The sequence below is a fragment of the Muscardinus avellanarius genome (assembly GCF_963383645.1).
Source record: "Muscardinus avellanarius genome assembly, chromosome: 2".
Lineage (NCBI taxonomy): Eukaryota > Metazoa > Chordata > Mammalia > Rodentia > Gliridae > Muscardinus > Muscardinus avellanarius.
This window is the reverse complement of record NC_137787.1, coordinates 9,469,545-9,529,943: the sequence shown is the minus strand read 5'-3', so window position 1 is coordinate 9,529,943 and position 60,399 is coordinate 9,469,545. Positions and strand designations below refer to the sequence as shown.

The window sequence follows — 60,399 nt, the reverse complement described above, 5'->3', positions numbered from 1 at the left end:
ACATCATTAGGAAGGGGAACAATTTATCAAGGAAGAATGAAAATTGCAAACCTTTTTGAGTTTGAAAATTGCCTTTTTCAGGCACAGTCTTAATGTCTGAAATCCAGGGTTCTTAGTGTTCTCCATAGTCAACCCATGGATGGGTTGGCTACAGCATAAAACATCCCCGTTGGTTTCCACAAGCACAAGGTTTTCACATTGGAACAGAGAAAATAATGATATTCTTGTGACTATTCCTAATCAAGATCTGCTATATAGAAGAGTCTTTGAACCAGTTTGATGTAGAAGCCACCACTTCCTCCCTCCACAGTTACAGATGGGAGAGGTGTATCTCCTCTACATCTTCCTGGGATTCCCTCTGCATTGGGTTCCCTAATGGCTCATGTTCTAAAAGAAACAGGAGCAGGTGCGTGTGCGTGCATGCGTGTGTGTGTGTGTGTGTGTGTGTGTGTGTGTGTGTGTGTGTGAAGAGATTTATTGTAAGGAATCAGCTTCCACAACTATGAGGGCTGACAAGTCCAAAATCTACAGTGTGGTCCAGCAGGCCGAGACTCAGAAGCCCTCCCAGTACTGACCCAGTGCACAGGCCAACTGCTGGAGGGCTCTCTCTCACCCAGGAGGCTGGTCTTTTTGTCCTATTAAAATAAATTTATTGGGGCACTGTAGTCATACATCTTAATGGGGCACAAGATGGTGGAGGCACACATGCACACATCACCCAAATAGTCCTTACCCAGTTCCCGCCCCATCCCCTCCCTCTCCCCTCCCTCCTTCTCATGTTCAGCTTAGTGATTGACTTTTATATGTTTGTTAAAGTATATCATGTGCATTAGAGAGTTTCCCTTTTTGTTCTATTTAAGCATTTACCTGGTTGGATGTGGCCCACACCCAGCCTGGGAGGCAATCTGCCTCACTCCAAGTTCACTGATATAAATGTTAGCTTTATTAAAAACACCCTCCAATTTGACATAAAATTAACCATCACAGTATCGTATCAGCAAAGATTTATACCATTCTTAACTCACTGTTTTTCTAGGGAGTTCTGGTCAGTGCTGATTAGAGCAGGGTGAATCTCTTCAGTAAGTCCAGGTCTTTCCTGATCCATGGTTTCTTCTTTGCACCCTCAATTATTCCCTAAATTAAAAAAAATTGTATTTATTTGTGTTTTTCCCCATAAAACCTTTATATTACACATTGGGTCTTCATTGGTCATTCTTCATGTCTCAAATTATGTAGCAGCTGGGCGTGGTGGCACACGCTTTTAATCCCAGCATTCGGGAGGCTGACACAGGAGGATCGAGGTTCGTGGCCAGCCTCAGCTACTTAGTGAGGCCATTTGCAACTCATTGAGATCCTGTTTCCAAATTAAGAATAAAAAATAGGGCTGATGATGTAACTCAGAAGTAGAATGCCCCTGGGTTCTGTCCCCAGTACCACAAAAAATAAGTAAATAACATAAAATTATGTAGCCATTTCCAGGTGTGGTGGCATATACCTGTAATTCCAGTACTCTGGAGGCTAAGACAGGAGGATCACGGTCTCAGCAACTGAGATCATCAATAATTTAGTAGTACCCCATTTCAAAACACAGATTAAAACTGCTGGAGAAAATGGGCTCAATTCCCATTACCAAAAAAAATGAAAAATAAAAACTTATAAAAGAGTATGATGCAGCCATCAGGAGCCTTTTGGAAACTCAGTAACGATCTCCACGTCGCATCTTCATTTCTTAGGCTGGTCACAGAGCACTGGAGCCCGGAGGAGCGGAGATCACTTGATCTCCTTTTCAGGAACTTCAGAGAACTCGACGTGGAGATCGTGATTGCGGTAACGAGGCCCTTCGCTTTCCTTGAGATCCTCCGAGACCACGCCTTTATCTCCCAGCAAATGTTGGAAGTACAGAAACCAGCCACACCCATCATTGGGCCAGACTTCAGGATGCAACCAAGAGGCTGGTCGGCCCAGCCACCCCGTAGGTCACGAGGTGTCAGAAGTCTTTTTTCTGCAGTACCTGTTGGCAAGGGGAGGGGGCAGGGATGCGTCACAGGTGCAGAGCATCCTGGTATATTTACACAGCATACTAACACAAACTAAAATTAATTAATTAATTAATTTATTTATTTTGGTGGTTGGAATTGGGGATGGAACCCAGGGGCATTCTACCTCTGAGCTATATTCCCAGATCTATTTTATTATTTTATTTGGAAACAGGGTCTCACTAAGTTGAAGAAGGTCTCACTAAGTAGCTGAGGCTGGCCACAAATCTACGATCCTCCTGTCTCAGCCTCCTAAGAACTGCGATTAGAGGGGTGTGTCACCACGTTCAGTTTAAAATTAATGCCAATGAGAAATCCAAGCGGTGCTTCATTCCAAAGCTCACTTATTATTATTTATTATTATTATTATTATTATTATTATTATTATTATTATTTTTGGTGGTACTGGGGGTGGAACCCAGAGGCTTTTTACCTCTGGACTCTACGCCCAGACCTATTTTATATTTTATTTGGAAACAGGGTCTCACTAAGTTGCCGAGAGCCTCACTAATTAGCTCAGGCTGGCTTCAAACCCGTGCGATCCTCCTGTCTCAGCCTCCCAAGCGCAGGGATTACAAGCGTGCCCACCACGCCCAGCCAAAGCCCACTTATTTTAAACATTGGAGCCTGAGATTTTTGAAACTCACAGGGCAGTTCTGTCACCGTAGGATACATTTGGACACAGATGCTTGCTGCTCTTTTTCCAAATTGTTTTTTGTTCTCAGACATTTCTGGAACTCTAGAATACAGGTACAAGTTAGCAGTGGCTCCCCAGGTACTGGGGACAAGCTTCCTCCTGGCTTTATGAATTCTCTTTGCCCTTTGGACAGGGTCACAGAGCAGGAGGGTGGTCATGAGTTTTTTAGAGACCTTAAAGCCAGTCCAGTCCTGGGGAGGGCCAGTGGTCATTGTCCAGTCACCAAAACAGCCTCTCAGGGCCTGCTAGGGCCACTCCTGAAGCACACTGACCTGGCCCTGAGAGTTGTATTCGATTTAAATACACTTTTATTCTTTACAATTATTTTCTCCTCTCAATGATATATTAATGTCAGAAAGCCAGGCTCATAAAGTAAGAAGTACTTTATGTCAAGGGGACATTGAAGAAGCCATCCAAATAATTTGGGCATGATGGTGCATGCCCGTGATCCCAGTACTTGAGAGGCTGAGACAAAAGGGTCATAGGTTCGAGGCCAGCCTCTGCAATTTAGCGAGACTCTCGGCAACTAAGCGAGACACTGTTACAAAATAAAAAAATTAAAAAGGGTTAGGGGAGCTGGGCGTGGTGGCACAGGCTTGTAATCCCAGCATTCGGGAGGCTGAGACGGGAGGATCGCGGTTCACAGCCAGCCTCAGCTACTTAGTGAGGCCCTTTGCAACTCAGTGAGATCATGTTTCAAAATAAAGAATAAAAATATAAGGCTGGGGGTGTAGCTTAGGGGTAGAATGCCCCTGGGTTCCATCCCCAGTACGGGGGGGGGGGAGGGTTGGGCGTGTAGCTTAGTGAGAGAGTACCCCGGGGTTCAGTCCCTTGTACTTCCCTGCCAAATAAAAAAGTCATCCACATATAGGCAGAATTCTAACATTTCACGAGAGAACACATGGTCTGTGTGCCAACCTAGGAATCTCCCTAACGCACAAATCCACAGTGATACAATTTTCCATTTGATGTTTTTAAGACTTTTCAAGAAATGCTTAGAAACCAGGTCCCGGTGATGACAGTGGTCTACCAGGTCCTCGGTGAGCTGGAGAAGACGTTCAGCCTGTCCCTGCTGAAGACGGTGTTCAGCGGGACGGCCCCGATGGCCCACGCGGACTTAAATCAGGCTCACACGAGCCTCCCGCACAGTAACTATCGCTCTCCGTGGCTCGGGGGACTCGGGGCCTTTTGTGTCTCACTCACTCATTTATTCACTCTAAAGTGACATCTGCCGTGCACTTTACCGAGGGGCTAGCACATGCCAGGCACAGAGGGAGTACAATGGCACAGAACACACCGCGACCGGTGTCCTCATGGAGGGTCCACGCGGGGCCCGCGGCCCGGGCCTCGGCAGGACCTGGCCTTGGTGCTGTCGGGAAGGCATGAGGATGTTCTTGGCCCCTGACACCTGCAGGTGCACGGTCCTGTGGCAGCGAGCTTCTCCAAGGAGGAGTGGAGAAGGCACAAGCAAAGCCCACCACGCCCGGGGGCAGGCAGGGATGGCGGGCTGTCGGAACCGGGAGCCTGAATCGCGAAGGCAGCCTCGGAAGCTCATCTTGGAGGGCCTGACCCCCTGTGCGGGGCAATTTCAAGTTTATTTTGGGGGGAAATAAAGAAGCAATAATTTTTTTTTTAAATTTTAGGCAGAGAAAAAGTAGAAGTCTGTCTAAGGATGGATTGTGTTGATTTGTAAAAAGTATACCTTGCAGTTGGAGATGGTGGCACACGCTTGTAATCCCAGAATTTGGGAGGCTGAGAGAGGAGGAGCGTGGTTCGAGGACAGTTTCAGCTACTATTTAGTGAGGCCCTTTGCAAATCAGTGAGACCCTGTTTCAAAATGAAGAATAAAAAATAGGGCTGGGGGTGTAGCTCAGAGATAGAATGCCCCTGGGTTCCGTCCCCAGTACCGCACACACACACAAAGTACACCTTGCTTAGAGTAAGAGCTATTTTGTCTCCACACTCTGATATATCCACGTCAGAGAAAGGAATAAAGGAAATTAAGTACCAGGCAGCCTCTCCAGTCAATATTCTGTTGTATCCAGGCTCCCCGAGGCCACAGGCACAGAGGAAGGTGCTCTCCTCGGGCTCTGATCCTGTCTGTTCGTCAGCTGTCGTCGCTGTGACGGCATCTGAGATCGGCGTCTCGGGGAGGCAAGGCTTGTTTGGGCTCCTGGTTTCAGTTTATGGTCATCAGTTTGCGGCTTTGGGCATCTGGTGAGGCAGAGCATCGTGTGTGGAGTGTGTGATCGAGCAAAGCCGTTCAGCCATGGTGGCCAAGAAGCAGAGGGTTGGGGGAGGAAGAGGAAGCGGGAGAGGTGGAATGGCATCCCAGTGTCGCCCTCAAAACCATCCCCCAGTGACCCAGCTTCCTTCCACTAGGTCCCACTCCTAAAAGTTCCTCCACCTCCCACTGTGCCATAGGCTGGGGACCAAGCCTTCAACACATGGCCCTTGGGGACATTTAAGACCCAAACGTATCACCCTCCATGGATCGCAGGGCGTCCCCTCCCCGGCCCCTGTGGTCACATCTCCCATGTTATGGGTTAAAGTAGCCAAGCAAGACGGGGACCACAAAGAGTGCTGAGCTGCAGCGCTGGTGGTCGTGTGAGGCTGGCGAAGGGCCAGGGCGGTTGGGATCACTCAACGTGGTTCACAGGGAGACTTGGGGGCCTGCGGGTGCCCAGGAGAAAGAAGCCCTGGTTCAGAAGAGGCTTTCGGTAGCAAGAGCAGGGGATGCAGAGGATGATGGCAGGATGGGAGCCTGTCTTGGGGAGGCAAGATCTCTGGATGAGTAGAATCAGGAGAATCCGAGGCACGATGAGGCCACGTGATAGGGAGTGTTGACCCGGGAGTGGCGGCGCACACCTGTGGTCCCAGGGCTTAGGAGACTGAGACAGGAGAGTTGCAGGTTCGAGGCCGGCCTCAGCAATTTAGGGAGGCCTTCAGTAACTTAATGAGACTGTTTCAAAATAATAAGAAAAACATAAATAAGAAGGGCTGGGGATATAGCTCAGAGGTAGAGTGCCCCTGGGCTCAATCCCCGGCACACATACACCACAGAAAGTCTTAAAATGAGGAAGAAAAAGAACTGAGGCCTGTATAGGACTTCATGGCTCCGAAGCCACAGCAGGTGGTTACAGGAAAATAAGGAAGAGAGAGAGGAGGTGACAGGGGTGAGCGCAGGGGGGCTCCGCGGAGGCCCCGGAGCCACGGACCCTGTCCCAAGGAGAAGCTGACTAGGCGCTGAACTCCAGGGTGGGTGGCAGCGCCACAGAGTAACATCATCCTGCAGGGCTCCGCCATGCCGTTTCTCCTGGCCCGAGAGGCCGCGGCGCGCTGAGTGACTGCACCGGGTGCAGCTGGAGCCACAAGGGATCGTTTTTATCTTACTCGTCCGTGATCGCACAGGAAGCGTGGATGAGAAAATAGAGTATGAAGTGTAGACCTCGTAAAACAGAAAGTCGAAAAAATTAGGGAGATAATGTGGCAAAGAGGAAAAAACTCCACAGAGGAAGTCGGAGGCAGGAATGCAGAGATGGTGAGAGGTGGAAAGAGGAAGTCAAGGGGCTCCGGAAAGAGCCTCAAGGGCGTCCGCGGTGCAGGTGCGTGAAGATGAGATGGAGGAGGAGGCGGCGGGGGCCTAGCGAGGGGCTGAAGGCAGCAGAGCAGAGCTGGGCTGGTGGACGCGCCTCTACTCGAGGCAGCGGTTCCGCACCCAAACCTCAGAGCCCAGCATGACTCTATCCGAGCAGATGTTGACTGTCACGCTCCCGTTTCTCTCCCCAGTGTCTCAGGAATCTGCTCTACTAATGGATGAAGAGAAAGAATCAGAAGACATTTCCAGATTGTTACCATATGATGGAGAAGGTATAAGAATTTAAATGACCCATTACCTAAGGCTTTAGCTTTCTGTCAGTACAAACACTCACTCTGTCATCTCCTTTCCTGTTCTCCCATCCGTGTATCTATCCTTCTGCCCACCAGTGTATCTATCCATCCATCTGTCCATCCACCCACTCATCTCTCCATCCATCATCTCTCAACCCATCATCCATCCATCCACCATTCATCCACCCACCCACCATCCATCCATCTGCCATCCATCCATTCATCCGCCATCCACCCACCCACCATCCATCCATCTGCCATCCATCCATCCATCCATCCATCCATCCATCCGCCATCCACCCACTCACTATCCACCCACCCACTATCCATCCATCCATCCATCCATCCATCCATCCATCCATCCATCATCTATCCATCTACCCACCATCCATCCATCCACCCACCCACTCACCATCCTGCCCAGCCAGACACACAACACACACACAGTCAGACCATACCCAGCCATTGGTTACTTTCCTCAGGAGACACAGCAGAAAAAGAAGGATTAGCACAGATGGGATTAGGGTTTTCTTGTGTATAGAACAAAAACAAAGAGGGAGACTGGGAAACATAAATAGGGCTCTTAAAGACATGCCTGTGTGACTGCCAATTTTTTTTTTTTTTTTTTTGGTGGTACTGGGGTTCCTGGAAGCCCTTCTACCTCCAGGCTACACTCCCAGACCTATTTTTACATTTTTATTTGGAAACAGGGTCTCCTAAGCCAGCGCGCTTGGCTGGCTTCAAACCCGTGCGATCCTCTTGTCTCTGCCTCCCAAGTGCGGGGATTACAAGTGTGCGCCACCACGCCCAGCTGGGACTGCCAATTTTACTTAAGCAGTGCTGGGATTCCCCTTATCATCTTGTGGGATATCTTGTCAGGGAGGAGGAAATAATTTTCAACCTATGTTTCCTGTGGTTGTACCAGGAGGTATAATTGCAGTGTAGAATATCCCATGGCTTGAGTCCAGCCTCAGCAACTTAGCAAGACCTTGTTTCAAAACAAACACACATATAGTTCAGAGGTAGAATGCCCCTGGGTTTGATCCCCAGTACTCCCTCCTCAAAATAAAAAAGTATGGGCAAAATATAAAAAATGATGGAGAATTTACCTACAGGTGCCCAGTTAAGTTAGTTAAAACCCAGAGATACAGAGATAGAAAAGGAGAAAGCATCACGTCTTAAGGATTTCATTTCTTTTCTGCAGAGGGCGGCAATACCTGCTCGGAAATGTGTGGAGGAGATGAACCCCAGGAAGCCTCGAGCTCCCCACCAGGGTCCCCAGCAGGTGAGGAGGGCGCGCAGCCAGCCTAGGGTGCGGGCGACAGAGGCTGGCCACAGAGGTGTACACTCAGCCTCCTCCGGAGAATCCTCTGCATTTGCCCTGGTCCTTTGTGGGAAACCCAAAGGTTTCTGTGAATCCTTTGGGAACAGCGTGATGTTGTCTCTCAGAGCATAGATTTCCCATGTTTATGTCAAAATAGGACTTACCAAGGAGAGACAGCACCTGCTCCTTTTGAGTCTTTCTGCCTGTTCGTGCTGAAGACCCGATAGTGGGTTTCTGATCTCTGCACACTCCATGCTTCCTCTGAACTTCCCGGCTTTGCACTCGGGTGTGTTTCTGGGTTCCTCCACGTGGTCTGTTGTCTGTGTTTCTCTTCAGTGTCCTGCAGTCTCCAAGCTCCTCAAATGTCCGGTGACGGTGAGCCGGAGGGCGAGCCCAGCCAGCCCCTGTGTAACGGAGAAGGTAACGGTGCTTTCGATTCCCACTCCACTCATGCATTTTTGTTCTTCTGTCTGCAGAAAGGAACCTCCCCCCTTTTTTTCCCACTCTACCCTGCTCTTTACACATATTCAGACAGAAAGAATTGCACAGAGCCCGTGAAAGGGTCAGAACTGAGAGAGAATGAGAAGTTCAGGGAGGGAGGGAGGCGGGTGGGCTATCTCTGCTCCAGGCATAACAGCAGCAGAACCGTGTCAGGGGACCCGAAGGAGGGAAGGGTCTGAGGACAGGGACACCCCCCCTGGAGATACCTGCGCCACCGTGGTGGCCCTGGTGTGAGAGGGGGGCCTTATGAGTCCCCCAAAGGACATCTATCTATTTTGCAGAAGGCAGCAGTCCTTTGCAAATGTTTGTTTTTGTTTTGAGGAGTTAGAAACACAAGTGGTAAGATACGGGTGTGTTATAAGAAGGAAAAAAGGAGCAGAGGCTGGGTTTCTGGTTGACTGTCCCTGGGCTTTGAGTTCTTCGACGCTGGCATGGGTTGAGTCATGACCCGAGTCTAAAGTAGGAGCCCAGTGCCCAGAGGAGTCTATCGGGGCTCAACGCAAAGAGAGTTTGTTTAGCAAATAAAGAATGCCTAAGCGAAGACAGGAAACCCACAGTGAGCTAGGCAATATGTGAATGGAATCTACTAGCTGAGAGAGGAGATACCCAGAAGAACAGAACAGTGAGAAGAGGTGAAATGTGAGAAAATAGATAGAACATTCACTCAAGGAGGAGAATCAGAGAGACAGGAGACACCAGGAGGAGAGTGTCCAGAGAGATGCCCACAGGCCCTCGTGGTGAGTAATGGAAATGTGGGTGCTATTGAAAGAAGAAGCCACCAGTTATTAATTACCCAGCCACAGGTTGAATTCACTGCTTTTTTTTTTTGTGGTACTGGGGTTCCTGGAAGCCCTTCTACCTCCGGGCTATACTCCCAGACCTATTTTATATTTTATTTGGAAACGGTCTTTAAAGCCAGCGGAGGCTGGCTTCGAACCTGAGCGATCCTCCTGTCTCCGCCTCCCAAGCGCGGGGATTACAAACGTGTGCCACCACACCCGGCATTTTCCCCTTCTTTTAGAACCATTTATCAGCCGGGTGTGGTGGCGCACGCTTGTAATCCCCGCGCTTGGGAGGCAGAGACAGGAGGATCGCACAGGTTCGAAGCCAGCCGCTGGCTTAGGAGACCCTGTTTCCAAATAAAAATGTAAAAGTGGGTCTGGGAGTGTAGCCCGGAGGTAGAAGGGCTTCCAGGAACCCCAGTACCACCAAAAAAAAAAAAAAAAAAAGAACCATTTATCGATTGTGTTACTTGTGAGCTGTCAAAAATCCCCTTTTGTAACTCAGAGTTATTATTACTGAAATTTTGTCATGTATCAAGGTAGAGGAGAGATTTAGAATCATGGTGAGAATCTTTAGAGGAAGTGAAAATTCTATTGGGGGAGATTGTGGCTTTGGTTAAAATAATTTCAAGACAAAACTCAAAGAGGCCACTACATCATTTGGTTATGAAGGTGAATGGTGTCTTGCCGGGAGTGAGCACTGGGTTCGACAACTAGGCAGAGACTTAAAAAGGGGACATATAATTGTTCTTGTGATACTATTTAAATCTAGATTACATACTGAGCAAAATGATTTTGTTTTACAAATTGGCAAGGTACCAAGTGCCTTTATGAAGGTTTCAATGAGGAACCCCAAACAAAGTCTGGCCAATCATCTTTGCACAATTTAGCTACTGTGTGATGAACCCACATCTTTTAGTTTGGGGGACTGGCTTGGGTTGGGATTTATTAGACCTTTGTCTTCATCAATATGCTTTGATCATTATTTTCTAATATCCAGAAAACACAGGAAAATCAGGAGCATGCGCATAAGACAAGACTTTAGACAAAAGAAAGTGAGAACAGATGAGGTGGCAGATGAATGGCATAGAATGACGGAGGGAAATTGCCAAATGTTGTACTCGAACCGAAATATCTACTTACTTAATGTCTAATTTCCGATCCATATTCAAATAAGATAAATTCATAAATAAGAGCCCAGTGAAACAAGTTGGAGCTCAAGTTTTACTGAGGCTAATTCACTTGGCGGGGGATCTGGAAGACTCTGGGTTGGGCACAAGAGGTCTGGAATCAGCCAGATGTGGTGGTGCCAGCCTGCAATCCCTGTGCTTGGGAGGTGGAGACAGGAAGAGTGCAGATTTAAAGCCAGTTCCAGCCACTTAGACCCTTAGCAGCTTAGTGAGATCCTGTTTTAAAATAAAAGGGGCTGTCTGTATAGCTCAGAGTTAGAATGTCCTTTGTAATACAAAAAAAAAAAAAAAAAAAAAAAAAAGAAAAGAAAGTCTGCTGGTTCAAGCAGATGCACCAAGCAATTCTTCAAGGGGGTCATTTTGGGAATTTCACATTTTGAAGGGAGAGGCCACCATTCTTTATTTGAATGGTTAAAAGCTTGCCATTCAAAGAGGTTGGTGGGAGGAGGCACTGTGATTAAAGGACACAGTCTTTATAAAAAAGGAAACTACTAGTTTTATCTAGTGTTTCAGGAAGCATGTAGTTGAGAGACTGCAGACTTTTAGAAACAGGAGCATCTATGACTAGGTTGGCATTATTCAGGCTTTATGGGGGTGGCTGTTGCTCATTGGTTGGATTTCAAATTTGTGGGGCTGCTTCTGATTGGCTGGCTTCCAGAAATGTGGCTAGTGATGTAAATAGTCATGGACCAATTGGGATGAGTTTAGAATGGATGTACTTTTTACTGTTTTCAAGGGACAATTTCTTTTGCCTGGAAGAGAACTCTTGGACAAGGTAGTTATGAGTGAAAACCACTAAGAACAGATACAGTTTTGACAGAGAGGAAAAGATAGGAGAGGGGGAAAAAGAGACTGAAAGGAAGAGTCAGATCGAGGGAGGAAGAATGAAAGATTTCAGAGGAAGAAGTAGAGAAGGGGCCTAGTCGTGTATAGAAAAGAGGGTCACTGGGGCACATAGAATGTTTTCTCACATCTGACTTTGGCCAGGATCAGAGCAATCAATGCGTGGAAATGAGACGTGTTCCTGTGTCATGTGTTCCTCAAAAGATGTACAAGAAGGTCCGGAAGCAAGTCTGAACAGTGGCCAAGCAGGTGACTCGATGGGTGGGGCCACCCAAGGGCCACGGTGTGGGGATGGCTCAGCGGGGACCACAGACTCCTGGTAGGGTAGCATGGGCGTAGTGCCTGTCAGAACCCTTCTCTCTCCAGTTGCTTGACCTGAGACTTTTGGATAGCGCAGGGAAGCAAGAAATCTTGTCGAAGTTGTGTTTCACAGCATGGGCTCTGCCGATCATGTATAGACAATGTAGTAGAAATGTATTCTTTCAACTGGGGGGATCTTGTTTATGACATCGGTGTTATCAAGTCACACCCCATCTTCCCAGCAACCCCAGAAGAGTCAAGTACACCTCTGCTGGTAGATGATAGTGTCATTTTGTCACAGCCGAGCTCTCTATGACAGACAACCGGTCATGCTTCTTAATCATCAGGAGGATAGGTTTGAGAGGATAGATTCTTAATCCAGTACATATTTTCAATTGAAGTCTTGAAGCATGCTACTTGTGTACATAGAGATTGCCTATAAGATTTAGCACATAAAATATTACTTAGCCCATATAAATATCTTAAGACCTAAGCATGGTAGGACAGCTGCTTCTATTACCAAAGGAAAAGTGTCTTGAAGTCCCACTCAGAAGTAAAATGAAGTCCGAGTGCTTATCCTGAACTTCTACGCTCAGTTCAGTAGGTTTTTGGGTTATAAGGACAAAAGGAATGAACCCAAACATCTTTTTAGCATAATCTTCTGCAGTATGAATTTTCCTAAAATTTGTAACATTTGTTTATTAATTTCTTTTCCCTCACTACCACTTACTATTTTCTAGATGCTGTGGGTATTGGAAACACGACTTTAAGAAAATCCAAGAGGAGAAGTAAGAATAAATGATAATTTAACTTGCTTTTGATAATACAGATAAATTTTCTAATGCAAAAGTTATTCTTACTATTACTGATGATACTGTGATAGACAAAATGATACCCTCCCAAAGATGTCTGTGTCCTAAATCCTTGGAACCTGTCATCTGTTATCTTTGTGACAAAAGGAAGGATTAAGACAGGAGCTGTAAAATGGGAAATTATTTTGGATTACCTGGGCAGGGCCATTCTAATTTTCTGGGTCTTATGAAGTGGAGGCTGTGCAGGCTGTGGAGAGGAGGATGTGAGTACGGAGGGGCGGCCGGAGGGATGCACTGCTGTGGGCTTTGAGGGTGAGAGAAGGGCCACGGAGTATGTCTGGCCTCTAAAAGCTGGGGAAAGGTGGGAAAATAGACTCAGCCTTGTAGGAGTGACCACGTCCACTCTCAGCTCAACACAGACTGAGGCCAGTCAACCACGGCAGGCCCGTGGGCGCAGATGTCAATATAGCCAAGCGTCAGAGAACCAAGCCTGGGCCTCTCGAGCATCTAATGAGGTGTAGACCCTACCCAGCCGAGGGTTTGCTTTAGGCTTGAAGAAGACCCAAGGCAGAGGCACCAGTGGGCGAAGTCCCTGTGGTCTTGGGTGTACCATGTCTCTTGAAGAGCACGGCGTTTGGGGCCCTTCACTGTCAGGCCTGAGGTCTGAGGTGACCCACCCCAAAGGGGCCTCTCAGGTGAGCGTCTCAAGGCCTCCAGCCATGCCTCAGGCCTGTGCTTTTGGTGGGTAAACTCGAGTAGCTGGCCATCGTTAGAGTTGCTAATAATCCCGTGCAGTCTCCATTCACCCAGTGCTGATGGTCTTCTCGCCATCTCAGGCAGGTATCCGTGCAATCCCAAAGGATGCAAAAACCCAGCAACACCAAGAAGCCCGCCGCAGCTCCCAAAAGTCTTTAAAGCTGCTCTGGGGCTGCAGTGAACATGTGAGAAGATTTATGGTACAACTGCAAGGAGATAGAGATTTAATGGAAATTCTCCACTGAGGCAGGACCCCGGCTTTGTCCTTAAAACTCTATTTGGCTAAGAGCAAATTAAAGAATAAAAATTCATCACAGTCTCCCCTTCAGATATTAACAAATAGGTAGTTTGAAAGATAAGACAGCACAGGCGCTCTCTCTCTCCTCTCTCTCCTCTCTCTCCTCTCTCTCCTCTCTCTCCTCTCTCTCCTCTCTCTCTCTCTCTCTCTCTCTCTCTCTCTCTCTCTCTCTCTCTCTCTCTCTCTGCACAAGCTCTCTCAAATAGAAACAAAGCAATGATAAAAAAGAAAAACAACATAATGATTAATATAATGATTAATTGCTTGGTCTGCTTCTGTTGTCCAGCTTATGCATACCTCGTGCCTACCCCTCCCTTCCCAACATCAGGTGACCACATATATAAAAGAGCTTGTAGGTTCAGTGATTGGGGCTCAGACCCGAAGCTTGGCTTTCTGAGCCTTCACTAGTAAACAAGACACCTGCTTCTGACTCTGGTCTCTGTTTCCTGACTTTGGAGACCTAGTTATCCTGCAATACCACGTCAAAGCTGAGAATGCCCCTCAGCTTCTGGTGAGGGATATTATTGTCCTCACATTGCCGGCCTCCAGGAATGTGCCCCTCACCACACATTTGCATTTATAGGATCAACACTTGAAAGGGGAACTTTTAAAACATAACCAGAACAATTGTCTTGCAGCAGAAGGCAGGAGTTGATTTTCATTCATTAAAAATTGCCAAAGAGGTGGGTGTGGTGGCACATGCTTGTAATCCCAGTACTTGGGAGGCTGAGACAGGAGGATTGCAGGTTCGAAGCCAACCTCGACAACTTAGCCAGGACCTCCACAACCTAATGAGACCTGTTTCCAAATAAAAAATAAAATAGGGCTGGGGGTTTAGCTCAGAGGTAAAATGCCTCTGGGTTCAACCCCCAGTGTCACACACACAAAAATTGTTAAAGGAAAGTTCTCTTCAACAGGTCCACAAGCCCGTGACCCAGTCCACAGGCAGAATTAAAATTTAACTCCATATTTGGCCTCCCCTCTGCTACAGTGAGCCTTAGGAATTTTAACCCATTCCTGTGGGACAAAGTTTGAATACTAACTGATATATAAGGCTTAGAGAACTGTATTTATAGCTCTGAATGATTAAATTTATTCTTTTTGATTTGAAAGAAAAAAGAGGACATGGCTGGTCAAAAATGGTAAAGAGAAGACAGCAAAACACACTTGGAAAAGGTAAGCAGGTGCAGCGTGTGGCCACTCGGGCTGCTATTGTTTGCTCGGAGCTGCAGGCTCCCGAGGGCCCTGGCCGCTGGGGCAATTGCGCTGGTCAGGACCTCGGCTAAGATGCTGCAAGACAGGGCCCCCAAATGCAATGTCTTTAACAAAATGGTCTATGTCTCATACAAGGACTGGTTCAGAGCGAGATGGCCCAGGGTTAATGGGGAGGTGCTGTTACCCTCAGTGATATGGCTTTCTTTCCTAGTTGGAGAAACATTTTTATTAATTTAAAACATGTTCCAAACAGAGCTACATGGACAAACCAGGACATATGTGTATGTGTGTGCATGTGTACATGTTGTAGAAAAAACATGTAAACATTTGTTTGAAAATATGTATTTATCTAAGTCCAGATTTGTACATATATACTTAGCTATGCATAGATGTATTACCTATGTATAGAGACGTAGATAGGAACATACAGAGAAATCAATGGTAGTTCATCCATAAAATATATGCATTGAATCTTATTTTAGTAATGGTGTAAGAAATTCCTTTCTCCTGGACAATAAAAACGAAACCTCTTTTTTTCTGAATGACTGTCAATTTTGAATCAGTATATCTACATGTTAAGATTTTAGAAGCTTATTAAAAATAGTAACTTTCACCAAATTATATCTTATGTTCTTGTCAGTTATATGGCTTTTTTTTTTTTACTGGTGGATGTGTGTATTTTTGTTTGGAAAGACAAAAGAAACGGTTGCACCCATTTTATGAATACATATTTTCAAGATAATGAATTATTTGGGTTGAACCAGGATAACATTTTCACTTAAGTCTATGTGTGTATGTAGACAAATTCTAAGAGACTTCTTTGCAAAGGGAATGAAACCCTGCCTAGAATTTAAAAGTCAGCCTTCCTAAATCTCAAGAATGCCCTGGATGTCTGTCTGGGTTTCCTTGACGTTAGCTTCACCGCTGGGGGAGCTGGAGGAAAGGGTCCGGGAAGCACACCCAGGGCTCCCACCTGTCAGCTTTGTTTTTCTCAATTCATTTTCCCGCATCCATCCCTAGGCAAGAGCCCAGCCCCTGGCCGGGCAGCCTCCAGTGAGAAGGAAGTAGGACGGACTCTGCAAGCCTCTGTCAAGAAGGTCAGGGGTAAGACAGAGATGGCCTACTTTCTCTTTGCCTTGCAGGTCAACACATATTTGCAAAGATTTTGAAGCATCTAGATCCTCAACTATTTACTGGTCAAATCTAGTTGTTGATTTGAGAGCAGTGAAATCTAAAAAGCAAAATGATGTGGAGCCAAGGTGTGGAAATTGTGTGTATTTCTGTCATAGAGCTTTTCTGCCCGGGACCTCACATTTTTCCTAGTTGTATCTGTTTTTCCTGGAAATTATTTTACCTTCCATAGTGGTTTGTGATAATGGGCGAACCTGGTAAATTGTAAGTAGAAAGCAAGCTTATTTACTCACTCCCCTTGTTAGTCCTCCCCCTGATGAGCTCTTTCCTGTCTTGGGCTGGCTCTATGGCTTTTCAGTTCCTTTTTATATTTTTTCTTTTGGTACCAGAGATAGAACCTAGGGGCATTCTACCTCTGATCTACAACCCCAACCCCAGCCCTCTTTATGTTTTTGAAACATAAAGTCTCTCACTAAGTTGTTGAGGGCTTCACTAAATTGCTGAGGCTGGCCTGGAACCTGCACTCCTTCTGTCTCAGCCTCCCAAATGCTGAGATTACAGTTGTGCGCCACCATGCCTGGTGTCCATCCCCTTTTAACAGCCATACCTGCCTCTTTTCAGAAGCTGAGAGGCCTTTGTGATTTGGCATCAAAACTTCTATATTTTCTCCAGTTTGGAGTACTTTCCCTCCTTCAGCCTGGGCAAGCTTTCATCTGGACAAGTGAAGGGGAGGGATGTGTGGTCACGTTTTCTCTTATTCTCTCTGGGCTCTACCTCTATTCAGTAGCTGCTGGTTTGGGCCCGTGCAGGACCAGGTTGGTGGATGAGAGGAGAGAGAAGAGCGAGGGAGTGTCTTGTTTGAAGGCCATAGCTATGAAATGACATTTTGGAAATGGAGTGTCCTCTTTTCTTCCGTGAGATACTTTTACTTTCATCAGTTCTGCTGTAAGGGAAGAGGAGGGGTCAGACGCCACAGCTCGCCTTCTTTAGAAAGAACGTAGCCTTTCTTGTGAGGATGGGATGTGAGTGCAGGCCAACACTGGCATTTCCAGTTCTACCAGCCCCTCAGGTGGTCCCATAGTGGCCTGGAGCCTTGCCTCAGCATGTGGGTGTTTGAACCAGGGTGTCCATCTCAATCTGGTTGCCTGAGGTTTTCTAGTTTTTCCATTGGAATGCCTGGGTTGTGGGAACCTTTTTAGGGCCGACCAGGGCAACTGGCACTTACTGAATCCTTTTGAACTGTTGGGGTTTCTACTAAAAATTTGATAAAAGAGGAGGAAATTGACAACTGTGTCATATTTACTCATAGAGTTTAATTAATATTGAGCATAACAATTATTTTAAAATGGCTTTAAATTTATTCTGACCCCTATAGTATATTAGGGTTTGTGATGTGGTTTCAATGATTTATTAAGTGGGCATTACAGCCTACACAATCACAGTTGAGTCTTGTCTTGCTTGACCACTCTAGTTTGAGAGTGGGTTTTACCATATTATGAATTAGCTGGATAGAATAAGCTTCTAGTACCCTTTACCAAAGGCTCCAAGGGCTAGACCGGACTTAGGTATGTTTCTTCTTTCTTTCTGAAAGTGTTAGGTTGGATGAAAGGTAAATTCAACATACCCACTCATCTTAAAAAGATGTAACTAGACAGAGACAGACTGAATGCAGGAAGGTGCTTTGCATTTGCTGAACTATCTACGGCTGTGGCCAGAGCTCAGTGCCAAACTTGGCTAGAATATAGTCAGGGAGAAAGAAACAAGAATAAGATGTCAGAACCTCTTCTCACTGGGCTGCGGGTAGGGCCCTCAGAAGGGCAGGGAGAAGCCAGGGATTCCCAGAGCCGTGCTGGCTGTCCAGAGTGCTGTTGGCCTCTTGGGTGAGAGAGAAAGGGAGCGGAGCCCATGGAGAGCCACACCTGGCCGGCTGGCCTATTCCCCAGTGGGCCCACTGCCCAGCAGGAGGACGTGGGAAGGAGCAGAACGAGGAATATGGCTCTTGGAGACACGCTCCTGCTGTTTCAATTTTCCTTAGGTTTTAGCTGAGTAGCTCTTCTATTTTGTTAGAAGAGTTACCTAACTCTCCTAGAAATCTTGTTTGCGTTCCCATTATCTTGGTTAAATATTAACAAGGTGAGAATTTTGTAGGCTGAAACTTTGATCTTGGGATAAGACCTCCCCAGAGATCAATATTTGTCTCATGAGTCATTTTGGACTTAAATAGGCAAAAACTATCTCAGTAACCATTTAGTCTGAAGACTCGAAAGTACAGGGTTCCATTACCAGGCACTAGGTCTACTTTGAGTTTGAAAGTTTGAATGCAATAAAGATTTTTTTTTTTTTCTGAAATAACATGTAGAGTTTGAAGCACTCAAGACTGAACAGCCAGGAGAATATTTCTTCCTGGGGTCTATGGGACCAAAACCAGCACCACTAGATGGTGTCACTGAGTGGTAAGCACTGGATACAAGACGGAAGAAATTCTGTGTATTGCTGCTTTAGAAAACAGGACACACTGGAGTGATAGCAAACGTTGGGCTGCTCGCCCGCAGCCAGTCAACTTACAGATAGAAAATCTCCTCTGTGGCAGCATCTTCCAAGCCATTTTTGTTTTAGAAGACTTGGTTCTCTGGGAAGCCTTCTTTTGGTTTCTTAGATCCTAACATCTCTGACAAACCCAAGTGGACAAAGCCCTTGGTCACATTTACTGTCTCCGTCTGCACAGATGTACAGGTGTCTTTGCCCAAAGCGCGATACAGAGCAAGGATCTCACCTGGAAAACCTTAACTTCTTTTAACTCAAGAAACTATAATTTCTTTCTTTTTCTCCACTAAAAGAACCTACGATGCCTTCATTTAAATTTGTAGTTTTGAATCAATTTCCTCTAAGTATTTTTATGTCTGCAATGGGGGTAATCATCATCATAATCTCATATGTTTATTAAATATTAAATATATTAGTAGGTTACAAGTGTTTGGAATATACCAAGACTTGGCAAACTGCTGCTTGAGATACATGTGAAATGCTGATTTCAATTACTTTTTTGTTGTTAACGAAATATGAAAATGAAATGTAAGATGTGTCTAAGATTAGCCATCTAATTCCCAATAGCTTAAAGGCTAGAGATTATATCTTTTTGTATGCATTAGGCAGGCGTATGGGAGAGTTACATTTGAATGGAATTTCTGAAAGGCACTAACACAAGCAGTGCAGTGTCTCATCAGTGACCGTGATGACCTTGTTCTATTTATTCAGGGAGGAAGATAGGTAGATCTAGAACCCACTTACCTTGCAATGTCAGAACCCCACAGAAGAGTCCAGTCAAGAGTCAAAGAAGAAAAGAGGACTATGGCATATTTTCAATAACTAAAAATCTCATTTCCAGTGTTTAACTCTGTGTTTTTAATAATACCCGATCCCTTTAAATATATGTACTAACTATTGAGAAATGTATCATATTTAATCATTGTGTCCGGGAGAGACGAAAGAAGCTTGGCGATTCAGCTAGAGCCAGACCCCAGGGGCCCGGCCCACTGCAGGGCTGCTGCCACTGAACAGATGGCCTTCAGGGATTGCTCGCCAAGGTGGCCAAGAGTGGTGGGCAGAGGCCTATGTCCTCGGGCCTTCTCTCCTCCAGCTGCATTGGCCTGGACCCATCACTCCGCCTCTTTTGTCTTCATTTCCTCATCTGTTAAGTAAGAGAGTGAATCGGGCCAACCATCCTTTTCCAATCCCAATCATCTGCCCGTCTGAAACTTAGTATTAGGACCAAGGACAGCTCCCCTGCTCCCAACTGGGACTCTGCCAGGTTGCTTGGAAGGGCGAGATTAGCTATTCCTGGAGCTTGTTCGAATACCTTTCCCCTCCACTTCTGCGTAGACAGGTCCCCAGTTCCCATCTCTCTGTGTAATTTTTAGATCATTCTGGAGTTCCCTGAGCTCCTCACTTGGCTGCAGAGAGGGAACAGCGAAGAAGCAGACAACAGTGGGAGCAGAGCTGGCTCCGTGAGGTTGTGCCGCGCTGCCCTCTCCCCGCTGGCTCAGGCAGCTCGCGTGGGGAGATTTGCACACCATTCCTGGCTTTGTCTCCAGGTACCAACTGCAGCAAAACCGCAGAACAGTGCCCGTAGCGACGCCTCATGGCCATGTGAGAATCAGCAGGGCTTGCTAGATGGAGAATGAAGACAGTTTTATTGAAGCCCCAATGCCTCTCCTAAAGCATTCCATTTGGTGTGAAATTTGAGGGGTAAAATTGGGGCAGACATTCTGTTGCTCTGCACCCTTGGAAAAAGACTGGTGACTGCAAGAGACGCGTGCAGTAGCATTTCCTAAGTTCCCTCCGTAAGAGAGAAGGGGAACCCGTGCCATAGAAAAGTGAGACCCAGTGAAGTCTTCTCTTGCAGGTCCACAAAAGCACGGAGATGAACTGGTGGATTTCTGTGCCCCGTCGCTTCCTGTGTGGTGTGGTAAAGTGAAGGGGGTCTTACATAAGGAGAGACTGAAACGAGGTGGGTTTCATGGTCTTCTTTCATTTGCAAACGCATACCCAAGGAATCGCAGGAAGCAAAGGGATTACCCATGTGATTTACTCACCGTTCAAAGAATGGCGGCCCTGGTTGGGCTCCAGAGGAGGAGGAAGGGATTCACACTTGAAGAAATCATATCAGATGTTCAACCCAAAGAGCCCAAGAGAAGCGCAGGAACTTCAGTCCACAGGTGGGAAATACTGCACATTTGACTTAGAACTAGACAGAAAAGGGGAGAGAGCCGCGGCCTCCAGCTTTGCACCCTCGGTCCCGCTGAGTCCTCATCACAGGGCGAGGTGCTTGAAACACTGAGAGGATCAAAGCGTTTAGAATCAGGAAGCCTGGGTCCAGCCTCCGCTATGCCAGGGTAGACTGTTACATTCACAAGAGAGAAAGGGGCCTTGCTAAGGCTGAAATTTGTCATTTATATTAGAAGAAAATAACTAATGAGCCACCGCATGGTATAACTGTGTGAATTAGTTGACATGACAGATATGACATAGTTTGTGATCCTAAATTCCAAAGCGTTGCAAAAATATTATGATAGACTTCATGTCAGACCTTTCTTAATATGGGCCTTTGGATGCCAGTAAATATAAATGTTTGCATTGTGACTTTTTAAAGAGTTTTATTGAGATATAACTTATATATCATATAATTCATCATTTATATCGTACACTAAATGGGGTTTTAAAATATTCATAGGATTATATGACCATCACAAACGTTTGATGTCAAAACATTTCTTTTCTTTTCTTTTTTTTTTTTTTTTTTGCGGGGCTGGAGATGGAACTCCACTCCTAGCCCTATTTTTTAGTCCTTTTTAAAATTTTGAAATAGGGTCTCACTGAGTTGCAAAGGGCCTCGCTAAGTAGCTGAGGCTGTCCACAAACTGCGATCTTCTGGTCTCAGCCTCTCGAATGCTGGGATTACAAGTGTGCGCCACCATGCCTGGCTTCAAAAAAAATTTCTATCTCCCACTAAAGAAAACCCCATGTCCATGAGCAGTCAGTGCCCACCTCACTCCACCACCCTTCCCTGAGCCAGCGCTCACCCAGTTTCTGCTCTATAAATTTGCCTATTTGAGGCCTTTCCTCCAAGTGGAACCTTACACTAGGTGCCCTTTTGAGACAGGCTTCTTTTACTTAGCGCGACATTCACAAGGCTCATCCATGTAGTAGCATGCATTATTACTGAATTTCTGATTGCAAAATAATACAGCATCACATGGATGCACCACATTTTGTTTGCCTAACCATCAAATTGAGTTTTTGCCACTTTTTGACTGTTATTGAATAATGCTGTCTTGAACATTTGTGTTCAAGATTTGTGTGAATATATGGTTTTGTTTTTTGGTAACCAGGGATTAAATTCAGGGGCATTCTACCTCTGAGCTATACCCTCGGTCTTTTTTATTATTCATTTGGAAATAGGGTCTCACTAGGTTGCAGAGAGCCTTGCTAAGTTGCTTGAGTAGCTCTTGAACCTGTGATCTTCCTGGCTCTGCCTTCCAAGTACTGGGATTACAGGTGTGCACCACCACACCCAGTTTTTGAGTGTGTGTGTGTGTGTGTGTGTGTGTGTGTGTGTGTGTGTGTATTTTGGGGGACTCTGTGTATTGATCCCAGGGGTATTCTACCTCCAAGCTATACCCACAGAGTCTTAGTAGGTTAATGAGTCTTACAATTTGTTGAGGCTGTGCTCGAACCTGCAATCTTCCTGTCTCAGCCTGCCAGATACTGGGATTACAAGCATGCACCACCATGCCTGGCTTAAATATATGTTTTTTTGTTTGTTTGTTTGTTTTGGTTTTGGTGGTGCTGGGGTTCCTGGAAACCCTTTTTTGGGCTACACTCCCAGACCTATTTTATATATTTTTTATTTGGAAACAGGGTCTCTTAAGCCAGTGAGGCTGGCTTCGAACCTACACGATCCTCCTGTCTCCTCCGTCTCCCAAGTGCGGGGATTACAAGCGTGTGCCACCACGCCCGGCTGAATATATGTTTTTAATTTTGGGGGTGCATATCCAGGTTTGGAATTGCTGGGTCATATGGCAATTCTGTTTAACATATTAGGGAATCAGCACAATGTTTTCTGCAGTGGTGGAACTATCTTTAGATTTTCGCTAGCAATGTATGAGGGCTCTAATGTCGAAACTAACAGTTTTTATGTTTGTGTTTTCTTTTTCTTTTTTTTTAAATCATGGTCATCCTAGTGGGTGTGCACTGGTATTTCATTGTGATTGTGCTTTACATTTCTCTAATAATTGACATGTTGAAGCTAGGTGTGGTAGCACACACCTATAATCGCAGTTTTGGGAGGCTGAGACAGGAGGATTGCAGATTCAATGCCAGCCTCAGCAACTTAACAAGACTCTGTTTCAAAATAAAAATAGAAGGAGCTGCAGTTGTAGTTTGGAGGCAGAATGTCCTGAGTTTCAAACCCAATACCAAATAATAATAATAATAATGATAATAATAATAGAAGCATATGGCCGGGCATGGTGGCGCAACGCTTGTAATCCCCTCTCTTGGGAGGCTGAGACAGGAGGATCGCACAGATTCGAAGCCAGACTCAGCTACTTAGTGAGGCTGTCAGCAACTTGGCAAGACCCTGTTTCCAAATAAAATATAAAATAGGTCTGGGAGTGTAGCCCAGGGGTAGAAAAGCCCTTGGGTTCTACCCCTAGTACCACACACACACACAAAGGAGCATATGGCTATCTTTTAAACATAATTTATATTTTCCACTAGATAACATTTCATGGTCATTTTAATTTTGGTTACATCTGACTGTAGGGGTAGGAAAACTTCTATTTAATAATGCTATTAAACTAGAAAAGTGTATTCATGTGTGGGGGAGGGGCTGCACTCGTGGCCTCTGCAGAAACAGCCCCCAGCCCCAATGTCGCTGCCCTAACCCGAGGGCATTGACTATCCGGAGACTCCAGCCAGTTCTCCAATCCCAGAATGAAACAGCAAATCAAAATCTTGCCATCCTTTGGAATCACTTGCCTTTTGTTTTGTAGATGATTCTGAAATACTTTGCTTTTAATGGTAATTGTCACTTTCCTCAAGTCTGAAGATTAAGGAAGTTTGCGCAGCCATCAGGACGTCTGCGGGGGGTTGGGGTCCCTGAAGACTAAGAGGGGAGACCTGACTCTTCTGCTCTTGACCTTGAGCCCGGGTTGGGTGACTTCAAGCCTCTCGGTTGGAGACCAGTCTGAGCTCTGGGGACACACAGGGCTAACGGTCAACTACCCTGCTCTTCCAGGAATCAGCGTAAAGTGTATACAGAGTGAGAATGGAGACTGGTTCACCCCTCGGGAATTTGAAATCAAAGGAGGCTTGGGAAGATCAAAGAACTGGAAGATAAGCGTGCACTGCAGCAGGTGGCCGCTGAAACAGCTGTTAGAGGTAGCCCGGGGGCCGGGGCGGGAGATGCGTCTCTCCTTGTAGGACCCTAGGAATGAGGTCACTATTTATTCATCAAAGACCCGTTGACTTCTAGCTAAACCCCGGTGCCAGTGAGTTTCTCCTGCCCCTTAGAGGAGAAGGGCCCTGCACTGAGCATCACAGCACATGAGCATTGTGAAGGGATGGATGTGGGGTCTGGAAGAGAGACAGGCCGTTCTGTCTAGAGTGCATGCAGAGAACTTAACACACAGAAAAAAAGTGGAGTCCACAGTCCAACAAAAGGAAGATGACACCCCAGAGAAAGAAAGGCAGGGAGACCAGACCATGTTTGAAGTAGCTCTGTGGATTTGGGTAGATATGTTGCAGGCGATAATTCTGCTAATGGGATTGCTCATGGAGGGCTTCCTTGTCAGGGTAGTTAGTTTAAATCCATAATCTAGGCAACAGGGAATCAGCAATAACTAATCAGCATAATCTAGGCAACAGAGAATCAGAAATAACATTTAAAACAGTATTTTTGTTGTACTTATTTATTTTTTGTTTGGATGCTACGGGTTGAACCCAGGGCCTACTGCATACTAAGCATGCATTCTACCTCTGAGCTGCACCACAGCTCCCTAAAATAGTATTTCAGGCAGCCATGGGGCTTTGAAACAACTTCACGGTCTCTCCACCGAGCAAACCTATATCAGCCCTGAATGCTCAGCTCACATGTACGACCTTCCCTGGGTGTTGAGTCCCTTGTCACCCCTCCTGGGCTCCCTGAACCCACCACGGAGCGCCGCCTTACAGTGTTTTAGATAATCTTTCCATGGGTTTTTTCTTCTCTAGACCACCCCGGGGTTTGCTGTCTTCTGTGCCCAATATTGATTAGAAGGTCTGACACCCTGTAGGGATGTAGGAAGTGTGTGTCGACTCAGAGTCCTGGTGCAGTGGCGCCGGTGGGAATGGAAAAGGGGTAACAGCTGTATAAGAGATGGTGAGTGAACACTGCTCAGGACCTAGAAAAGGACACAAGACAGGGAAGAGGTTTAAAGACGACTTTCCAGCTACCATGGGCTGAGTCTGGAGAGGCAGAGGGGAGAGCAGGATGAGCTTCTGTTTAGACACCTCGAGTCTGAACCAGCAGCAGAGCATCCAGGCAGAACCAGACTCACAAAAGAGAAGGTTTTCACAGATTAATCACACACTTGGATCTTTTTATCTTTCAGAAAGGATTTCTACCTCATCCTCCAAGAATATATTCCAGGATAAAAAAGGTGATTCTTTTATAACCTTTCTACAAGTATGTACTACATAATTTTATACATGTACAACATCTCATTTTTTTGTATTACAATTGAGCAATCATAATTATTTTCTACCTCTTCCCTTTCTCTCTCTTTCCTTTCCTTCTTTCTCTCTTTTTTATTTTCTCTCCCTCTTTTTCTCTTTTCTTCCCTCCCTCCCTCCTTTCTCTCTTCTTTCTTTTCATCCCTCTTTTCTTTTTTTTGGCATATCCCTTCAGAGTTGCTACTATGCTGCACACAAGGCCAGGTCTTTTTTTGAAGGCGTGCATTCTACCTCTGAGCTGCACCACATTTGTGACCCATTTGTGATCGTGACAATGAGGGGCCCTCAAAAGAGGCCCAATGGAAGTGTTTTAAAAATATATGCAACTTTTTTCAGGGCATCAGAGTTGAAAAAGCGAACCTAAATACGAAACCCACAAAACATCCCATAATCAGGTGGTAGGCTCATCTTTAACTCAAACTCATATTTTTCCATTGGTTTTTGCTATTTTCTAATTTTAATAAAATATAAGAGTGCAGAAGTTTTCTGAGAGTCATTCAGATGATCCCAGACTAATAGTTTACCATGGGACATCAGTGAAACCACGTATCGTTTTATGAGGCAGGCAATCACAAGCATATTCCTTTTCTGGTCCTTTACATCCTCTTCCATCTTTCCTACAAGACATACACACAGACACATGCAAGTCTTTTTTGAGAGACAATTATTTGCCCTTCACGAAGACAGTGCTGTTGGAGAGGAAAGTCACTCCATCAGAGAGAGCTGGGAAGACTTCTCTTTCATCTATGAAAGTGATTTATCCCTCTATGAAAGAAGGCAAAACCAAGACCAACCAACCAAACAAAACACCAAGTAGGTCAAGTGCAGTGTAGAACGGGACAGAGTGGTAGTTTTCCCAACGTTAAGGATGAGAGTCTGAGGAAGAGGTCAAGAAGGGGCATTCTTATTCACTACAGGCGCAGATACCCACCCAAGGCTTCTAATACAGGTCACACATCGCTGGCCACTGGGCGCCATTTTCCCTTGAGAGTTTGAGATCCAGGCCTTCACATTATTGGTGGTCTGGCTGGTCTGAACTCTCAGCCCCTGGGACATTTCATCCCCTGGGTTTCCTACAGGGAAACTATAATTTGACCAATTAATGAGTATTTTAAAGACCAGTGCCTCTACCTTTCCTCACATATTAGAGTAACTCAGTCTGCATTATCCAAATGAACTAGAAACTTCCAAGCAATAGAATCTACGCTTACTCGTGGTGCAGGACTCTGAGGCCTCGAGCTGTGGTCGCCTCTGTGATTTCTCTCACTATTGGCAAGAGCAGATGCTTCCCAGAGTAGCAGCGGCCAGGGCCATTTCTACCCTGAGAGCTCCCAGGGCCTCTTGGAGCCCTTCCTGCTTCAGAGCCCCTCCGTATCACCATCTGTTGGTGGTGACACCACATGACAGCTTCTCAGCCCATCACCCCTAATTACCAATCACAAGCCACACGTCCTGCAGCCATTAAAGTTGACTGAAACCATGGCTCTGACCACAGGGATCGTCTCAGTTCACCGTACCATGGGAGACTAGCTAATGGGGAGGGTGGAATATTATAGGCTGGTCAAGGGTGAGCGGTGACTTGGCCACCTCTCAGTGGCTGTCTTTGACCTCTCTGCCCTGGGCTAGAGATAAAAGCTGAGGCTGCTTGTATCACAGAAGGGGAGCGTATTGGATGTCTGAAAGCATCCAGTAAAAAAAAAAAAAAAAAATCTAGCAACACCTCTGAAAAGTCTACCGGCCTGGCATCTTCTTCGGATTTGGGGTGAAGGGAGAAGAGGGAAGCTTCTGTAAGAAAAGCTTCAGCCCTGGGGACATTGGGTGCATTTTACCTTCAGGGCCGTATCCCCAGAGAATCACCGAAGATGCAGGGGCTCGTCTCTGGGAGGCTGGCTCGGACTCCAGGACTCTGGGCCTGTGATAGCTGGGGCTGTGACCGGCAAGTCCTTAGCCTGACTCTCTCTGCAGCTCCTCCAGGTGGGCTGACACCTCCCGCTCAGCCAAGTTGAAGGAAAATGGCCAAGGGTCCCTTGATGTAGCAGGATAGGTAGAATTTCTCAACCCAGAAATTGTGGCTTGCAGAAAGGCATGAACACCTTGGGTCAGAAAGACAGGGAAGGGAGTGTGCATGGGGCCCAGCAGTGGTGTTTTGGCACTTCTTCTGACGTACGTGGGCTCGTACTGTATTAAGAGAAAACTTTTAGGTGAGAGAAATTTAACTGAGCATATCTGAGCAAAGAATTATGCATGAACCGGGCAGCACTCAGACACACGTATCATTGAACTCAAATGCAGAGAGTGAGCTTTTATGGGCTGAGGTGGAAGTAAGACAAAAATTTATATCATCTGTGTGTGTGTGTGCTCACGCACGCGTGCGTGTTGCTACTGGGGGTTGAACCCAGGGGCATTGTACTACCAAGTTATATTCCCCAGACCTATCTTATTTTTTATTTTGAAACAAGGTCTCACTAAGTTGCTGAGGGCCTTTCTAAGTGGCTGAAGCTGGCCTCAACCCTGTGATCCTCCTGTCTTGGCCTCCCAGGTACTGGGATTATAGGTGTGTACCACTACACATGGCTAAGAGATATATTTGATTGGTTAGAGTGGAGAGACCCTAGTTAGAAATAAACTGGTATTCTTTATTATTATTATTATTATTATTATTATTATTATTATTTATTATTATTATTTTTGGTGGTACTGGGGTTCCTGGAAACCCTTCTACCTCCGGGCTACACTCCCAGACCTATTTTTACATTTTTATTTGGAAACAGGGTCTCCTAAGCCAGCGCGCGTGGCTGGCTTTGAACCTGCGCGATCCTCCTGTCTCTGCCTCCCAAGCGCGGGGATGACAAGCGTGCGCCACCACGCCCGGCCTCTTTTAATTATTAAAGTATCTAGTTTCACTTTACTGTTTACACTGGAGCCACCCCAGCCCAACGGCTTTCCAATTCAGTTTTTTTTTTAAAGTTACTTGAATTTCTCAAAAGATGGCTGTGTATAAGTGGCAGATTCAAACATCACATTCAGTATGGTCACTCAATATTTTTCTTTTCAGCAGAGAACACTGGAGTCTCAAAACAATATTTTAGTTGACCCTCATGTAAGTACTAAGTCCCAACCACCGGCCTAGAATAGTCCGGGTCTTTTCCTGGAGTACATTTCCTGCGTCATTGCTTCTCTTTTTTGAAGCGTGCTCACTCTTGGTTGGAGTATGTTGTTGCATGTAATGAAACTAGAATAGCAGATACACACTCCCAAGTCAGGGAGATGGGTCTGGGCTTGGGCATCCCCACTGAAAGCATCCTTCCCATCTGTTTCCATGGCAACCCTCTCAGGTCCTGTTAACCTTTCCTGGATCTATATCAAGGACAATGGTAACAGTGGCAAATAGTAGTTTTTGCGTCCTTTGTAGGCTCTGTTTAGGCAGCTTCTCAGCTTTGGCTGCCCACTGGAACCACCCAAAGAACTTTGAAAAGCTTTGCATTTCCCTAAAGGAAATTCTGATCTCATGAATCTGGACTGGGACTTGGGCATTGCAAGTTATTCAAAGTCCCCACATGATTTCGATGCGCAGAATTACTTATCCTATGACTCAGATAATAGTAATTTCTGTGCCCCAAGCTAGACCAGCTGATTCAGAATCTCTGGCATTGGTACCTCCAGGACATTAGTGGTTTATGCACCCTCCACCGATGATTTAATGGGCAGCCTGAGAATCAAATCTCTTGTTAAAAAAGATTAGGGTTGCAAGGTTCTCAGACATTTGGTACCTTCATTGTGTCCTTGTTCTTCTGGGGAGGGGCCATTACTTTCTTGACAGACGAAGTGATATTAGTGATGATAAGCCACGGGTTTCTGCACCAATGCAAAGAAAAATGGGTCCAAGGCTCCGTTCTGCGCAGTCTTAGTCTACGGTTGGGACTGTGCTTAAGGTCCCCATGATATTGAATGTGACCCAGCACGCTTCAATATGGCTATTTTTTTTAATACTGGGGATTGAACGCAGGGGCATCCTACCTCTGAGCTACAACCTCATTCCTTTTTTTTTATTTTGAAATGGGGTCTTGCTAAAGTTGCGGAGGGTCTCACTGTCTCTTGAACCTACGAGCTGCCTGTTTCAGCCTTCCAGGCACTGATTCTAGGCAGGTGCTCTCAGGCCAGGCTATGGCCTCTTTCTTTTCCTTTCCTCTTTCTTTCTTTCTTTCTTTCTTTCTTTCTTTCTTTCTTTCTTTCTTTCTCTCTCTCTCTCTCTCTCTCTCTCTCTCTCTCTCTTCCTTCCTTCCTTCCTTCCTTCCTTCCTTCCTTCCTTCCTTCCTTCCTTCCTTCTGGGGGTACTGGGGATACCTCCAGCCTATTTCTTATTCTTTCTTTATTTTTGTGGTACTGGGGATGGAACCCAGGGGCATTCTACCTCCGAGCTACACCCCCAGCCCTATTTTTTTATTCTTTATTTTTTGAAATAGGGTCTCACTAAGTAGCTGAGGCTGTCCACGAACCACAGTCCTCCTGTTTCAGCTTCCCACATTTCTGGGATTACAAGTGTGTGCCACCATGCCCGGATGGCCATTTTCAAAAGTAACAGAAATGGCCAAAATCGCAATTCACTCAACCAAAGTGTTTTTACTCAGAAGCCCCAAATGTCTCAAAATTATTATTATTAGTGTTTTTATATCTTTGATTACTTTCCATGCTCAGAAATAACAAAGGTATGTCCCAAATTTCTTCCGTTCATTGGGTTCGGGAAAGACATTTCTGATCTTTGTGTCATTAACCTGTGTAGAATACAGATCTTCAGAAGCATGCCAATCTCCTCTACTGAATAAGGTAGAAGTATTCACTAGGGCATTAGAATCCTCGTATGTCCCTTGTAGGAACAAAATAAACCTGAAAAGAAGTGAACAAGTTAGCGCCCGCAGGTCTGGGGGTGGGCTGGATTTAGGATGAGAGAGGGAACCAGGACGCTCAGGTTTGTGGTGGATGGTGGATGTTTTATAAATAAAAGTGCAAGAGGGAGAACGTGTTGGGGGCTGGGGCTGGAAGACAAGCTAACTTTTGACAGAATGAGCTTGAGCTGTGCTTCTGGAGCCCTTGAGATGTTGGAGCGTGTCAGCTGTGCACAAGTACAGACGAGAGGCTGGGCACTTGGGCACTGAGGACACAAAGGTGTCACTGCAGCTTTGACGGTGACTTTGATCATCTGGGGTAGGCCAACGGCCAAGAATGGAAAGCCTAAGGAAGTCTGTCCTTTAAAGTTTGGAGGAGAAGGACCCAGAGAGGAAAGTGCACAGAGCAAGGCATCAAGAGGCCACACATCTTCTGAAGGGTAGAAATGGCCCACAGCAGAGGGTGGTGACCCTCTCATACCTGATCCACCTTCTTTCAGTTGCCGGCCTGCTTCTGCCCATGACTCATCTAGCAGTGGGCCAGTCCCCAAACCCATCTCACCCAAACCTTCAGCCAGTCATGAGAAGGTAGAAATTTCCCCGGCAACCAATGGGGTAGGCAGGATGTTTGCAAACAGGAGTAGGGCCACCAGCCAGCGATCAGACCGTCTCCATTCTGCCACAGGGGTGGAGCCGGAAAAGTGTATCCCTGCACACCAGTCACTCCTTATTTCCTGCATCACATAGTAATGCTGATTATCATGGAGAGAACCCGCCCATCTATGTGGTGTTCTGTTTAAATCACCCCTCTTCACCCTGTTGATGGGGGGATTTCCACCCAAGGCCTTGGGGGTGGAAACAGCAACATCAGGCATTGGACAGGTGAGCCTGGCATCAGCTTACTGGTCACGTGCTCTCACGGTGAGGGGGAGGGTGGCATTGTGCAAGCCCCCATTGGGGATCGGAGGAAACGCCAAGGGGCTGTGCGGGGTGGGGGCCCCAGCTCCCCAAAGAGGTTGCCATTAACTGGTTTGAGTAATTCTGTGGCTAGCAGGGACTGTAACTGACCATTTAACGATAAGCAGACGTATCTTATGAAACAAAGCTCCAGTTTTTTTATGGGCCCAGAAAATAAAGGTAGAGTCTCAGACTTCAACCCGAGGTGGTTGGCATGGCCACACTCTTTGGACTTTAGAGACGGTGCCTCCAACACCTCACCTGCTAATTTTGCTGAGCCCTGGGGTCCTTCGCCCAGGCTTTCAGAGCCAGAGCTTTGTCCCTCCTGACATCCACCCGGCCCTCTGTAGCCATGGTTCTTCTACCCCACAGGCACTGCCTGCTGCAGCCCACATCCCTCCAGGCACAGACCCATAGTCCAGAACTTCTTCCCCACCCCCTTCAACTCATGGGGAGCATATGGCCAAGACTATGAGGTGCAATGATGTCTCAGAAGTTTATCCCATCATATTAAATTCTGGGTAATTCATCCTTTGATGAGCCAATTTCATCACTATTGTATAGGCAGATAGATTAAACAATATTAGGATTTAATATCAGGGTCTTGTTTTATCTGCAAGGACATAAAAGTATTCAGATTCCTATGAAATCATCGCCGTGTTGTGTTTCCGGTCTTTCTGTGTTAGCATCTCTGGTTTCCTGGGGTCTGGCACGTGGCCTCTTCCTCCTGACCTGCATCTCAGACCAGGATGTCTTGTGCTGAAAGCCTCACCTCACGCGCTCCCCTAGTATCTCAAGAAGCATCATACGCATCATGCAGCCTCAACGGTTCTGCGTGTTCTGGATCCCCGTGGCGCTGGCCCTGCGGGTCTCAGCGGCCCCACTGATGTGGGTGCCATTTAATGTTCTAGCCGGTGAACTCAGATGTGTGTGAGCTGTGCCGCAGCGATGGGCTGCTGTTCTGCTGCGATACTTGCTCCAGAGCTTTCCACAAAGACTGCCACATCCCATCGGTGGAAACTGAGGAGTAAGTGATGTCCCTCGCCTCGCCCGCTCTTCCCAGGGCTCCTTCTCCTGCCATACACTCCCATGTAGAGTTCCTGCGTGTCCCGATGGGTGAGGCACAGGGTCCTCAGGGGCCAAGCTCCAGCAGTCTGATCCAGAGAGCTATCTGAAGCTGCTGGCAGCATGCTCTGTGGGCTGAGAGTTGCCTCGGCAGGGCTGCAGAGGGTGAGTGGGACCATTTCCCTAAACATGCTTATTATCCTTTCCTAAAAGTTCGGCACCAGGGACTCTTGTCCAAGGGGCTGGGGATGGGAAACACCAATTACTTTTTGTTCCGTGCTTCTTCAGGAAAGAAGGAAACACAATTGGTTCTCACATTTCACTAGTTCTCACTGGGCCGATGGAGGCCCAAGACCCATTGGGGCGAAAGCCCAGTTTCCTACAGTCAGGCCTGGCAGGGAGGGCTTCTTTTGTTCCCAACTGGGGAAAGGACAGCCCATTACTAATCATGAATCCACTTCCCGAGGACTGGCCCCTGCTGCTACTGCTGATGGGAGGGAGCTGAGACTTCTGTATCCCTTGTGGGGGACTTGGACGCTTTGGGAATGGTCCATCAGCCCTTCCTGAAAGGACTGCGGCAGCTATAGGAATGGTAGTAGCTGTATCCAGAGGCCCCACCCTTTGCTCACCTCACGTCCAACCTCCAGGACCCAGTGGAGTTGCATCTTCTGCAGGAGGGAGTTCTTGGGATGCCAACAGAGTCATCGCGAATCTGAGATCCTGGAGAGGCAGATGCAGCCCGAGGAACAGATAGTGAGTCGATGCAAACCTTGAGCTATCTCTCTTCCCTCTCTTCAGAGAAGCACCAGTGGCCAGTAGGATTGGGGTTATGGCATCCAAAGGGCCTTCTCTTCCGTGTCACACTGCCATCATGCAGAAAACCTAAGTCAGCCATTACATGTTTCCAAGAGCCACATTCTGGGGGGAGAGTTTCTGGAGGATGGGCGTGAGTTGTGCTTTCTGTCTAGGCTTGCAGATGGCTCCTTTGTTTCAAGCGGCTTCTCCTTGACAGCCCATTTCTCTTGTAGAAATGTGCGTTCGTCCTCTCAAAAGTCTATTGCTGTTCCGAGAGCTCCTTTTTTGCCAAGATTCCACATTACTATTACGTAAGTAATGACCGAGAACCACGATCGCTGGCTGCCATGATGTCATGTGACTTCGAACCGGGCCCTTGTGGGATTCGTGGTCTTAATCCTCTGTCGTCTTTACTGGGTTGCATTTCGTGGAATCTCTAGCAGGTAAACACTGGACTGTGCTAGTAGCTTTCCCCCTGGTAATTCTGTCACCAGATGAAGGAGATCTCTCAAGGTCTGAAAGAACCTATGTGGTTGGACAAAATCAAAAAGAGGCTGAATGAGAAGCGATACCGCCAAGTGGAGGGCTTCGTGCAGGACATGCGCCTCATCTTTCAGAACCACAGGGCCTCGTACAAGGTAGGCGCCCTCTCTGCTTCCACTTCCATTCCCCCCTCGGGTCGCTCCGCCCCTTGTTTTCTGACTCCTGGAAAGTGTAGCGTCTCATCTTCCGGTAACGAGCCTGCACAAATAAAGTGAGTGGCAGTGAGTGATTTTTACGTGATCTTAAAGACTTCGGTAACAGTGAGTCAGAACATGTCCCTGCAGCCCAAGTCACCAAAGTCATCCTCCCCCAGCCAGGGGTGCCTGAAGGATGGTTCTCACACGTACAAAGAAGAGAATTTAGTCTTAAAGTCATTTTGTGCTTCTTCTCTTCTCCCAGTCAGACGTCTTAGAAATCCCAAATTCCAAGTCCTCCTAACAGGTACCCGGACCATCTACTTAACAGGGGTCACTAGAAAGGGACAGAGGTGAGAAGGAGAAAGGCCACTGGTCTGATCCCATTCCTACTGGGACTGCTGCGAAGAACACAGATCACTTTTCTAATTCTCATTGAAATAAACAACCAATGCCTTATAAGTCACGATCCCCATGTGTGGTGCTGATATCACATTCCATCTACTAACATGTGCATAGGGTGCGGAAGCTACCTTTCGCTGCCTGAGCTGCGTGGTTGGTGCAACTTAGGGTGTCCAGTGCAGGAGTCTTGGTCCTTCTCCACTGCCGCGTGCCCAGAGCCCAGCGACACTGATCATGATCATTATCTTTTTTTGCCTTTTTTTTTTTTTATTTTTTCCAGTACCAGCAGTTTGGCCAAATGGGACTTAGACTGGAGGCTGAATTTGAGAAGACTTTCAAGGACGCGTTTGCTATCACGGAAACAAATTAGAACAGCTGCCTGAGGCAGTAGATGAGATGTTGTTTTCTGGCAAGTTCTTCCCCTCTCCTGCTGCAGCTAATGTCACTCGCTAACTCCTCCATCTCCAGAGGATTTCCCTGGGCCAGCTCCAGGTCGCACCTTCTGGCCTGGATATGGTCCCTTTGCCTCAAGTGGACCTGACCCGGTTATGGATAGATGCACTGCCATGTTTGGCTGCAGGAAAGCTACGTGGCCCAGCAGGCTGCTTCCGACTCTCCCCGGTGTGCTGTTTGAGCCCAGGCAGCTTCTTATAATGCCCAGTCTGCACCACACCCTGCAAGTACACTGTTTCCATAGCAACAAAGATATGCTGGGTCAGACAGGCTGTGCTGCAGAGTGCTGCTGGGTCGGCTTGGCCATGAGATGAGTGGACACTGAAACCTAGAAAGTTACAGACCTGGGACTTGAAAGGGGCTGAAAGACACCACATACCCCCTCACGTAGTCGCCGACTAAGCTGGGTGTTGTCAGACTAGACCAACCATCCTTGTAAAGACAAGAAAACAAGACCGTAATATAAGACCCGGCGGGGGGGGGCAGGGCTGCATCTTTTCCAATGTGGTGCTTTCTTTCTTTTGCTTCTAATTAATCTTACTTTGGACTTGCAACTGCATCTCCTGGCTCTTTATTTCTATTACTGAGCCAAGGAAAAGGACCCATGGTGAACGCCAAGACATAATAAAACATTATGTTTCTTCCCTCGCCTTCCTTCAGAGGTAACTCAGCAATAAAGCATTGCCTTAAAAGACGTCCTCTCCGACTCTGCTTCTAGAGGATAGAGAAGAGTCTTTTTTAAAAATCTGGGCTCATGGTTTCAGAGGTTGAGCCCATGGTCAACCTGCTGTAGTGCTTCGGGCTAAGGTGAGGTGGGACCTCATGGCAGAAGGTCTGTTGAGGACAGCTGTCTAGCTCATGGCAGCCAGGAAGCAAAGAGAGAATGAAAGAAAGGGGCCTGGGGTAGGAGTCACCCTTCTAGGGCCTACTTCCTCCAAACATGCCCACCACCTGCAGTTTCCCTACCTCCCAGCAGTCCCATCAGCTGTCGAGGTACTAACCCACTCACGGGGCCAGAGTCCTCATGATCCAGTTCTTCTCGAAAGCCTCCCCTCTGGATGTTGCTGCACTGGGGACCAAGCCTGCACACAGGACACTGTGTGAAGGGGACCCTGCAGATCCAGACCAGGACAGGGACTTACCCAAAGATAATGGCCCTAGAAAGCAATCTCTGAGGATGTGATTCTGGAGTCAGGTCACTAGCCAAATGATATCGATTGTTCTGGAATGCTATAACAGTGTAGTTGCCAAACTTTCAACTCTAGAAAACCAGAGGAGCTATAGGTGAAGAGGTATAATATCTGGTGCAGTTAGTTGTCTGGCATTTAGGAGAGGAAAAAAGCTAAGTATAAGCACCACGGGTTTGGGTGGCTATTGCTAAGTACTACTAATGCATTGATGAGATTAAGTGACAGGCTTAGATCTATTGATCACCAGCTGAAAGCTAAGAGACCCTCATGTCTATACCTGGAAGGAAGATTAGAAAGACCTGTCACATGTCCTGATTTTTTTAGATGGCAGAACTCCAGGAAAGACTGACTTTTAGCTCAGGTGGTCTCTTATGCCAGTCAGGGCCCTGAAACTCAGAATGGGGCTATGGAGGTAGATATGCACAAGAATTTTGAATTCTAGATATCCCCTGAACCCACTGGCATACAAAAGAATCCAATTTCCCCTTGTTAGAAGGGGGAGCTATCCCCAGACCCATATTGTCTAAATGAAGATTGTACAGAGGCTTTTCAGCACCATCCACCTGGCCAAGCCCGGGTGGGACTGCAGGGTGAGAGGGTTTATACTCCAAAGAGCAGCAGGACTGGCCAGCCTGTGTCGGCAGAAGCTCGGAGATCGTGTCTGGGGTGGATCTTGGACCAAGAAAGGTAAAATATAAAGCCAGATAAGGGAGGATTGTTGATAGAGGTCCGCCCTTCTGTGTTAGAGTTTAATCAGCCTGGCAAAGGATAACAGTGATGATTCTGTTGTGCTCCTGGATGGCTCTCACAGGCTTAGCGTAGCCGTGGTACCCATTAAAGGAAGTGGAAGCAGAGGTAGACATGGCTGACCAGCAGAATCGACCTGGGAACTCCCGGGAGAGATCGCTGCCCTCCAGCAGAGGGATGGACAACTCCAGGCAGGCCGAGGGCACAGAGCCAGGGTGTGGAGCGCCTCGAGTCTACTGCAGCAGGATGACTGCGTCCCCACTGTCTGTGCTGAGAACCAGGGCGGCATTGGCCAGTGAACGTTCCAGAAGGGAAGGTGTCCACCCCACCCTACGGGACAGCCAAGGGCAAGGAAGAAGACTGGGCCTGTCATGTTTACCTGGACCCAGAGAGGTGTGGCTTGTTTGTTGTGACACTATGAATCTGGGGGTAGGAGGACGCTGGTGTCCTGGGACCTGTTGGAGGACCTGCTGCTCTCAGCCTTAGCTGCAAAGCCATGGGCTCCTGGGGACAAGCCTCAAGACTAGATTGTCCATGGCTGCTCCTCAGGACACCCGCACACTGCTCCTCTGGTGGGGATACACCCTTTCCATTGGGATGAAGGGTCACTAAGGCTCTCCAGTGGTCTCCAAGGAACCTGGGGGGCGGGGGAGACCCTTCCAGGCTTCACAAGGCCAGAAGGTCAAAGGGAAGTCCAGAGCCCGGGAACTGAACTTGCCTTGCCAGTGTTCCCCACTAGGCCAGACTCCCACGGGCACCCAGCTGGTGCCATTTCTCAGCTCTTATATGCTTGGGGAAGGCAGAGGGAGGCTGGGGTCTGACGCCGCAGAAAGCAAAGGCGGCTTCAACAAACCTCTGAAGCAATAACCAGATCTGATACCATCACTCAAGCTCACCTCCTCCTTGGCAAAGAAAATAAAATTCTCGAGCATCTTGCCAGCATTATATATATCTCATCTGTGAAGGTGCGGTGAGTGAACTCCAACCGGCCTTCTCAAATAACCCATGTCTTTCCCCCAGACTTAAGTTTATCTTTGTTACTTGCTTTACTGAGTCAGGTCCATTCTGTGAGCACAAGAATGGTGCTCTGAAAGAAAACAAAAAGAAATATTGAAATGTTATCTTTAAGTCATCAAAAGCTTGGTATCAGACAAATGAAACTGTTATGTGAGATTATCATTGTTAATTTTGGATAAATTGCTATAATACTAGATGTCAACCACTAAGACAAGCATGGGAAGGAGGGATGGGGAGGGAACGGGGTGGGGATCGGGTGGGGACTAATTGGGCGATGTGTGTATGTATGTCTACAAAAGTTTTTTTTTTTAATCCCATTATGATGTATGAATACAGTGCACCAATAAAAAAAAAAAAGAAAGAAAGAAAAAAAAAAGAATGGTGCTCTGAGCTGGGGCTCTCCTAACAGGTGCTTTCTACCTGCTGCTGCTGTGCAGGGCACGCCTGCTTGTCGGAAGCCCCACTGTGACTCCAGGCCCCGGGCTGGGGAGTGAGGACCCGGAGACCTGCTTCTAATGTTCCAGATGAGGCCCCTCGCCAGCCCTGCACTGGTGTAGTGACAGCTAAAAACTCAGGCTTTGGAGAGAATCGAAACTTAGAGGAAGCCGCCAGGGCAGGGCTCACACTTCCTGTTTCTTATTTCGGTCCCGAGAGCTGCCCCCACCGCGCAAGGCCAGCCGAGCGAGCAGGCCGAGCCCATGGGTGTCAGCCTTCGCGGGATGCCTTCCTGTTTTGGTCGAAGCTGGAGATGGCTGGCATGGCTGCCATCCAGGCGGTGTAGACACAGATGGGCCCCTGCGTGCCGCACCACAGTGTAATTAACCAGGAGTCTTCCAGACTTTTCCACATTACTTCTGTTCATACCCTCTGGTCTGCAAGTTTCATCTGACAGTGAAACCACCCGTTTTTATATTGCATTGAAACTGGGATTTTTCTCTTCTGAACTCTTCATTCACCTTTCTCCCTGAAGCCTGTGTTTGGGACTGGAAGAGTCTACGCCGGCTCACACAAGGTTCTGTGGTAGTAACCTCGCAATGTGTGCTGGGAACTAGGATGTGAGCTGGTTCATTTGCTGAAACACTCGCCCTTTTTTTTTTTTTTTTTTTTGGTACTGGGGATTGAACCCAGAGGCATTCTACTTCCATGCTATACCCCCAGCCCTTTTTATTTTTATTTTATTTTTTGCATTACTGGGGATGGAACGCAGGAACATTCTACCTCTGAGTGACACCCCAGCCCTATTTTTTTTATTCTTTCTTTATTTTTTTTGTTTCCATATTTTTTTAATTGGTGCATTGTAATCATATATCACATTAGAATACAAGACTTGAGAGGATATACAAGCACACATCATCCAATTAGCCCTCATCCAGCCCCCATCCCATTCCCTCCTCCTCCCTCCATCCCATGCTTGTTTGGTGATTAACTTTGATACATTTGTTTATGTACCTCCTGCGGTTTTTTAAAAAAAATTTTTATTGGTGCACTATATTCATACATCATAGTGGGATACAAAAAAACTTTTGTAGACATACATGCACACATTGCCCAAAATTAACAATAATAATCTCACATAACAGTTTCATTTGTCTGATACCAAGCTTTTGATTACTTAAAGATAACATTTCAATATTTCTTTTTGCTTTCTTTCTTACCAGAGAATATTTTTTTAGGTGAAACTATCATATATTTATATATTTGTTTTTCAGAAAAAATCTATCCTAATATGGAATATGGACTCTAGATACCCAAAACGATCTCGAAAAATAACAATGCTAGAAGATATATATTTTCTGATTTCAAACCATATAAAGCTACAATAATTGAAACAGTGTAGTACTGCTATAAAGGCAGATATATAAACCATTGGAGTTAAATAAAAGCCTAGAGATACATTCTTCCATATATTGTCAAGTTATTTTTGACAAGGTTTCCACAAACATTTGGTGGAGGAAATAATAATCTTTTAACTAAATATTGTTGAAAAATAATAATTACATGAAAAAGAATAAAATTGGACCCTTACTTAATCCCATATACAAATATTAACTCAAAATAGATAAAAGACCTAAATATAAATCTTAAGACTATAAACTTTTAGAAGAAAATCTGGGTCATAAAACCTCACAACATTGAGATTGGCAGTGATTTCTTGGATATGATTTCAATGGCACAGGCAACAGAAGGGTATACAAACTCCCTAAAAAATAAAATATTGTATATCCAAAGACAATGTAAACAGAGTTAAAAGTTACTGATAGAATGGGATAAAATATTTCCAAATGCTATATCGGAAGGTATATTAATATTCCAACTAGAAATCCTAAAAATTAACAACAATAAAAGCAAACAATACAATTTAGAGATAGGTATAAGACTAACATAAATACTGAATCTCCACAGATAACCAATCTTAGTTGTCTGTTAGATGGAAAATCTTGTTTCTCTGGTTCTGGTGTGTGTTACCTATTTCTTCTTTGTAGTTAATCTCTTTGAGTATTTTCTCTAGTGCTGGGTTTTAAGACATAAATTCCTTCAGTTTCTGTTTGTCATGGAAGCTTCTTATTTTTCCATCTAATTTGATAGAAAGTTTTGCTGGGTAGGAAATTTTTGGCTAGAAGTTGTTTTTTTTCAGAGTTTGGAATATGTTACTCCAAGCCCTTCTGGCTCTCGTGACTTGGTTTGGGAAGTCTGGAGTGATTCTAATCGGTTTGCCTCTGAATGTCACTTGGCCCTTTGCTTTTGTTGCCTTTAAGATTCTCTGCTTGGCTTCCACATTGGTCATTTTGACAATTATATGGCGTGGGGATCCTCTTCTCCGATCCTGTCTAAAGGGAGTTCTATAAGTTTCCTGGACCTGTGTATCGACCTCTTGCTGTATGTTTGGAAAATTTTCTGCTATTACTTCCTTGAAGAGATTGTTGATCCCTTTGATTTCACCTTCTTTTCCCTCTTTGATTCCAATTATTCTTAGGTTAGCTCTCTTAAGATGGGCCCATATTTCTTCAATGTCAGATTCCTGCTGTCGGATATTTTTTCCTAGATTAGAAACTATGTGTTCATTTTTGGAATGATCATCTTCTAAGAGCGAGATTCTGTTCTCCATGTGGTCTAATCGGTTGCTTGTACTTTGAATTGAGGCCTTTACTTCATTAATTGCATCCTTTATCTCTTTTTGGCTCTCTCTGAATTCTTTTCGAAACACCTCTATTATTTCTACAGTTATTTTCCTGATTTGATCTTCTAGAAATCTCTGAATTTCTGTTTTATCGGGTTCTGATGTTGTGGGGTTGTGGGCATTCATTGCTCCATTGTTATTCCTCTTTCCCATGATTTCGGAAGTTTGTGCCTTCTCTGGGTTCTTCCCTTGGGTCACTACGACTTCACTTAAGGTGCTCTGGATCTCGAGTCTGTGGTATCTTGGTCCCCACTACTCCTTTACTGGGTTGTGTGGCAGAGTCTCAGACCCAGGGAGTCAATTGAGGCTGCTTTAGACCATGGGGGGTGCCAGGTTGGGCATTCTCCTATGGTGTGATATCTCTGCCACCGCCCCTCCCCCACTGGGTCAAGTCCCTGGGAGTACAGTACTGGGATTTCTCCTCTGGGGCCCGCAATTTGACTCACTGTTGTTGAGTGCGCAGATGGAGCTGTAGTGGACTCGGTGAATTCGCTGCAGCTGCCGCCGGTGGCAATATGGCACCGCTGCCACTCCCTCGGCCGTGAGGCTGGCGTATTTCTTCTCTGGTTTTGAGCTCTGCTCTGAGTCCCTGCAGCGTGTGCTGAGCCCAGCCACTGGGAGCTTTAGATGCTCCCTGTGCTGAAAAATCTGCTGAATCCCGCCCGGCTGTTCTGCAGCGGCTCACCTCTGCTCGCTGTCCGCCGCTCCTCTCTGGAGCCTGGTGGGCTGTTGAGTGCGTTGGTCTGTAGCCGTCCGGTGAGTTCGCCACTGCCGCCGGCAGTAAGGCGCTGCTGCCGCGTCCTCGGGTGTGAGACCGGCGTATCTCCTCTGTGGCTCTGAGCTCCGTTCTGAGACCCCCTCCTCTCTGGGGCTGGTGATTTTTTTGTTTCTCTGGTGATGGCGCTTTCTGGCTATGAAAGGCGCTGATTTTGTGGTAATAGAGATTGGTTGTTAGCGGGGCTCTTAAGCCCTGCTTTTCTCGGTCGCCATCTTCTATTCTTTATTTTGAAACAGGGTCTCACTGAGTTGCAAAGGGCCTCACTAAGTAGCTGAGGCTGTCTCTTAACCATGATCCTCCTGTCACAACCTCCAAAATGCTGGGATTGCAAGCATGTGCCACTATGCCTGGATCCTTTTTTTTTATTTGGAGACATGGTATCATTAAATTTCTGAGGATGGCCTCCAACCTGCAATCCTCCTGTCTCAGCCTCCAAAGTACCAGGATTACAGGTGTGCATCACCACACCTGTAATGTAACCCTGCTGCCTCATATCTTTAATGGCACACTTTCAGAGCTGCCTGGGGTGGGGCGAGTGGGCAGGACCAGGTTCTTGCCCACCTTACCCCTCTCCCCAGGGTTCCTGTACAGCTGCCTGAGCCTGGGTGGGAGTTGCAGGCACCCAGCCTTCAGGCGCCAGGAGCGCCATCTCCATCACATAAGGATGTGTCTGCAGCTTCCAGCTCTTTCTGGATCTGTAAGAATGGGATTGAACCTGTCGTAGATGATGTTCTATGTGTCGCTGGTGTATCTGCTCTTAGAAGGTTTTACAGAATTTTACGCGGCCTGGAGTTCTGTCTAGGAGACAGCTGGTGGTTTTTGCTTTATGTCTATTCAGGAAATACAAGAAATAGCCCTCAACGTGGAATCCAGGCCCCTGGGTACACTTGGACTCTCCTTCACCTGGGCTCAGCGTTCAGTGCCCTCAACACCTCCCAGAACTACTCATGGGAGAGGGGCCTGGGCCCCAGACATTACTGTGGGGATCACAGAGGGGTCTCCATTCTCCCTGGAAGGGAGACTGTCAGCCCATAGACTGAGCCTGCCAGCCATTCTCCATGCTTGGTGGCTGGAGAGATGGCGTCCGATCTGAGAACTCACCCTGCGTTCCCTAGACTTCCAAGAAAACGGATCAGTGTCAGGCGAGATGGGAGTATTCAACTTCAGTGTCACTGTTTCGAGAGTCAGCATAACTGTACCAAGTGTCTTGCCCTGAGAGCCACCATGCCAGGAGACCCCAGAGGCCGCCTGCTCCCGAAAACCCGTCCTACCCGATGCCTGTGGAGCCCACTGTTACCTGGGAAACCTCACTGCAAGGTGAGACACAGGGTGCCTGGCAAAGCAGAGAAGCAGGAAGGCACCCACAGGTGCCCCAGGGCCACTTTACGACCTGCCAGACCCAGGTGTTTCCCCGGCATGGGCGTGCTGGGACCCCTGAGGAGGCCTGCCTGCTTCATGGCCACAGCATTTGTACCTGGGAGAAACACAGGTGCAGGATGTCCCACCCACTAGCTTCAGAGATGCACGCGGCCCCGGGGAGAACTCCTTAGACTATTTTGGAGCGCCCTAAATCAGAGCTGTTATAGTTGATAGACAAAGACGACCCACTTTATCCTCCGTGCAGGGCTTCCTCAGCCCCGGACACAGGTCCCCTGAGAAAACCCAAGGTGTCCCAGTCATCCAGACCTACCACATTTTCCAACGAGTGCTCCCAGGTGAGGCAGGCTCTGTCCCGTCCCCGTACATCTCCCGCAGGTGCCAGTCAGCAGGTGTCTGTCAGCCCTGGTCAGTAATGCACTGGGGATGTAAAGTCCTCTCATCTGCCCCCCCATAGTTGAGTGTTCTTAGGACAACCCATTTCCTGGCTCATAACCAGTAAGTCTTCATGAAGCTGCCATCTCTTCCCCACCCTCTCTTTATTGGAGGACTGAGACAGAAGGATTTCGAGTTTGAGCCAGCCTCAGCAACTTAGGGAGGCCCTCAGAAACTTAGCGAGACCGTGATTAAGAAAAATTAAAAAGGGCTGGGGTATAGCTTGGAGATAGAATGTCCATGGGTTCACACACACACACACACACGGCTGGCCTTGGTTTTAATCTGAAGTACAATAAAGGAAAAGAAGAAAAGAGAAAAATAAAGAGAAACAAACAAAAAACAAACAAAAGGAAAAAGGATTTTCGGTTTCACTTTCCAATACACAACAGAACCCGTGTACGAGACTGTAATACCGAGAACGGCCATCAGAAGGGAGTGTAGAGCATAGTCTTGGCTGGAGCCCAGTCTGAGGAGGGGACCCCGGTTCGGAGCCAGAGGTGAGCGGCAGCTGGCTGCTGGAAAGAGAGCCGGGGGTGTCCGGCTCCCCCTGGCCAGAGGAGAGAGGCATGAGCGCTATCAGTGAGCCGCAGGCACTCGGGGGCGGCCCATCGGTCACCAGGATCAGGTACTGTCCGCCTTTTGAGGCTGAACTGAAGGGCGAGGGGCAGTGGTGGGGTGGGGACTGGGGATGTGGCCCTGGACCAAACTCCTTCCTTCTGCGGCGGGTTTGGGGACTTCCGTGGGGTGCTCCTCACAGAGGGTCTCCAGACCTCCAGAGGGCGGCTGGCGAACCTTCACAGTCTTCCGTGCACCCTGATCTTCCTCGCTCCCCAGAACCCTGCACCCCTGGACCTCTGCTTCCTGCACGGTGCGTCTCTTCCTATCCACCCCCCTTTCCCGCAATTCACTACTCCAATAGCAATAACCCCATGTCCACCTCGCACAATCCTTGCATCTCACAAAGGCTGCCTCCCAGGTGTTCAAAGCTTTGCATCCATAGGCGAGTCGCCGAGATAGGTGGGATGGTGGAGGATTCGGGTTCTGAAGCCTCAATGTGTAAACGCTGAAGCATTGCCACTGAATACCACGGGGCGCAGGCAGTGTTACATCCTGATTAAACCATCCGGAGAGGCTGTGACCTGCCTCTTCCCCCCTCTGGGGCTCAGAGGAGACAGACCTACACCCTGGGCATAAACATACTTAGGGGGCGAGGGGCCCCTAAACTGTCATCCCTTTTCCCTGCCTGAATTCTAAACCAACTGAGAAATGGGCGAAAAAGAAAGGCAAACAGTTGTTACCAGAGTATCGCCGTGTTCCTGGTAACCAGCCTGTGGCTCCTTAACCTAAATTTTTGGCAGACCCAGGGAAGGCGGGTACATTTACTACAGAGCCCAGGGAGAGAGAGGAGAGACCAGTGCAGGCTGGGAAAGTCTGGACCACCATGCCCCCGGAGGCTTGGGCCGGGGACACCTGAGTCCAGCAGAGAACCCCGAGGTGTATGCAGTACCTGTAGGCCCGGTTACAGCAGCGTACCGGAGTCCCCTAGGCACTGCTCATTCTTTCTGGAACAGCAGATCAGGAGCTGAATGGGAAACCCAGGCACAGGTGTGCCACCGAGGCAGAGGTCACCCCCGCCCGGCCACCCTGCCCCTCATTTTTAGATCACCTCCTCCAAGGGGAAGCCTCTGCCCTCTCAGGATGCCGGTGAGAAGCACAGCCTCTCCATCACCCCGGGCTAAGGCAGGGCACCCATGGCACCTCAGACTCCTGCACCTGAGGCGTCAGGCTTGTCCCTGACGCGGCTCCGCCCCAGCCCAGGGCTTGGCCCTTCTCTCTGACCTCTGAACACCCTCCCTTGTTTATAACGCTCAGCACTTCCACTCTCTCCAGCCCTGGTGGGTTCCAATGTCAGGACCAAACTCAGTTTAGTCCCGTCTCTCTCGCTGGCCTGAGAGAGACCGGGAGTTTCTGGCTTCCCCTCCCAGAGCTGGTCCTCACCCCATCTCCACCGGGGCTGTCGCTCGGGGCACCCCCTGCCTGCCCCACCGCCCTGCCCCGCCCTCTGAGAAGGCACGAGCAGCTGACAACAATTTTGGATGGAGTAGAATTACTCCGGCCCGGTCTTTGGCCCTGCTTATCCCTGGGGCTCCCCTGCCCGGCCTCCTCCTCCCGTGTTGACACAATGTGGGAAAGCCCAGCGCTCTTGGGGCTGACGGAGGAGGGATACAGTGTCGGCCGACTAGACGCAGATCTGAGGGTTAATAAATACTTTCACTTCTATTTTCCCCATCTGGGCGGAGCCCTCTTTGACGAATCAGTCCAGGGCCAACTCGAATCAGTCCAGGGCCAACTTCCTGCTCGGGGCCCAGCAGCCACACTGGACGCAGGCAGGCAGGGGAGGTTCAGGGAGAAGAGGCCCCGCTCCGGGCCAGACCGTCCAGGGGCGGGAAGATGGCAGACGGGGCCGGGGATCATCTCAGCCCCAGGTGAGTCTTCCTCCCCTTCCTTTAGCCTCCATCTCAAGGATACTTCTGTCTTGCTTTCAGTTAGTGTCTGAAGCTTTCCTTTAGTTGCATCCTGCTTGTCAAGAGCAAGGTATGAGCTCTAAGAGCAAGAAAGAAGCAACAGGATTTAAGACCGGGCAGGGCGGCTGTCGTGAGCCCAGCTCGTCACAGAGCACATGACTTTCTTGTTTTGTGAGTGCAGCTCGGCTGCCAGTGTTCTGCACGGGCTCTGTTATTTCCTCCTGACCTCTGAGTACTCCCAGTCCCTCCGCCCCTCCACCTTCCCTAAGTCACAGGAGAAGATGGTTTCGGGAGCGGAGGCTCGAGGATCCGGCCTCTTTGCAAGCCCTGGGTGCCTGCCGAGGGCTGGCAGCTGTGCAGGGCCGGGCTCAGTCAGCTGGGTGATCCCAGGGCCGGGGGCCCAGCCTGAGCGCTTCCCCTGGCCATCCTGATTGAGGGGCGAGCAAGGCCCGTGCAGGGGAACCTGTTTATTTTTCTTTTAATTTTCTGTTCTGGGGTAGGTTTGCCTCTGATGAGAAAGCCGATTAGCAATTCTATCTCTTCTCCTGTTGTGGGTTCAGAAATAACATTACTCCTTATTAAAAAAAAATTTTTTACACAAAAGAAACACATTCCACAATATTATTCATAAATTTTCAAACAGTGTAGACGTATGTAACGGAACACATGCCCTTCGCTGCCGGCCCTCCTGGCCGCGCCCAATCCCAGTCCTGTTCCCCTGCGCGACGCCTGTTCCCCTGCATGACTTCTTTTCAGATGATTTGCGCTCCTATTTTGTAATAAACGAGATGACATTGTACAGAGGCTCCTGAGCTTGGCGTTGTCGCTACTCTCAAGGTGGGGATCGCGGAGCTCTCTGCGCCCTCACATGGACCGCTGTCTCGTTCTTTTTAACAGCTGCGTGCTACTCCGTAGGGTGGATCCAGGTACCATAATTTTTAAACCGGTTGCCTTTTGATGGATACTTAGGTTATTTCAATTGTTCACCTTCCCAACAGGCTGTAACAACAGGCACATATACTCCTTTCTGGTATATTGCATGTGTGCACGCATTTATCTTGTGTCAAAACCCAAAAATGGAATTATTGAGGCCGAGGGTATTAATATTCTCGTTTATAGATTCTGCCAAATTGCCTTTGTCAGGAGATGAAACAGCATATTCTCCTACCAACAGCAAATGGATGGCCACCTCCCCACGCCAGCCGAGCGCGGTGAAGGTGACCGGGCAGGAGGCGCGCCCGCCTGCTCTGAATTTGCATTTCCTGAGTGATTGTAAAGTTGAGTGGTTTTTCTTGTCTTTGGGCCGATTTCTTCCCTCTCCCAGTGCTGGGAGTTGAACCCAGAGGCGTTCTACCTTCAAGCTGCACCCCTGGCCTGATTTTATTTCTTCTTTGGAAACAGAGTCTCACTAGGTTGGTGAGAGTCTCACTACTGGCTGAGGCTGTCCTCGAACCTGCCATCCTCCCGTTTCAGCCTCCCAAATACAGGGATTACAGGCATGTGCCACCAAGCTCGGCCTCTTGTACTCTTTAAGGTGACAAATTAGAGTCCACCTTTATTCAGGGGAAGTTACTTTCAAATATCTTTGGCATATTTTCTTTTCTAGTATTTCTGGCATATCCATTTTTAAGCAAAATGATTTTGCACTAAAATAATGGTGGCCCTGCCAGCCTTTACCTATCCCTGGCCATTCTCATCTTTCTGATATTTTTTTTTTTTCAGTACTGTATATGGAACCCAGGGGCATTCTACCTCCGAGCTACACTCCCAGCCCTATTTTTTTTTTTTTAATTTGGAAATCAAGTCTCACTGAGTTGCAGAGGGCCTCACTAAGTAGCTGAGGCTGGCTGGGAACCGCGATCCTCCTGTCTCAGCCTCCTGAATGCTGGGATTACAAGTGTGCGCCACCACGCCCGGCTTTGATTTTTTTTTTTCCTTCATGTTTGTAATGGTTACCTCCATTTCCCCCTGATGATTACTTAATTTCTTGTAGGTTTGTTTCTTGTAACTTCTAATTTTAAAGAAATGGATTGTGTTTATTTTTGAGATGGGATGTTACCTTATTTCCACAGCTCCGTGAGCTCTACTTTACGATCTTGCTTCTTTAGTGTTTTTTTTTGGTGGTACTGGGGGTGGAACCCAGGGGCTTTCTACCTCTGGGCTATCCTCCCAGACCTATTTTCTATTTTATTTGAAAACAAGGTCTCACTAAGTTGCTGAGAGCCTCACTAAGTAGCTGAGGCTGGCTTCGAACCTGTACGATCCTCCTGTCTCAGCCTCCCAAGTGCTGGGATTACAAGTGTGAGCCACCACGCCTGGCTTTTTTTATGTGTGTGTGTGATACTGGGGATGGAACCCAGGGGCATTCTACCTCCAAACTACACTCCCAGCCCTATTTTTTATTCTTTATTTTGAAACAGAGTCTCTGAGTTGCGAAGGGCCCCACTGTGAACTGTGATCCTCCTGTCTCAGCCTCCCGAATGCTGGGATTCGTCTAGGTTTTTGTTAAGCACTTTGGGAGTCTTCCAGTCTCTTCTGAGTCATCCTTCTGAAGGCTGGTTCTACCTGGATTTGTCTTCCACGTCCCTTATTTATTTATTTATTTGTTTATTTTTTGCGGGTCTGGGGATGGAACCCAGGGACATTCGACCTCCGAGCTACACCTCCTGTCCTATTTTTTATTCTTTATTTTGAACCGGGTCTCACTGAGTTGCAGAGGGCCTCACTAAGTAGCTGAGGCTGTCCGCGAACTGCGATCCTCCGGTCTCAGCCTCCCGAATGCTGGGATGACAAGCGTGCACCACCAGGCCGGCTTTCCTTACTTATCCATGTGTCTGCTGAGACTTTGCTACCACGGCACTGACGCTGGGCCCGGGCAGCTCCCCCAACCTCCCCCAGTGCGCACATGTGATCTGGGTGACATTTTTTCCCCATATTTCCTTTTGATCTGAATTGTTTCCCATCTGAGCCATAGCTGGGAGGTTCTATTTTGATTCTTATTGTTTCTTCCCGGGACACCATAGGCTGGTCGCCAGTGGCCTATAGACCAGGTGTGTCTCTGTTCTCCCTTCCTTGCCTGTGGCCCCGATGCCTCTCCTGTGCCGGCACCACGGGGCCGTATTGATGATGCTTCCTGGGGACTTCTGATGCTGGAGAGACTCGCCTCCGCCTTCTGCGGTCTCAGCTCCCGCATTTCTGAATCCGCATGTCAGAATCATGTAGGATTGCACATGTATGTGTATGGTATATGTATACTACTAACAAAATAGTTTTCCTTTTTATGGTCCTGGGATCTAACCAAGACATTTACCCATGCTGGGCAAGTGCTGTACTACTGAGCTACATTTCCAATTCCCCCAAACATTTTCTTTTTTATTTTAAAGTCGTTGTCGTCGTCGTCCTCCTCCTCCTCCTCCTCCTCTTCCTCCTCCTCGTCGTCCTCCTCCTCCTCCTCCTCCTCCTCCTCCTCGTCCTCCTCTTCCTCGTCCTCCTCCTCCTCCTCTCCTTTTCCTGTTTCTTCTCCTTCTCCTTCTTTCTGTGTGGCACTAGATATTGAACCCAGGTGTATTCTACCTCTGACCTGTACCACATCCTGTTTTATTTATCTATTCTTTGAAGCAGGTGGGGTCTTGCTGACCGACCACACAGTAGTCTCCCACCTGCAATCTTCCTGTCTCAGCCTCCCAAGAACGGGGTTGACGGGCCTGAGCCCCTGCACCCAACCTCCAGAATATTTTCTAATGAAATGTATATATTTTTTTCCCTCTGTAAGTTCTGTATTTCTGGTAGATTTCTTCATATGTTGACACCTTTATGCTATTAAAAACTATGTATTTTAATTTTGAGGTATTTGTCATTAAAATTTAAAAATACATGGAGCTTGTGCTGCACTCTCTTAGTTCTAATGATTTATATATAGAATTCTAGAATATAAATTCACATAGCTTGTAAATTATGAATTTTGCTCTTTTCCTATGTAAATTTTACACTTCTTATTTCTTTTTCTTGCCTTGTTGCATTGGCCGGGACTTCCAGTATTAAGTAGAAACTGTAAGAGCTGTCACCTGTATCTTGACTCCAATCCCCCAGGGAAAGCGCTATCATTGTATAATTATATGATGCCTGATGTCGATTTTCTTTTCTTTTCTTTTCCCTTTCTTTTTCTTTTTCTTTTTTGTGGTACTGGGGATGGAACCCAGGGGCTTTTCTACCTCCAGACTATACTCTCAGACCTATTTTATACTTTATTTGGAAACAGGGTCTCACTAAGTTGCTTAGACCCTCATTAAGTAGCTGAGGCTGGCTTCGAACCTGTGCGATCCGCCTGTCTCAGCCTCCCAAGTGCGGGGATTACAAGCGTGCGCCACCACGCCCGGCTAGTCTTTTCATTTTTTGAAGCAGGGTCTCACTGAGTTGTGAAGGGCCTCACTAAGTAGCTGAGGCTGTCTGTGAACCACGGTCCTCCATGAGCAAGAGGTAAGGAGTGATACTCTGCTCCCCACCGCCCAAATGCCAGGATTACAAGCATGTGCCACCGTTCCTGGTTTGGTGTTCTTTATTTTATCTTTCTTTTTCTTCTTTTTGTGGGTCTGGGGATGGAATCCAGGAGCATTCGACCTCCAGGCTACACCCCTGCCTTATTTTTTATTCTTTATTTTGAAACCGGCTCTCACTGAGTTGCGAAGGGCCTCACTAAGTAGCTGAGGCTGTCCACAAACCACGATCCTCCGGTCTCCGTCTCCCGAATGCTGGGATGACAAGCGTGCGCCACCACGCCTGGCTGGTTTTCTTTTTTAAATAAAAAGACTTATTCAAGCCAGGTGCAGTGGCTCACATCTATAATCCCAGTTACTAGGGGGCTGAGACAGCCTCAGCAACTTAGTGAGACCCTATTTAAAACTAAAAAAATAAAATAGGGCTGGGTGTAGCTCAGAGGTAGGATACCTCTGGGTTCAACATCAATACCAAAATAAAAATAAACATAAATAAAAATAAAATATTACTCGAGGAAAGAAAATTTATAGTTACCATTTGATATTTTTAATATAGGAAAGGTTGTTCCATTTGTGTCTACTGATTTTCACAAATTTTTTTTTCCTTTTCATTTAACTTTTTTAGAGTTAGAGATGTTGGCATATGCCTATAAGCCCAACAATTTGGGAGGCTGAGGCAGGCATCAAAAGTTTGAGCCCAGCTTGGGCAACTTAGAAAAACCGTTTCAAAATACAAAATAAAAAGTGCTGGGGCAGGGCATGGTGGCGCACGCTTGTAATCCCAGCATTCGGGAGGCTGAGACAGGAGGATCACGGTTCGTGGACAGCCTCAGCTACTTAGTGAGGCCCTCTGCAACTCAGTGAGACCCTGTTTCAAATTAAGACTAAAAAATAGGGCTGGGGGTGTAGCTCGGAGGTAGAATGCTCCTGGGTTCCATCCGCAGTACCAAAGGGGGAACATAAAGTGCTGGAATGCATCTCAGTGGAAGAGGAATTGATTAGCATGTACCGGGCCCTGAGTTTAATCCCCAAGACCAAATAAACAACATTTTTTCCTTCCTTCCTTCCTTCCTTCCTTCCTTCCTTCCTTCCTTCCTTCCTTCCTTCCTTCCTTCCCCCTTCCTTCCTTTCTTCTTTTTAATTGAACCTAGGGGCATTCTGCCTCTGAACTACACCCCCAGCCCTATTTTATTTTTATTTTGAAACAGAATCTTGCTAGGTTGATAAGGGTCTCACTCCTGTGGTCCTCCTGCCTCAGCCTCCCAAGTACTGGGATTGCAGGCATGCAGCACTATGTCCAGCATCAAGTTTAGTTTTTGTTTGTTTGTTTGTTTGTTTTGTTTTGGTGCTGGGGATGGAACGCAGGGGCATTCTACCTCTGAGTTCTGAGCTGCACTCTCAACCCTATTTTTTATCTTTTATTTTGAAACAGGGTCTCACTGAGTTGCAAAGAGCCTCACTAAGCAGCTGAGGCTGTCCGCGAACCACGATCCTCCTGTCTCAGCCTCCCGAAAGCTCCACCACGCCCGGCCCTCAAGTCGAGTGTTTCAGGTTTTCATTTTGACGAATGCACTGCAGTCGTGCAAGCGGATGAAGTCAGGAAACAAAACTGTGTGCGGAATAAATAGTACTCGGCGGGATTTCCCTGTCCCACGAAATGACATTCCAGTCAGCCAAACGCGAACAGGAGGAGTCATACATGTATCCTCTAGTGTCAGGGAGTGGTCAGGGTTGAAGGAAGACCAACCTGTGGGGCCCAGGGACGCGGTGTAACGGGATGTTTTGGGGTGTTTGGGGAGGGTTTTGAGGGTTATGTTTGATGAGAGCGCTGTGTGCGTTAGGGCCAGTGCTGGGTAAACTCCTGCAGACACGTCTTCCAAGGGGAGGGAAGCACCAGGGAGAAGCCTGACGCAGAGCCCGGATTGTGTGTCTGAGGAAAGCTGGTTGGCAAGGCGCCTCGGAGCCAGAGGAGAAGCCAGAGGGAGGAGCGAGCGGCGGAGAGGGACCGGGCCATGGCAGGCAGGTGCACGCAGGCCATGGCCCGGACTTCAGGTTTCATCCCAAGGGAAGCGTGGAGTTATTGGAAGTTTTCCTTGGAGGAGTGGAATGATCTCATTTATGTTTTATTTTCTTTCAACTGACAATAATTACGTATATTCCTGAGGTGTAATGTGGATGTTGGGGACCCGTCTACGTTATGGGACGACCAAGTCAGACTTATTCCACTGGACATAGTTATCAGTTCACGTGCATAGCATTTCATGGGGGTGGTACTATACAGAACTAACTTTTAAAAACAATTTAAAATATACTATACGATATTATTAACTGTAGTTAACATTCTGTGTAGTCGGTCGCTAGAACTTAGCCCTCCTGACTGGAATTTCGTATCCTTTGGCCAAAGTATTTCCTTCTTACTGAGATTTCTGCTCCTCAGCATCTGGTAACCACCATGTAGTCGAGATCAAATAATACTCATCTTTCTGTGCTTTTCACTTAAAATACGTGCTCTAGATTCATTGATGTGGTTGCAAGTAGCAGAATTTATTTTTCAAGGCCACATAGTATTCCTGTGCGTGCGTGCGTGCGTGCGTGCGTGTGTGTGTGTGTGTGTGTGTGTACTCTCACACCACGTTTTCCTGATTCATTAATCTGTTGGTTGTATCCTTAGATTGTTTCCATATCTTAACTGTTGTGAATGACAGCTGGCCCCAGGTGATCTCAGCTTTTTGAGTATACCTTGCGGTGGGATAGACGGATGACATGTAGTTCTATGTTTAATTTTTTCAGTTTCATATCGTCTGAGTTCTATACAGTTTCCCACGTCTGCGATAATTTACATTCTCACTAACAGTGCGCAAGGACTTTCTGTTCTCCACATCCTCAACATTTGTGATCTTTCAGCTTTCATCATCTTTTTGGCAACTCACAGGGAACATAGATAAGACACATTGTATTTACCTTTCCAAGCTTCACCCAAAGCGCAGATAGATGGTCTGATGTGGCCCGTCCAGGAGTCCCCGAGCTGGGTCCTGTAATGTTACGCTGCCATCAAGTCATAGATTGGATTTGTGGTTACTTTGGGATTTAGTTTTCTGTGTTTATTAGCAACTGGACTTTTTTTCTGGGGGGGCAGTATTGGGGATGGAACCCAGGGGCGTTCTACCTCCCGGCTACACCCCCAGCCCTATTTTATAATCAGCCCTACTTTATAATTTATTTGGAAACAGGGTCTCACTAAGTTGCTCAAAGCCTAAGTAGCTGAAGCTGGCTTCGAACCTGCACAATCCTCCTGTCTCAGCCTCCCAAGCGCGGGGATTACAAGTGTGTGCCACCACGCCCGGCTTCCCAGACCTATACTTTATTTGGAAACAGGGTCTCACTAAGTTGCTGAGAGCCTCACTTAAGTAAGTAGCTGAGGCTGACTTCAAACCTGTGTGATCCTCCCAAGCGCCGGGCTTGCAACTGGACTTTAAATTTTCATTTCTGCTGGGCGTGGTGGCGCACACTTGTAATCCCGGCGCTTGGGAGGCGGAGACAGGAGGATCGCGCTGGTTTGGAGCCAGCCTCACTGGCTTAAGAGACCCTGTTTCCACATAAAAATGTTAAAAAAAATAGGTCTGGGAGTGTAGCCCGTGGGAGTGTATCCCAGGGGTAGAAGGGCTTCCAGGAACCTCAGTACCACCCCCCCAAAAAAAGTTTCATTTCTTATGTTGTTTATTTTGACAAAAAGAACTAAAGTTACCTTGTGAAATGATTTGGGGCAACTTAAAGTTTTAAAAATGTATTTGAATAGTTTTTTGGATGCAGAAATTATCTGTTTTTTGAAGGATTATTAGAAATTATCCATAAACCTGACCGCAGAATTAGGACAGGCCTGGAAGTATATCATATGTATTTTATATTATTTTTAGTTGTTTAGTTGTGTTGGTTCTTGGGCCAGTTTGAACATGTATATTTTTCTTAAAGATAAATTTCCTCCTAGATTGTCATATTTATTGGTAGAAAGTTGTATAAGAATTTTTTTAAAGGTTTAATCTCTTCCTTCTTTGAAGACATATCTTTTTCCTTATTCTTAACACTTTATTTTGATCTTTTCTTTTATTCTCTTGATCAGTCTTTCCATTCTCTTGGCTTGCTCAGTGAACCACCTTTTGGTTTTATTGATCTACTACTATTTTTTGTTTGAGATTTAATTAAATTATGCTTCTTAAAAAGTATATTTCTCTATATGTTTCCTTTCCTAGTTCTTGATGTTCATCTTTGGGTGGGGGAGTTATGTTTTTTCTCACTTCTGAATACCTTGATTTGAAGCTTAATTTGTTTATCAATGCTTTTAATTTTCTAATACATGCATTTTAGGCCACGAACATCTCTGTGCCACTTTAGAAATGTCTGGGTTTGGAGGAAGGTTCTAGGGGGAACCTTTTATTTCTCTTCTAGGGGGAACCTTCTATTTCTCTTTTAGGGGGAAGGTTTTCTTTTCTTTTCTTTTCTTTTTTTTTTTTTTTTTTGGTGGTACTGGGAATGGAACTCAGAGGCTTTCTACCTCCGAGCTACACTCCCAGACCTATTTTATACTTTATTTGGAGACAGGGTCTCACTAAGTTACTGAGAGCCTCACTAAGTAGCTGAGGCTGGCTTCGAACCTGTGCGATCCTCCTGTCTCCGCCTCCCAAGCGCAGAGATGACAAGCGACACCACGCCCGGCTTATTCTTTATTTTGAAACAGGGTCTCACTGAGTTGCAGAGGGCTTCACTAAGTAGCTGAGGCTGGCCACGAACCCAAATCCTCCCGTCTCATCCTCCCAAACGCTGGGATTATAAGTGTGCTCCACCACGCCCGGCTGTGGGGGAAGGTTTTCATTAGAGAAATGAAATGAGAAGAAAAATTTTCTCAGGGCGCAGGTAAAAGAGGTCTTCTTTCATCTTTTGGTTGTTTTCTTCGACTAGCACACGTGGTTACAAAACTTGTTCCTTAAGAGTTCTAGTTTTGATTTCTGTTATTTTATTGACTTGTGTTTATTGGCTCGGCGCGTGGTCATGGTTGAGGTTCCTGTGTTTAGAAGGCCAGGTGGAGTGATGTTCCCAGTGTGGTGACAGTGCAGGAGGGCCGCTGTGCAGACAGGGAGTCGGGTCAGCCTTGCTTCGTACCTGCCAAACAAGGTGAGCGCGGTGGTGGTAGCTCAGCACTACGGCGGGTGCTCAGCGCGCAAGGCCCTGGGTTCGATTGCTTTACGTCTCACATTTGTGTTGTTAATCGATTTTGAGTTCATCTTTGTGATGCTCTAAGGGTCCACTTTCATTCTTCTGCTTGTGGATGGATGTGCCGCTTCCCCAGCACCATTTGTAGCAGAGACTTTCCTTCCCTAGTGGGTTCATAGCACTCTTGGCAGCCATTAGTCAACTGTATATTTGAGTGCTACTTTCCAGACTCTTACTTCAGTACCACTGCTCTACGTATTTGCTTTTAAGCCAACAACATACAGTTTGATTGTTACAGCATTGCAACACGCTTCGAGATGAAGAAATGTGATATTCCCTTTGTTTCTCTAGATTGCTTTGGCTATTTAGGCTTTTTTGTTTCTATGCGAATTTTAAAAATATTTGTTTCATTTTTGGTACTGGGATTGAACCCAGGGGGCATTCTAACCCTGAGCTATACCTCCAGCCCTATTTTTTATTCTTTATTTTGAAATAACATCTCACTAAGTTGTAGAAGGCCTCACTAAGTAGCTGAGGCTGGCTGCGAACCTGCGATCCTCCTGTCTCAGCCTCCCAAGTACTGGGATGACAAGCGTGGGCTACCACACCCGGCTTGGAGATATTTTTTCTTTTTCTGAAAAAAATGCCATTGGAATTTTGATTGGGATTGCGTTGAATTTATTGATCACTGGGTAATATGAACTTTTAAACAATATTAATTCTTTCATTATTATAGGTTCCAGTACAAATCTTACATGATCCTGGGTGGTTTGTTGTACTGGGGATTGAACCCAGGGGTATTTTATCTCTAAGCTACACCCCCCGGCCCAAGGCTGCCCTCGATCCTGCGATCCTTCTGTCTCAGCCTTCCAAGTACTGGGATTACAGGTGTGCACCACTATGCCCGACTCTGAGGGTTTATATTTGTTTTGCTTTGCTTTTGGTCATTGATTTGTGTGTGTGTGTGTGTGTGTGTGTGTGTGTGTGTGTGTGTGTGTGGTACTAGGGATGGAACCCTGGGGCATCCTACCTCCGAGTTACACCCCCAGTGCTATTTTTTATTCTTTATTTTTTATTCTTTATTTATTTATTTTGGTAGTACTGGTGTTCCTGGAAGCCCTTCTACCTCCTGGCTACACTCCCAGACCTATTTTTATACTTTTTTATTTGGAAACAGGGTCTCCTAAGCCAGCATGGCTTGCTTCAAACCTGCACGATCTTCTTCCTGTCTCTGCCTCCCAAGCGCAGGGATTACAAGCGTGTGCCACCACGCTAGGCCTTATTCTTTTTTTGAAACAGGGTCTCACTGAGTTGCAAAGGACCTCACTTAGTAGCTGAGGCTGGCCGTGAACCGAGATCCTCCTGTCTCAGCCTCCTGTGGTTACTGATATTTTGATGGGAGAGTTTTGATTACAAATTCAATCTCCTTACTTGTTATTATCCAGATTTTCTGTTTCTTTATGATTCAGTTACATTAGGTTGTATGTTTCTAGGAAACTGCCCATTTTTTTTTTAGTGGGTTACCCAATTTTGTTGGTGTATAATTGTTTCTTACAGTCTTTTTTGTTTGTTTGTGTATGGTGCTAGGGTTGAACACAGGACCTCCCTCCTGCTAGGCAAGTATTCTACCACTGAGCTACACCCCAGCCCCTCATAGTCTCTTATGACCCTTTGTCTATCCAAGGTATCGTTGTGATGCGTCCTCTTTCATGTATAACTTTATTTATTTGAATTATCTTCTTTTTTATATTACTTTAGATAAATGTTTGTTATGTTGATCTTTTTGCAAGAACCAAATCTGGGTTTTGTTGATTCTTTTCTATTGTTTTTATATTATCCTTCCTTCCTTCCTTCAACTTTGGGCTTAGTTTGTTCTTTTTCTAGTTCCTTGAGGTACAAAGTTGGGCTATTCACCTGAGAGCTTTCTTTTTTCTTAATGAAAGTGTTTATAGCAAAAACCTTTTTTCTCAGAAGGTCCTGCATCCTTTAAGTCTCAATGTGTTGTGTTTTCATTACTGTTTGTCTTGAGATATTTTTTTGACCCAAGCATGGCGGCACGGGTCTTTTAGCTGCTCGAGAGTCTGAGATGGGGAATCAACCACTTGAGCCCAAGTTGGAGACCAACCTCATCTCTATAATGAGACCCTTTTTCATTTTTATTTTATTTTTTGTGGTACTGAGGATTAAGCCCAGAGGCATTCTACTTCTGAGCTATACTCCCAGACCGATTTTATTTTTTATTTGGAAACAGGGTCTCACTAGGTCGCAGAGGCTCTTCTCAAACCTTTGATCCTCCTGTCTCAGCCTTCCAAGTACTAGGAGTACAAACGTGCACCGCCGTGCCCAGCTGAAACCCTGTCTTTAAAAAGAAATGCTTTTAATTTCTCTTTTGATATTTTCCTTGGCCTTGATGCTTTCAAAATTCTTTGTGAATTTGGACAATTTTTTCATGTCTCTTAGTGTCGATCTTTGGGGCTAAAACTTTGGGCTGCTTGAATCTGGATATCCATTCCTCTCCCCAGATTTGGAGAATTTTCAGTCGTTATTTATTATTTAAGTTGACAAATAATAACTATATATTTTATGGGTACAGTGTGATATTATGATATAGGTATATGTCATAAAATTATTTCTTTAAATAGATCATCTCTCTCTCTCCCTCCTCCCCTCCCTCCTCACCCTCTCTCTTCCCCTCCTCTCCTCCCCTCTCCTCCCCTCCCTCCTCTCCTCTCCTCCCCTCCCTCCTCTCCTCCCCTCCCTCCTCTCTCTCCCCCTCCTCTCCTCCCCTCTCCTCCCCTCCCTCCTCTCTTCCCCTCCCTCCTCGCCCTCTCTCCCCCTTCCTCTCTCTCCCCCTCCTCCCCTCCCACCTCGCCCTCTCTCTCCCCCTCCTCTCTCTCCCCCTCCTCCCCTCCCTCCTCTCCCTCTCTCCCCCTCCCCTCCTCTCCTCCCCTCCCTCCTCTCCTCCCTCCCTCCTCGCCCTCTCTCCCCCTTTCCTCTCTCTCCCCCTCCTCCCCTCCCTCCTCGCCCTCTCTCTCCCCCTCCTCTCTCTCCCCCTCCTCTTTCTCCCCCTCCTCCCCTCCCTCCTCTCCTCCCCTCCCTCCTCGCCTTCTCTCCCCCCTTTCTCTCTCTCCCCCTCCTCGCCCTCTCTCCCCCTTTCCTCTCTCTCCCCCTCCTCCCCTCCCTCCTCGCCCTCTCTCTCCCCTCCCTCCTCTCCTCCCCTCCTTCCTCTCCCTCTCTCTCCCCCTCCTCCCCTCCCTCCTCTCTCTCCCCCTCCTCCCCTCCCTCCTCTCTCTCCCCCTCCTCCCCTCCCTCCTCTCCTCCCCTCCTCTCTCTCCCCCTCCTCTCTCTCCCCCTCCTCCTGGACTTCCCATAATGCATATATTGCTTCATCTGAGACATCTCATACGTTCTAGGCTGTATTCACTATTTTCCTTTCCGTTCCTCTGACTGGTCCTTCCAGGAGTCCTGTTTCCACTTCACTCATTCATTCTTTTGCTCAACTGCATTGGCTGTTGAAGCTTTTTACTGACTTTTTAATTTGTTATTGTATTCGTTAGCTCTTGGCTTTTTGTAATGGTTTCTATTTCTTTGTTGACATTCTCATAGCACCCACATATTGTTTTCTTTCTATGCCTTCTTGCAGTTAACTACAGGTTGTTCTGAATCCTTTGTTAACCAGTCTGCGGATGTTCATTTCTTTGAGTCAGTTACTGGAGCTTAGTTTCCTGAGCCGGTGGCCTTTCTTTTCCTGTTTATTCATGATTCTTGTATCCTTACACTGATGTCTGCACATTTGAGAAGGCAGTAATCTCTTCCACTCCTTACATGTTTGCTGTGGCAAAGAAAGGTCTGCACCTGTCAGCCTAGCTTGGGGCTCAAGACGGCAGCTTAGCATCCACAGGCAGGCGAGACTTTCTATTAGGGTCTCTAGTGTGGCTGGATGGGGCTGCTGGCTGGTTCCTACAGGTGGGCAGGGATGCCGGCTGGTTCTGTGGTCAGGAGGGATCCTAGGTGGGGCTCTGTGATTGCACAAGGCCTCTGCCTATGCTTTGGTATGGAAAGGGCTACAGGCTGGGTTCTGCGATAGGCCTGGCTGCAGGCTGTGCCCACAGGTGGGTGGTGTCGCTGGCCAAGTCCTGTCCAGGGTGAGGCTGCTGTCAGTGCGCCCAGGTCAGTTGGAGTTGCTCTCAGGTTCCAGTCTGGGCAGACTTCACAATCGTGTTTGCTGCAGGCTCCTTAGTTGGAGTTGTGCTCCAGGATCCCTGATCAGACAGTGCTGCTGGGCTCCGCGGCTGAGGGGACCTGGAGGCCGTGCTTCTCTGTTGGGCAAGATCATTAGCTGGTGCCTTGCCCCGGTGTGACTGTAGCGCAGCATTCAGGCAGGGCCTTAGGCTGGGCCCCGGGGGAGCACAGGCTGAGCCCCACAGTTGAAACAGGTTGCTGGGCTGGCTTCTTGCCCTTGTGGGTTGTAGGCTGGGCTCTGAGGATGGACAAGGTTATAGTGTGTGCTCCTTGGGCACCAGGGCTAGAGGAAAACTCTGCCATTTGGCAAGGTCATCAGCTTGGTTACCTGTCCAGACAGAGCTATGAGCTGGGTTCTCAGCTGGGGCAGAGTCACTCTTCTGGCTCTCTGGTCTATTCCATGGGGCAGCAGGTTGTGAGCGTGGCTCCCTGCCCAGGTAAGGCCACAGGCTGGCCTCTGAGCCTGATGGGACTGTTATTGGGCTGCTTAGTTGGGAATAGCCAGAGGCTGCTATGTTCTTAAGTTAGGCCGGGTCCTAAGCTAGCTCCCTGCCCAGGTAGGCTGGGGTTCTGTGGCTGGATCAGAGTGCTGGCTGGAGGCTCATGCTTGGCAGAACTGCTGAGCACATTCCCTGGCCCGACGTGGCCATGAACATGGGCTGCAGGTGGGCAGAGCTGCTGGCTGGGCTCTCTGCTGGGGCTCCCCGGATGGCAGGATCACAGTGGCATCGTCAAGACGCGGTGTGCATCCTCTCCTTTGTTTCTAGCTGACCCAGTGACCTAGCCACTAGGCAACAGAAAGCATACTTTCCAGAAAGCACCTCAGGATTCTGGGGGACCTGGATGCCCTCCTCAGGTTGTGTTTTCCCCACTGAAGAGAGCTTAAGCCCAGGAAAACTTTCTTGGTGCCATCCTGGAGAAGGGGCAA

At 47.2% G+C, this 60,399-nt stretch overlaps 1 protein-coding gene across 1 annotated transcript; it reads left to right on the top strand.

Moving 5' to 3' along the window:
• Positions 1-6,271: 6,271 nt before the first annotated feature.
• Positions 6,272-34,198, top strand: LOC308258617 (nuclear body protein SP140-like; the record flags this gene model as incomplete). The annotated part of the gene is made up of 15 exons (XM_080689303.1): positions 6,272-6,338; positions 6,523-6,603; positions 8,285-8,368; positions 11,409-11,513; positions 13,031-13,071; positions 19,694-19,780; positions 19,868-19,922; positions 20,179-20,283; positions 23,575-23,692; positions 30,433-30,547; positions 31,801-31,916; positions 32,602-32,707; positions 32,983-33,060; positions 33,244-33,387; positions 34,109-34,198. The coding sequence occupies 15 exons, from the start codon at positions 6,272-6,274 to the stop codon at positions 34,196-34,198; spliced, it is 1,392 nt and encodes a 463-aa protein (XP_080545429.1).
• Between the last annotated feature and the right edge of the window lie 26,201 nt (positions 34,199-60,399).